This window comes from Lotus japonicus, chromosome 5, assembly GCF_012489685.1.
Source record: "Lotus japonicus ecotype B-129 chromosome 5, LjGifu_v1.2".
Lineage (NCBI taxonomy): Eukaryota > Viridiplantae > Streptophyta > Magnoliopsida > Fabales > Fabaceae > Lotus > Lotus japonicus.
Genome location: NC_080045.1, coordinates 51,883,475 through 51,954,800, shown reverse-complemented (window position 1 = coordinate 51,954,800; position 71,326 = coordinate 51,883,475). Strand labels below are relative to the sequence as shown.

Here is a 71,326-nt window from a genome sequence, read left to right as displayed (position 1 = left end):
CACAAAACCGTGGCCTATTTTGTGGACACATTGATTGTGGCCCATCAGTAAAGAAAGGAACTGGGCCTTTCAAAAATATTATCTCTACAATGAATTTGGAGGATGCACTTGTTAAAGAGCAACTGCGGCCTTCTTTTTCAGCAGGGATTGGAAGCTCGAATTTATGCAGGGATTCAGCTACTGTTGGTTGGGAGACATTCCATGAGTGCAGTTACAATGAGGATAAGGAGGAAAGTGATCTTCTAAATGGTGGATAAATTCAAAGAAAACTGTCAGATTCAGAGAATAACATTGAAAAGATTGGTGACTTCCTCTCATTTGAGAAATCAATTGTTCAAGGTGGAGATAAAAGATTTAGCTGTGGATACTCGAGCTTTAGGGAAGAAACAGATATTGATGGAACACCCAGAGTGGGGGAGAAGAGACACAAGTTTCTTCTGCCAAAAACAACAAGCAGTGATGATGGTATAGTGATCAGATACTGGTTAATGGATGCCCTGTCTTTGCTGCTGGAACCATCACACGGTGATGCTAAAATGGTGGTTGACAAACGCTGGGTTGCCAAGTGGCCACCACCGGAACCGCCGGACTGTGATGTTGAGGGATACTACTGTATTCAACGGGTGTTATGGTTAGCAGATAAGGATAATTCAACAGTAGTTCAGAATTGGGAAAAAACCCGCTGGGTGAATATTTCAGATGCTAGGACTTCTTATGCATACAATCCTGAACTGTTGGCTTATAAATTCACTACTGATTCAAAGACGGGGAGATGCAGTGGTTTTAGTGGGCTTGGAGGGGTAGGATTTGACCTAGCAACTCAATTGCTAAGTTCATATTTCTTCAAAGTTGTTTATGATGTTTATGAATCACCTCTATTCAGATATGCAAATGTGGGTGTTTTGGTTATGAAGTCCCCGGAAGTGAGAAAAGATGTTGATGTCCCAATGTTGCTACAACTACAGGCGGGTTTCTATGCTTGCACACAAGTTGTTCTTGCTGAAGAGATGTTGAGGGAGTCCTGGCGGCACATGACAGCAATTAAGGTTTTGTTGCTACTTGAGATGGGATGCCAGACTGATATATGGAATCCTGGAGGTTGTTCTGACTTTTCAGCAACAACTTGGCCCACATCGTTTCAACAATGGGATCCAGGTGTTGGATTCTATAATCCATACTCATATTCTGCAGAGAAGGGGATCAAATGGAGGCTGTTACAGGTCACTTTGGGGGCAGCAATATACATTCAACCAGGGTTTTCCACATCCATCCTTGAGGACAAGGATGTTTTGAAGGGGGGGAGTGATGATAGGAACCCAATTGTTAGGGATATGCCCAATACTACTAGAGTCCATGGAAGTAAGAGGAAGAGGTGCAATGCACCAAATCAATTCCCACGAGAGGTGTAACCACCTACTGAGGTGGCATGAGTTGTGCAGGTAGTGGGAAAGAGAGAGAGATTGGGGTATATAAGCATGTATTGTGTGAGAGAGAAGGTAGGCTTGAATTGGGTTTAGGCTTGAGACTTGGGAGAGAGTAGAGCCTCTCGAATGCTCTACAACTTTTGTAACCTTTCTTTCTAATTCCTATTTGAGAATTAGGTTCACTATCAATATTATCCATTTCAGTTCTTCTGATTTTCTAGGTTCTAATAATATTCAAGAGCAGGCAAAGCATATAAAGTAAACAATGAAAAGATGAAAACGAACGTGACACTTGTGAAGTCATTTTCATTGGAAAATAGACAAGAAGACTGCTTTAATTTTGGGAATATAATCTAATTAATGCTTGTTTACCGTACAGGTTTATAATATTTAGATGCTCTATCTCAAAATTGGTAAAACTGTTAAGTAGGTGTGTTCAAATAACTAGTTAAAGTAACTGGTTGAATTACATTTTTATATTTCATTTACGCATCTTGCATAATTCACAGATGTTAATAGGATGGTATGAATTGGGTTAATCAAACATGTCCTTGTTGCCTTTATATATTTTTTCAATTTTTGTTGGCAGATTAGGTGTGTCCAACCATACTCATCCTTATTTAATTTGATGCATTCCAATATTTTGAATTTTGATTAACACGAAAGTTATGGGACGACTTGACTCACATTTTCATACCTAAATGCATTTATTGAATGAAGGATAACTAATTCTACTCCCATGTAATGATATGAATAACTTTCACTTCACTCTATTATTAATTAATCACATGCTGAATTACTTCATTTGATTTTATAACCATTTCAGCCCATCACAATATTCATACATCCAAGAAGAAAAGAGGGCTAGGACAAAATAAAAACAAAGAGAGCTTGCTGAATAAAGAGTCATACCAATACTAATACCTCTTTTCTGCTGATAAAAAAAAACTAATGCCTCTTTTCTTGATTAAAAAAAACTAATTTCTTTCTGTCATTGACTTACTATTATTTATAGTACTCTAATTTGAAAATAGTGTACCATTAAGTATATAGTTTTTTCACCTAATTGAAACCTTCATTTTTTCTTATAAGGTTAAACTATTATTAGTAGCTCCATGTAAATTTTGAGAAAACATACTTGCTATCGTATGAGATAGATTTGAGTTGCTTCCTCTGACTTATAGCTTGGTTTAAGGTCTCATTTTATGGTGGTACCTCCTGGTGGCGTCGAGTGAGTACTTGTAAATTGCGCTCTTGTGCTTAAGTCAACAAGTATTAATTGAATTTATTTTCTTGGGCCATTTTCCCATTGTGGCTAGATTTGACCCATGTGCCATTTTGTCAAAAAAATGAAAAAATAAATTATAATAAATTGTTGTTGGTGTGATCAGTGGTATAAAACTCGACTCAGTCATTAACTAGATCGAAGTACTAGCCATTGACGAAGTTTTCGGCGAGGCTCCGAATTGGCATCACGTAGTTTTGGCCGATCGGTTTTGGTTTGGTCAACCAAAGTAGCCATATACAAGCAATTAAATCTCCGGCACATGCCTAATTTCTTTTCATACGTGGGTTGAGCCTCCAACAGTCCAACACTGAGTGAGTCTAAGTCCCAGGTAGATATAGCCCGATGAGTAATTTATTTTGATCCTCTTCTGATTCGTGTGTTGTTGTTCTTGAACTTATGACTTGTGTGCTTACCTACTGCTAGTGCATTTTGTAACATTTATATTATCTTGTTTGACCATCTATAAAGCAAATTGGAACTCATACCTTGTTTGGGTGCCTACTAGGGTGGGCAAGTTTCAAACTGGTCCACCGGTGCACCATGGGCATTACAGACATTACATAAAGGATATTTTAGACTTTATCCTATTTTCACCTTCTCCCTCCCACTCTGAATCTGGATCTTTAAATCTTCAACTTCCTCTCCTTCCTCTCTCCTTCACCCTTCCACTCCCTTCTTCCTCTGGTGATTTTCCTTTAGATTTTTTGTGGAAGACACAAGAAAGCCTCCATATTTCTTTCCTCCATCATCACAATGACCGGAAATCACATTAACAACACTTTCTCTATCTATTTTAGCCTGGAGCACCACAAAAGTAAATTGTCCAAAATTAATCCATCCACCCACAATAGAAGACCCAAATACATTTTTCCCCATCAGCATCAAAAACCTTTCCAGTTTTTTGTTTCTTTTTTTGGGTGCTTTACCCAAGAGTACAAGTGCAAAAACAGATTACAAAACAGGTGCTTAAAACAGAAATTAGCACCACCAGCCCCTCAACTAGTGAATCAAAATAGAAAAAAAAATACAACACACCCTAACGCTGCTGGTACCCACAAATCCAGACACTTACCCAACAAATAGTCAAAGAAACAATGATATACAATGATACACATCCTAAAACCCAGTCTTTACTTCTTCTGCATTTTCCTTGACAGATAGCATGCCCGTAAGCAATACCTTGGGTCAATTTCCAGTTTTTTGTTATATTTCTTTTTGAAACTCATTATTCCACATGCCAACAATGAACCAAGTCCAACAAACAAATGAAAAATTATTGTTCTCTCACTACAACACCAGCAGAGCAAGTTCTCACTGGTAAACCACCATTTTTATCTACTAACTTGTCACCTCAACTTTGCGCCGCCGCTCCTCCTGCGAGCCACCGCGCCTTCAACGCTACACTTCTCCTTGTGCACGCGTGCAGATCTACAGATCCGCCTTCAAACCCGCGCCCGGCGCCGCCGGACCCCCTTCTTCTCTCGGTTTTGCACCAGATCCGCTTGGCCACACCCAGCGCCACCTCCTGCCGCTTACTCGCGCGCTGCTCCTGTCCGGTACTACTAATCCAGGTCGCGCCGCCACTTACCTTCAGTAGTGCTCCACGCTCCAGCACTGCCGCCAGTCCATCAGCCCAAGCCAGAACTCACGCGTCCAGAGGAAGCAAGGACTGAAACTTAAAGGAGAATTGGGGCGAGGTTGAGATGGGGGAGAGGTTCTGAAGAACAGGATTGGGGAAGATGAACAACAGTGGATTGGGGAAGATGAAGAGGATTGGGAATTTACATTTTTAACCTTTTGATCATCATTTAATCCTAACCATCTAATAAAAGAATATTATAAGATTCTAAAATCCAACAACATAGGATGATGATGCATCGGTGGACCAGTTTTATAGTTGCACACCCTAATGGGCACCCCTTGTTTGTATGGAAAGATGACTAAAACATTTGATTTCGTATCCTGAATGACATCAAAACTCAAGAAACTCTATTGTATTCATGTTGCAAATTTGAGAGGATACATTTTATCTTTCACGTCATTTACTTGCCTTTAGAATCATTCTCCAAGCATTCAATTTTAACTAGCTCACTTTAAGCTTATCCTCAATTTTAATATTTCTTTTTATTTTAACTTCATGTGAATACAAGTTTTCTTGATTTATTCTGTTTTTTTCATTTATTTACTTTTATTGCTATATTATTACTATTATTATTTCCTATCAAAACAAAAAAAAAAGTATTATTATTAGTTAATTCATTAATTAAATAATAATAAAAAGATACAAAGACAAATATGAAACAAAAGGCCAAACAGGAAAGAACAAAAAAACATACGGTTGCAAGCTTGTGTTTCAAAGTTGAAAGAGGAAGAGTTGCAGCATTAAAAAGAAGAGAAAGTGAATGGTTGAGAAATAAACATAGTAGAAAAAATTGAGAGTGATGACATGCTATGCTATACATTGATTCCCACTGGACAATGATCAGATTGAAAGGACTCTACACTGTGCAAGTGATCATAGCAGCAGGCGTAGGAAAATAATTAAAGATGTAAACCTCCAAAGGAATCCAATGCACTTTGGCTATATATCAGAGCAAAAAGAGCCACTTGGCTCAGCCAAAATAGAACCACTCACAGCTTTTTTTTCCTCAACCACAACAACTACTGTGAAAATCACATGGTTGATGGTTCAACCACCAATCCCTGGGCCGCTCTAGCTGCACCACGCCGTTCCAGTGACCACCAGTCCACCACCACTGCCTCGCCGTCCATCTTAGTCGCAGGGATTACCCTGGTAACTCTCTTTCTCTCTTGATCCCTTTTTCTATGTCATTTTGATGTTTCAATGTTATGTTTAGCTTTTTCCTTCCATTTTTTCTTATCTTCTAACTGCTGAAAAACAGATTGAAGAGTAGAGAAAGAGGCTACCAAACTCATGGTAGACCTCTACACACTCTTGCTCATAAATCAAGCACATTAATATTATTTTAGCTTCTGTTCTAGACTTCTTATGCTTACTGTTGCACACACAGAACACGACGGTTCTATCACACAACCCTGTTTCTTTTATAAATATTAGTGATATGCTTTGTTTTGTTACTTAGAAAGAAGAGAAATCAGAACCAGAAACAACTTATACGGTTAAAATCTCTGTTCTGTTTTCAAAGCAACATAAACAAAATGATAACGAGAGATTTGGTTCCTCTTTTTCTCTCTTCCCTGCGCAGTTTCTTTGCTGCAGTTGTGTATGTGTGCATTGAATATTAGGCTGTGTGTTAGTGTATTATGTGTGCTGAACGAGTTAAGGTTTACTGTGTGAATTATTGAAGTGTTTCTTATGCCGCATCTTTCATTCATGACATTCACTTTTATTTGCTCAGATGATGTTCTCTCTAAGTCGGTTTCACGGTCTTAACCTATGGAACGAGTCTTCAAGTGTGATTTCCTTGATTAGTATCATCAGGTAATTATAATTAATTATCTCTAAAGTAAGTTTTAGTAAATCAAACTAAGTTATATATCAGATTCATACATCAAACTCTTCCAAAAAAAAATTTAATGACTGTTATAAAATCTACTCAAAGCATGAACACATGAATTGTAAACAAAGCTTAAATTGCCCAAGACTAATTATTGGAAACACTTTTTCATAATAATTAGGATGAATAAAGTCCCAACATGGGGAAATTGGGTTTGGTGCCCCACTCCTTAAGCTCCCCACACCACTTAAAGTGAGAAAATTAGCGTAAAATCTCTCTTGACTAGAATACTGTGAATGTATCACCTACCTTGGTGTAGGTACTCGAAGACAGACTCATGCCTCATATTGGCTCTTGGTGAGAGGTGGCATGAGGAGACTAGTAGCTTCCACATGCCGTTCGGGGAGATGACTATCACCCTGGACGACGTGTCGGCTCTTCTTCATCTCCCCATGGGGTCGAGGTTCTACACGCCTAACAAGGGGGAGCGAGATGAGTGTGCAGCGCTCTGCTTCCAGCTCATGGGAGGATCCACCGCTGATTATCTTAAGAAGTTTGATGCGACGCATGACCAGACTATTCGGTTCTTTATGTTGAAGACTCTGTATGATTCTGCTTTGGAGGGTATGTCTTAATTATTAATTGATTAAATTATATCTATTTTTAGTATATTATTATAAACTGTTAACTTAATTCATTTCATTGTAGAGCACCGGTATGAGGATGCTGCCCGAATTTGCCTGGTGAACATGTTTGGCACGACGCTCTTGCCAGCAAGAGCGGGGGATATTACACGGCTGTCTACTGGATTGGGATGCTGGAGGACCTTGGGCGAGTGTCGGAGTACGTGCAGGGCGCGATTGCGCTGGATACGTTGTACGACCAACTTAGTCGTACATCCCATAGTAAGACAAGCCAGATGAGAGGGTTCACCTCGCTCCTGCTGTCATGGGCATATGAGTACCTTTATGACTGCGTCATTATCAGGAGGCAGTTTCAGACTACTCATAGGACCAGCCTTGGGCGCAGCGGTGGTTTACGTCCCGGATCGGGCATGCCGGACTCGATGAGAGACGAGTCATGCTCGATGAGCTTACGGTGGATGACATCATATGGACCTCATTTGAGGACTATCGGGCTCATCGACCGCGGGATCCGAGAGCCCTTTATTCTGGCTACATCAGGACATCTTTCTGCCGGGCTGTGAGCCGACATCTACCGGAGAGGGTTATGCGCCGGTTTGGCTACATACAAGATATCCCTCGACACCCTTCTGAGATCCAGACGATGGGGTCCCTTGTTGAGACCGCAGATGTTGCCTATGCTGACTACGTGTCGCACCTGGTCCCTCATGGAATCCCTGTTATACGTCCGGGAGACGAAATGTTAGATTACATGAGGTGGTATAGTAGAGTGTCCCATCGGTTCATCATCCCTGATGATATGAGGGAGGAGCTCAGTGCCGTGGTAAGTTTGGATTCTAAACTTGTATATTATTTTATCCATTCAATTGTGATTTTTATTAATGACATTTTCTTTGTAACTAAACATGTATATTATTTTTTGCAGTCTGCTATGCGTAGGGGTGTGGAGATGTTGGAGCAGTCACTGGAAGTGCCAGGTGCTCCTGTAGTAGGCACATAGGCCCGACTCCTCAATGAGAGGGCGCTCGAACTTTTTAGATCGAGTTTCTTCGTTGGTACCCAGGGAGTTGGCTTTGCTGCTGTTCGAGGAGCCGCAGCTACGGGAGGTAGAGCTCGTGGACTTAGAGGAGGTCGTAGTGATCGGGGTCGGGGAAAGTGATTTTATGATTGTTGTATGTTATGTATATTTTTATGTGGACCATATGAGACTCTTATTATTATGACTCTTTTTATTTACATGCTTTCTATTTTTAGTCTTAATATTAAGATTCTTATAATGAAAAAATGAGTAACAACTACAACATAAATAATTCAATGCAGGTAAAATAACATAAATAATCAATGACAAACAGTTCGAAGGTTACACAACCAAATTAACCAGAAGCAACACGAAAAACAAAATTATTCCTTTGTGATATCGACGAAGTCATGGGGTCCGCAATCCTTTGGAAATACCTTGACTACGTTGGACAATGTTATATTAAGATAACAAACAGATCTTCTAGGTGCAAACAGAGCAACCTGCAAGTAAATTGCAGACTTTAATCCAACCATGCATAATTGTCCAAATGAAACAAGCTTAATATTTAGGTTCTAGAGGATAGATCTTTTGGAGAACGAGAACAGATCCAACAGTTATGTCATTCGCAAATTCACTGTGAGTGAAGGCCTTGCGATGGATGCTAGCATTAACGGTACCCGTAGGGTCTAAATTATTGCAATCGTGAGAGAAATAAATAGGAACGATGTACGGTTAGAGAAGGGGGACAAAAGCAAGGGGGACAAAAGCAAGGACATATCTTGAGGGTAACTTTCGCATCTCCGAAACCATTGGGAGTGCAAGATTCGATAACAGCAACAACATTCTTCACTCTCTCAACGTTCGTTGTCATTGAGCCCAGCGGAGTGGCAAATCTCCACTCTTGCAGAGCTGATAGCCAAGCATTTAAATTGAAATCATGATCGGTTTCGGTTGATCCGTGTTCAAGCACACACCTCACGATTTTCTGGGTCGGAATTAGTGGTGTGTTAGGGGTGGATCTACGGGCATACATGGCAGGCTGGATGGCGTCAGCAGGGTCAGGAATGAGAGTACGAGAGCTGCCAGAAGTGTTGCTTTGACGTTTGCAATGGCGGACGAATGCATTTGGGTCTTGTTCCATTGTGTGTTTTTTTTGTCTAGGTTACAAGACAGGAAGAAGAGGATGAAGAGTAAGAAGAAGAGGCAAGACACAAAAGAGATTTATAGCATAATGGTTAGAAGATTTATGGTGTATTGGTGGCTGGTAGAAGTGTGGTTGGGGTTGGTGGTTGAGAGTAATGTCAGGTTTCTAGTTTGTCGTGTAGTGGATGGAAATGACAAGACTTTGGTAATGAAATGAAATGACAAATGAGCTTTACTATTCAGCAAATGAACATTACACGCAGTGACTTGTCAATCTATGGTGATGTCTACATAGTGAACTGTTTAACAACCTAGGGATAAGGGCCATCAAATTAATATTACAGAACGTTTACAAATGAATATTACACAATAGGGAACACTCAATTTGTGGTGATGTCCACATAGCTACCTGACTAGGACCAAGAGGACCACAAAAATTCGCAAGCCAAGCTTGGAATTCTGCAGCGAACATGTCTAAACGTGGACCAAGGCCAACCGTCCTCACCGGCGGAATGCCCCATTAATGCAGCAATGAATCTATAGCCACAGTTACCATCATCTTCAACATTTGTAACTGTGTGAATATATGGATGGAGAAAGGATGGAAAATGACTCATGAAATAGCTTGTATCAGACTTCTTCCCACACTTCTTCCTCTTTGCTGGTTATGAAGCCTTCTTTGCGGCTTTCATCTCCATGTCAACATGTTCAAACCCTGAAGGATCATGAGTCAAGGATGCTATTGCTCGACCCTTGGGTGGTTTGCTCTCCTTCAACTTAAGAGTGCGGTTGGACTTTATCCGAACCTCAGAAGTACATAGTGTACTGCTTTCAGGACAATGTATCGCCTGAAGCTTCCTCCTTACCATACTCTGCCCTCTAGTATCTAAAGAATGAAAATAAAGTGTCGGTGCATCAACTTCTCCGTGCATTTCTCCATGGTTTAGGCCGCAAATATTTGAGCTGCTAGTATCTGCAACACGTACATGCTCCCAACTTAGGCTTTTCCATAATGGATGAATTGCCTCATACGGAATTCTTCCGTAACCTGCAAGTTCACAAGCGTGTCACATTCAATAACAAATAGAAATAATTGACAAGAGAGTGGTTGACCGGTAACCTGCAAGTTGACAACCGCAAGGTAGTCCATGAGTCTCTATCAATAAGCAATCGCATCTGCCGTAGGACTTCGTTCTTGTCAGTTCAACATCAATGAGTTGCAAGCATTTATTTGACACAAATCCTCTAATATTTATGTAAAATGGGGTCTTGAAAATGTGATCAATTCTGTTAATACAGCGCTCAAACGATGCTACTATCTCAGTGTGACGATTCATGGTCAAACCATGCGACGCATCCCATGAAGTGGCCAGGTCACCCTTGCTGTTCCGCAACATCCTCTTCAAGCTGGCATGTGCACCTTCGGCCCTGCAAACAAACAACGCACCTTATTACTTTCTACTTTAAAACATATAAGAATTAATATTGTAATAATCTATCAAATGAAAAACATATAACAAGTAATAACATATTTTTTGTACAGGTTACTTGTTATTGTTCCAAAATGCATCACATGATTTGTCCATGTCTTGACAAATTTCTCCTTGTGGACCAACCATGTAGTAGATTAATAAGTGGTAAAGTTGTTGTATTTATCCTTGCACATTTTAAACAATTCCAACCAGTGACCTTCAAATTCTTCAACTGTTGAAGCATCTACCAAGTCGGCCCACTTCTCCATAACCTCTACAGCAAAATTATCTGTGCCAACATACAATTTGCACTTTGCCAAAACACACTTGTTGATGTGCCACAATCATAATAAATGGGTAGTGGTGGGAAGGTTTTGTTTAGCAGCACTCAATAAGGCCAGATCTCGGTCAGTCAGAATCACTGTAGGCCACATGTATTGGTCGGCAATAAGAGACTTCATACACTCCAATGTCTAAATGTAGTCATCTATGCCCTCACTGCCAATGTAGCAGAATGCTATGGAGTATGTCTTATCTGTGGAAGTCAGGCCAACAATCTCGAGCAAGGGGAGTTTATATTTGCTTGTCTTGTAAGTGCAATCCATGATCACTACATAAGGAAATGTGTTGAACAGTTTGATAGCATTCGGATGAGCCCAAAATACATCTCTAATGACTTCCGATCCGGGTTCATGTCTTTCAAAATGAACATACTTGTCACCGTCCAACTTCTTCAGCAAGTGTTGCATCTTTGTCAATGACTCACGAACGGAGTGCCTAAACCTCTTGCAAACACCATAAATTTGTCGGATGGTAGACAAGTTTGCAGGATTTTTTTCCTTCAAATCCAACAACATCTTTCTTTGTGGAACCCAAATCTTAACTTGTTTTATCACTTGCTCCTTCTCAACACTAGTTAGTCGACCAGCGTAATTGTGGCCAAGTAGTGACCTAGCTGGTTGATGGATGTGTCTACCCTCCATCACCTTCAACCACCAATCTCTACCATTTTTCGTAGGTCGTCCTTTTAGTCTAAAAGGACAACATATCTTTTGTGTTGTTGTTCCTTCAACAAGATCAGGTTCTTTGTAGGGAGCATACAGACCATGCTTCTCACACCCCAGATAAACATATTCTTTTCTTCCATTCGCACCACTATCAGACTTTGTGATCACCAGAACATATTTATTTCTAATAGAAATGTCGTGAACCCATTTCAAAAGATCAACTCGTGTAGGGAAACGTTGTTTAATGATAAACAAGGTGTTCTGGGAATGAACATTGAAGAGAGGCATAGTACCTAGAGGTAGAGGGATTGTGCCAAGAGAGAATGAGAGTGAGAGAGAGTGCTGAATTTCAAGTGTTATTTCATCAAATGAGCCAAAAGTCCCTTACAATTGATAACTACCTCCTATTTATAGAGCTTGGGTACTACCTATTGGGCCAATTGGGCCTCCGAGATCAAGGCCCATCTGAAGGCCAGGGCCCCGCCTCAGGGCGGGATACATGCTGGGCGTTGCCCCTCTAGGGGCTTGCCCAGTCCACTAGTCCACAAGACACCGAGCTCGAGGTACGAGAGCTAAGGGTGTCTTTTAAATGCTGTTACATGTCTTATTATACACCGGAATCTACACTGCCAACATGGCTTGAGAAAAGAGAAGTTAACTATATCGCCAACATGGCGTGAGCAAAAGGAAACTAGCATTTTCAGTTACCCAGTCCACTGACTTGACGAGCAAACCGAGCTGGCAAGTCCACAAGTCCGCAAGCGGCGAGAACGACTACTTTGTATTGGTGATAAGTTGGAGCAGGTGTATGATCGCTCGCCAGCGGGAAAGGTGGCAGGCATGGGTCATGTGCCGATCATTCAATCATTGACTGGCGGTGACCCCGGCGAGCGACTGAACTTCGTTGTTGGTGTCAATCGTCAGGCGATGGCGTTTGATCCTTATAGTGGCGAGGCTTTTCGCGCTTTCCCTTATTTTAAAACCCTTTCAAATTTCTATCTGCCTCACGTGGCTGCCCCACGTGATGTGTTGGTTACATCAATTTCCCTCTTTCTCCGGAACCGTCACTTCACCTTTCATAACCGTCCCATCGTGCGCAGTAACTCCCCTTTGCACGCGACCCACCTCCCCAAAACCATCATGACTTCCAACCTTCCACACGCGTCCAACACGCGTCACCCTTCCAGCTTCTCTCCTTCTCCTATAAAAACCCTTCTTCCCCACTGTCATCCCTTTCCGAGACCCCTCTTCACTTCCCTAATCGCTTACCAAACTCCTTCTGCCCACTTCCGCTCCGGAGCCGTCGCTTATCACCCTTTCCGCTACCCACTCTTCACATCCTACTCCGGTGAGTCCCACTGTCCTTATCTTTACATCGCACACATACTGATCTTTTCCTTTCTTTCACTTCACTGTCTTCTAAAAATGGCTTCAAACCCTACCTCCCCTAATCACTCTTCTTCCTCCTCCGAAAGCGACCCTGACTCCACCGCTGCCGGCGGCCTCCGTTTAGAGGTTCCGGAGATCCCAGCTCACCGACTAAAAACCTACGCCACTCTGCCCCTTCCAGTCCAAGTAGCCCCCAAACACGAGGCTATAGATCAACCTTCCATCTTCCAAGATAGCGATCCCATTGTGCAATTCGTGAACTCCCTGGGTGGCTTGTCCAATGACGATGAGTTTAACGCCAAACTCAGGATCTGGGTTTGCAGTCCCGGGGATCGCCCCTGGCTTCACAAGCCAGACGGCGACGTAAAGAGATCCCATTTTTTCTTTGCGTACGAATACATGTTTAGCGAGCTTGGAATCAGGCTTCCTTTCTCGCCCTTTGTCCAAACCGTCCTCCGCGACATCAACGCGGCTCCCTGTCAACTCCACCCTAACGCCTGGGCCTTCATTCGATGTTTTGAAATCCTAAGCGCCGCTGTCGGCATCGCCCCATCCCCCACCAGTTTCTTCTACCTTTACGACGTCGACCCCAAGTCCATCAAAAACAAAGGATGGATTTCCTTGAAGGCCCGAGCCGGCCGGAAGTGTTTGCATCCCCACAAAAGTAACGCGAAGTCCTCCTTCGCACGAAAGTACTTCCGTGTGGCGGTTCATCCCGCCTACCCAGAGGCATTCACCCTCAGAGACGGGACCGCCCTCTTTCCTCTTTACTGGACAGAGAAGCCCAACGGGATCACCGATCCTTCAGAGGATTCCTTGTCCGCCAACGATAAAGCCTTTCTTAATCTCCTTGCCCCACTTCCCATCCTTGACTGCACAACAGTCCTTGAGGGCGCTGACCTCTCAAGAACTCCCAAATACTTAGGTTGCCCATAGCTCACTTTTATTATTGACATTTCCTTTCTCGACTCCTATGTTATCACTAATCGTTTTTTTTTATTGTTACAGAAGATATGAATTTCACGAACGCCGAGCTCCTGAAGGCCCGCGAGAGGAGAATGGCTCGCTTTTCCCCAAAATTCAACACTGAGGGCGACGCGAAAAAACGGGGCGGTGCTGAGAACCAAGCCGAGAGCACCAAAGCTCCCAAGAGGAGAAGATTGACCAAAGCCTCCTCCGACGCCGGCACATCCAACCCTGGCGCTCAGCCCACCACTGCTGCTGCGCCTAAAGGCAAAAATGTCGCTGAAGCCTCTGTCGCCGCAGCTACCGAGCCAACCGCTGTACCAGCTTCTTCTCCTGCCTCCGCCGGTCCGACCGCTGCTGTTGCCGCTGAGTCCTCTATTGGCGCCACAGCCGCCTCCGCCGGCGTTAACGCCACAAAAGCTGCTGCGTCTTCCGACACTCCTATTGGAGATAAGGAAAAAGAAAATGAAACCCCAAAGTCTCCCCCTCGCCAAGATGCGCCTCCTAGCCCGCCCTCAACACATGATGCGGGCTCCATGCCTTCCCCGCCTCATCAAGGGGAAAAATCCTGTCCTGGCGCTGCCACTACCTCTGAAGCAGCTCAAATTGAACAAGCCCCTGCTCCCGAGGTCGGTTCTTCAAGCTATTATAATATGCTCCCCAACGCCATTGAACCCTCAGAATTCTTACTTGCTGGTCTCAACCGTGACGTTATAGAAAAAGAAGTTTTGAGTCGGGGCCTGAATGACACCAAGGAGGAGACTCTTGCTTGCCTCCTACGCGCTGGGTGCATCTTTGCTCACACGTTTGAGAAGTTCAATGCCGCCAACGTTGAAGCTGAGCGGTTGAAGGCCGAAAGTGCTAAGCATCAAGAAGCCGCCGCCGCTTGGGAAAAGCGTTTCGACAAACTGGCGACGCAGGCAGGAAAAGACAAAGTCTATGCCGACAAGATGATTGGCACGGCGGGGATTAAAACCGGCGAGCTGGAGGATCAGCTGGCGCTGATGAAGGAAGAAACAGATGAGCTTGATGCAAGCCTTCAAGCTTGCAAGAAGGAAAAAGAGCAAGCTGAGAAGGACTTGATCGCCCGAGGCGAGGCGCTGATTGCTAAGGAGTCAGAGCTTGCCATACTGCGCGCTGAGCTGGAGTTAGTGAAAAAGGCGTTGGCGGAGCAAGAGAAAAAGTCTGCGGAGTCCTTGGCCTTGGCGAAATCTGACATGGAGGCGGTGATGCAGGCTACGTCCGAGGAGATCAAGAAAGCGACCGAAACTCATGCCGAGGCCCTCGCCACGAAAGATGCTGAGATTGCTTCCCAACTAGCAAAGATCAAAAGTCTAGAGGACGAGCTGGCGACGGAGAAGGCCAAAGCCATTGAGGCGAGGGAACAAGCCGCTGACATCGCCCTTGACAACCGCGAGCGCGGTTTCTACCTCGCCAAAGATCAGGCCCAACATTTGTACCCGAACTTTGACTTTAGCGCCATGGGAGTAATGAAAGAGATAACCGCCACAGGACTGGTTGGTCCCGACGATCCTCCCCTGATTGACCAAAACCTCTGGACAGCGACTGAAGAAGAAGAGGAAGAAGAAGAACAGGAGAAAGAAAACAATGAATAATGTAATTTTTAACATTACTTTTATCTTTTACTGTCACCTTGTAGTGTACTTTTCCGCCATTCGTCTATGTTTAAGCAACCCTTCGCCATAGCTTTTTATATCGCCGTTGGATATTTTGTAAGTCATATTGGAATGCTTTCGCCGTACACTACTCGCCTTCCCTCCTATTCATTCGCCGACCTTATATCTTGCGCTATTTTTCACGCGTCATATGATTGAATTACGCCTAACGATTTCGTGCCTTAATTTTAACTAGGACTTGTTGCTTGGTATTCCACCACCAAGACTTTAGACGTTTTTTCCCTAATAGGAAGAAACAGCCTCCATTCTCGAGGACTTCGCCCGGGGCTTTGCCCGCTCGGGGCTTACAATGCTTGGATCCCAATGGCCATTTGGGGGTCCCAAGACTTTTGCCTAGTTAACGGCGCTCGTCGTATTCTGGCGAGACTTACCCAGCACATCGTTTACGGGACCGGCGATCACGTCAGACTTTCCGGAGGGTGATTCCCAGGCGTCAAAGGCCATTTGTGGAATCGCCACAACCTTCAGGGTTCCAGCAAGCCCCTTTGGGGATCAAGCTTGTCCCACTTAGTGATCGCCGTAATTCTTTATGTCGATCGGCAATTCCGATCGTCAGGGAATCCCTGGAATTTTTTGGACACGAATTTCGTGAATTTTCGTTTTATTTTATTGATTTGTCGTTGCAGTACATTGGAGAATTTGAGAACACTTCGGAAAATCTTAAAGATATCTGGCTCCGGCGATTCCGCCTTGTTCACTTTCTCGCCTGCGATCAACTATAAAAGTAGCGCAAGCTCAAACCATTGAACGATCGAGGTAACCGCCTCCCATCAAGCTCCTCTAAGTGATAGGCCCCATTACCAAGAACTTTAATAATGCGGTAGGGCCCTTCCCAGTTGGGAGTAAGCTTGTTCCCCGGGGCTCCCGATCGCCACTTGAGGACCAGGTCGCCAACCTGCATATCTCGGACGCGAACCCTGCTGTTGAACTTTGCCGCCACGCGCTGCTTCATCGCTGTTTCCCGAATGTGCGCCTCGTCGCGCGTTTCCGACAAAAGGTCCAGCTCCACCGCCATGTTGGCCTGATTTTCCTCTTCAAAACCTGGTCGAGTCCGCCATGTAAAGTTGTCAATCTCCACCGGCAACATGGCATCTACCCCGTAGGTCATTCTAAAGGGGGTTTCCCTTGTAGTAGATTGCTCGGTGGTGTTGTACGACCACAGCACCGCCGGAAGTTCATCCAACCAAGCTCCCTTAGCCTCCGCGAGCCGTCGTCTTAGTCCTCGTAGGATTACCCTGTTTGCAGATTCCACCTGCCCGTTCGTCTGCGGATGCTCAACAGAGGCGAACCTCATCTGTATGCCCATTTCTTTGCAGAACTCCCTTGTTTGACTGCTTGAAAACTGGGTCTCATTGTCAGATACGATCGCCCTTGGGATCCCGAACCTGCAAACAATACGCTTCCAGTAGAAATTGACTATCTTTGCAGAAGTAATCTTGGCCAAGGGTTCAGCCTCAATCCACTTAGTGAAGTAGTCCACCGCCACCAATATAAACTTCATTTGTGCCCTGGCGGTCGGGAAAGGTCCAACTAAGTCCACACCCCACATGGCGAAAGGCCACGGGGCGCTCATCGTTACCAACTCTTTTGGCGGTGCCTTAGACAAATCCGCGAACACTTGACACTCCTTGCACTGCTTCACGAAGTCCATACAATCTTTCCTGAGGGTGGGCCAGTAAAAACCCGCCCTCAACACTTTGCAAGCCAAAGACCTTCCCCTGATGTGGCTCGCGCACACTCCTTCATGTACTTCAGACATTATCGCTTCGTACTTCTCTGGCGATACACATTTCAACAATGGCGTCGAGAAACCACGGCGATACAAGTGTCCGTCGATGAGAGTATAGTGACTCGCCTCCCGCTGCTGCTCCTTCGTGCATTGCTCCACTTCTGCCGGGTCCCCCGCCAAGATAGATATTATGGGATCCATCCATGTTCTCCCTCTGTTTACGCAGGCCATGAGCTCGCCTTCGATGCTTGGGTACGCCAGCGTTTCCTGAATCACACTTTTGTTATTGCCGAGCTTCCGCGTGCTTGCCAGTTTGGCTAGCGCGTCCGCCCGCTGATTTTCTGCCCGAGGAACGTACTCCACCACGACCTCTTGAAAGAGTGTCATCAAATACCGTACCCGCTCAAGGTACTTGATCAGATTAGGATCTTTAACCTGGAAAGTTCCCTTCACTTGATTCTCCACCAATTGCGAGTCCGTTCTTATCAACAAACTCCTGATCTTCACTTCCCGCGCCAACTTCAATCCGGCGATGAGAGCTTCATATTCTGCTTGGTTGTTCGTTGCTTTGAACTCGAATTTCAGGGATTGCTCCAACACTAGTTCCCCCGGCCCTTCTAACGTTACTCCCGCGCCGCTGCCACTACTATTGGAGGATCCATCCACGAAGAGAGTCCACTGAGTGTCCACTCTTTCAAACCGATCTGGAGTCAACTCGACCACAAAGTCAGCTAGTGACTGCGCACCAACCGTGCCCCGCTTATCGTATTGCAAACCATACTCTGACAATTCAACCGACCAGGCGACCAATCTACCTGATAAATCCGGTTTTTGTAATACTTGTCTCAAGGGCAAATCCGTCCGCACCTTCACGGGAAAACTCTGAAAATAAGGTCTCAACCGCCGGGCGGTGACGAGGACCGCCAGCGCCGCCTTCTCAATTTTCTGATATCTGACCTCCGCGCCCTGGAGTGTGTGACTAACAAAATAAACAATTCGATGCTCGCCATCTATCTCCTGCAACATCACAGAACTCAGAGCACTATCGCTCACAGAAAAATACAAATGCAGCGGGTGTCCCTGTATTGGTTTCGACAAGATCGGCGGTGACGATAGGAGTTCCTTGAGGCGAACGAAAGCTTCCTCACACTCCGCCGTCCACTCGAATGCGACATTCTTGCGAAGACACTTGAAAAAAGGAAAAGATCTGTCACCAGACTTGGGAAGAAACCGAGATAAAGCTGCTATTCGCCCCGTCAAACGTTGGACCTCTTTCACATTGGAAGGGCTTTTCATCTGCTGTATCGCCTTGCATTTTTCTGGGTTTATCTCGATTCCTCTGGATGTGATCATGAATCCCAAAAACTTGCCCCCCTGAACACCAAAAGAGCATTTCTCCGGATTGAGGCGCATACTGTGCTTCCTTATTTCGCCAAATGCTTCCTCCAGATCTTGATGATGGTCTAAACCTCGTACTGATTTAACAATCATGTCATCAACGTAAACCTCCATGTTTCTTCCCACCTGCCCAGCAAAAACCCTATCCATCAATCTTTGGTAGGTAGCCCCAGCGTTCTTTAGTCCAAACGGCATGGTGCGATAGCAATAATTGACTTTGGCAGTCATAAAAGCCGTTTTGTCCTCGTCTGCCGGGTGCATGCGGATTTGATGATAGCCAGAATAAGCATCCATCAAGCTAAGCAGTTCGTTGCCCGAGGCACCATCAACAAGGCTATCGATGCTGGGAAGGGGATACGAATCTTTTGGACATGCTTTGTTTAAGTCTGTGTAATCTACACACATTCGCCATTTCCCGTTCGCCTTCTTCACCATTACGACGTTCGCCAACCACGTCGGATACTTCACTTCCCTGATGAACTCTGCCGCCAACAACTTGTTGACCTCCTGTTGCACCGCCTTCCCTTTGTCGCCACCCAAGCGCCTCCTAAGTTGTGAAACTGGCTTGACACTTGGATTCAATGCTAACCGATGGCATATGAAGTTTGGATCAATTCCAGGCATGTCTTTGCAGCTCCAAGCAAACAAGTCTAAGTTCTCCCCAAGCAGTTTTGTCAGGCGCGTCTCCTGCTCTTCTGTCAGTCTGGTCCCAATCTTCAAAGTGCGATCGCCAAACTTTAGCGCCTTCGTTTCCTCAATTGGCGTGGGCCTATTTACTCGCCCCTCGCCCCGTGGATCAAGATTTTCATCCGAAGCTTCGATTTCATAACATCTATGACCAACCAACGCACTCTTCTTGCCGTACAAGTTAAGGCAATTATTGTAACACTCCCTCGCCATCTTCTGGTCCACCTTCAGCTTTCCCACCTTTCCACTGCTTAGCGGATACTTGACCGCCAAGTGGGCTGTCGAAATTACAGCACAAAGGCGATTCAATGTATTTCGCCCAATGATGACATTGTAGGATGCTACCACCTGGAGAACCAGATACCTTACCTTCAAAACCCTAGCACACTCGTCTTCCCCAAATATTGTGTCTAGATCAATGTATCCCCGCACCATTACTTGCTCCCCCGCGAAACCTACCAAGGTTCCCGCGTATGGAGTTAGATCATTGTCAGTTAGTCCCAACTTGTCAAATGCATCACCATAGATAATATCAGCCGAACTACCCTGATCCAGGAGTACCCTTCTAACGTTGAAACTGTTCATCCTTAACTGCACCACAATCGGGTCGTCCTTATGAGGCTTTATCCCCTCAAAGTCCGCCATCGAGATTGTTATGTCAGGGTGTACGAATCCAAAAGCGACCTCATGAACGGAATTAACGGCACGAACATGGCGCTTACGCGCCGCATGAGTGTCGCCACCGCCGCCAAATCCCCCGGCGATGGTGTTGATGGTCCCGACGGGCGGTCCTGAGTGTTGAGCGAACGTGTCATCAGCCCCTTTTGTGGCGATAGCCGCTGATTCTTGCTTTTTCTTGCCCTTAGTGTCCGCTCGCTCCTCCTCCCGCTTGTGCGCTTTGTTTTGATCGCCACCATTGCGCCACTGGCCTTGACGATTTCCTTGATATCCCGCCCGAATCAACTTATCAATCTCCCGCTGCAAAGTCCAACAGTCATCCGTATCATGCCCGGCGGACCGGTGGAACTCGCACCACTTCTTGGGATTGGCGTCCCGTGGCTGATACTTTGGGGCCTCCGGCTCATCCACTAGATTTGCGTCGCTTGCCCCTCGGAGCATATCCGATACATCTGTGTTCATCACCATATCAGTTTCCTCCCGCTGGCGATGAGACTTAGATTGCCAAGGCCGACGTTGTTCATAATCATCGCGCCGTGGGTACAACTGTTCCTTGGTCGGTTTGAATACCGACTTCCCCTTACCTGGCCTCTGCTGTTTGCCATCCCCCTTATCTTCGCCGCTCCTATCTTTTTTCACGCGCTTGGGCGACGTGTCGCCCTTTTCCAACTTCGCACGCTTTCTTTTGAAAGCGTCGTCCTCCTCGTCGAGAATATAAGTGCTGGCACGAGCACGCATCTCTCCCATCGAGCGCGCCGGCTTACGTGTCAATTTGCTGTTCAACCCTCCCGGCAGCAAACCGTTTTTAAATGCTAAAGCACAAGCTCGAGGCTCCTCGTCTTCTACCTTTACCGACGCCGCGCTATACCTTGCCATGTACTCTTTCAGTGACTCCCCTTCCTGCTGGCGAATATTGTATAGGTCATTGATCGTCACCGGCTGATTCTTATTTGCCGAGAATTGCACTAGAAACTTGGATGAGAAGTCTCTGAAATTTGAAATCGATCCTCGCGGCAAAGTTGTGAACCACGCCATCGCCGTCGATTTGAACGTCGATGGAAACATCCTGCACTTCACCGCATCTGACGCCGCAATTATCACCATCTTCGTATTAAAATACAGAAGATGATCTTTCGGATCGGAATCTCCGCTGTAAGAATCCAGAACTAATGTTTTCATGTTATCCGGAATCGCCACATTCTCAACATCTTCCGAGAACGGACGGAACTCAGCCACGGAATCTGCTTCTCTGCTTCCATCATCTCGCTGCTCGCGACGGTAGAAATCTAACTGAGCCTGTAGATGCTCATTCCGCTGCTGGATGTTGCCAATACTGCGCATCAAATGGCGCCATTGCTCCTGTGTCACCGCCGGCTGTTGTTCCGGAGCAGGTGAATTCTCTGGTGAGCGCTCCAGAGATCCCACCTGTGAAGGCGATGGAGGAGGTGGTGGTGATGGAAGAGGAGAAGGCGACTGTACTCCTGTCGTTCGTACCGGAGAATCCAGGTCCACACGATGAGGCCGCCGAGGCGGCGAAATCCGCTGTCGCATTGGTGAATGATGCTGCCTCCTGCGTCGAGTCTCCATCCAAACCAGAAACGATGCAAACTCGATCAGAGAACCAACACTAGTCACAGAATCAAAATCAGAAAACCAGAGAATTGCCTAATCACAATCAGAGGTAACTTCATGCGCAATCAATCCACGTGAATGGGAGTAGAAAGTTTACAGTCGTGGGTTCGATCCCCACAGACGGCGCCAAAATGTTCTGGGAATGAACATTGAAGAGAGGCATAGTACCTAGAGGTAGAGGGATTGTGCCAAGAGAGAATGAGAGTGAGAGAGAGTGCTGAATTTCAAGTGTTATTTCATCAAATGAGTCAAAAGTCCCTTACAATTGATAACTACCTCCTATTTATAGAGCTTGGGTACTACCTATTGGGCTAATTGGGCCTCCGAGATCAAGGCCCATCTGAAGGCCAGGGCCCCGCCTCAGGGCGGGATACATGCTGGGCGTTGCCCCTCTAGGGGCTCGCCCAGTCCACAAGGCATAAGGCATAAATAAGGCATAGACAAAGCATAAACAAAACATGCAAAAATTTGTTCAATGAGTACCTGATTAGTCGCATACAAATGGGAGACATCTATAGTTATACTCAGGGGTTCAAATGGTGATGGTTGCTCCTCTTTAAGATGATCATTTTCCAATTCAGCCTTTATCAATTGTGATTCACCAAAAATATAAGAATCTGTCATCCCTAGAAGTGAATACGGTAAATCAATGTTCATATTCAATACGATAAATCAATGTTCATATTCAATACGGCAAATCAAATTTCATATTCAATACGACAAATCAAAGTTCGTATTGAATATGAACTTTCATTTGCCGTATTTGTTCGTGATACAGAGGCCTTAAACTAACGACTTAAATACCTAAACTAACTACTTAAACTAACAACTAACTACTTAAACTAACTATAAATAAAGTACTAAAAACTAACAACACTTACCAGGAGTTTAAAGTTTCCCTTGGTGGTGGTGGTGGTGGTGATGGAAAGAAGGAAAGTGGAGATGTTGGTGGTGGTGGGAAGAAGAAATGTGAGGGAGTTGAGGAGTAATGGTGATGGAAATGAGTAATGTGGGAAAGGTCAGTGACCTGCTGCTTGTCAGATAAAGTACAGGGGGCCTCGGAGGAGTTGGTGGAGGGAGGAGTAATGGTGGAAAAGGTGATCACACTGTCAGGAAATAATACGGTTAATGATTAACCGTATTATATATATTCATTACGGTTAATCATTAACCGTATTTGTTCTTTGGTGGAAGGAGGAGTAACAGTGGCAAAGGTGTTCACACTGTGGGAAAAAATACGGTTAATCATTAATCATGTTCCATATATTGAATACCGTTAATGATTAACCGTGTGGTACTTTTGGGATAAAAAAAAAGGTGGGGCGGGGAGCCTAAAGGGTGGGGCGTTAAACCCAATTCCCCCAACATGCATTTAGACCAAAAAAATGAAAATCTTGCAACACAACGTAACAAGAGCCAGGGGAGTGCATTTACAAGAACAAAACCTCTTCCTGAAGTAAGAGAGAGATTTTCAGTTGTTAAGCCGGTAACCTAGGCATGCAACTTCTTTTCTTTGATGGCCGACCATATATGCAAGAGTCAGACTTATAAAAGCGTTGTTAAGACATCTGCAGTGACCAACACATTAAGTTCACCGCTAAAATGTGACAAAAATCGGGCCACATGTTTGAAGAGTCATATCCTCTACACCTGTTGCAACACTTTCGTGACAACTCGTGTTTTTTCCTCTTCACTTAAGCTGGACCACCATCCTCCTCTCGCCTCCTGATCTCCACAACCCATTTGATGAATTCTTCGAAGTTAGGTAGCGATGTGACTATAACTGAAATAACCTTACATATGTCTTTCACATCCTCTGATTTCAGTTGAAAAGAAACATCATCGATTAGGAATTTTGAAAAAGCATGCCAGCTTCCCTGTGAGGCCTTGATACAATATATATATATATATATATATATATATATATATATATATATATCATGCATGAGCATTAAAATCATTTGTGACAGTGCTCGAACATTCGAGCAGCAAATCTCATCACATAGACATTAATTGTCGTAGTTTATGCATTGGTAAATTTCAATATCACAACATCACCTGATTTAGATTTTTTTCTAAACAATGTAAAAAAAAATCATTTTAATTAGCATAAAAGGGTGAAAAAAAATAATTTACAATATGGGAGTATTGTTCGTGATGATGCTGAGCTGGATGGCGTAGGTGGCAAAAAAAGTTGCGAATTGAGTGATTTTTCTGGTTGGTGGCATGGTGATTGGAAACAACATTACGAAATGATGGTGGTAAGGTTGCAGGTGGGATTCACAAAATTATTTGCGAATTGCATCTTTTTCTGCAAAGTTTGATTAGAAATATCATGATGAAATGATGGTGGCAGGGTGGCAGTTGGAACTCGCAAAAATAGTAGCGAATTGCATCCTTTTCTACAAATGTTGATTGGAAATATCATTATGAAATGATGGTGGTAGGGTGGCCGCTGGAATTTGCAAAAAAAATTGGGAGTTCCATCTTTTTCAGGTCGTTTTTCGGGTGGCTGAAGTTGAGGCAACAAAAGGAATGGCTCCTATGGAACATGCAATTTTTTTTGCGAGTCCATGATAGGCAAAATGCCAAAATAGCCGACTGAACATAATTATTGTAGCGTTGATTGACTGGATTCTCAATTTTTTTGAGAATTGTGTTAGTCAACTCCAATTCTAAAATATTGTTGCGAATTCAATACACTATATTCAGACCACCTCACAAACTTCAAATTGCACCATTTCATAACGTTTTTGTAAGCAACAAAAACCTTTGCAATGGATCAAATAATTGCTTTTGTGTATCATAATGGTAGAGTTTTCAATGACGTCCAAGGTGTCATATTTGAAGGTTAGAGAAGGTTTATGCATCTCAAACACAACACTACCTTCAACCGCTTGAAGAAGAAAACTCACGACAGGTTGAAGCTGCGAAAGAACCAGATGATTTCGAGAGTCAGCTCCAAATTTATGACTACACCAAATCCTATATTTTTTACGCTTCTTGAGAGATTTTATAATCAATATGTGAGTGTAATGATGGATGCATTTAGTTAGCAGTCTTATATGGTTGAACTCGAGTTGTACGTTGATATTGCGGAAACTGGAAGTTCATCAATACCAGTGTCGACGAATACTTGTGCATGTCACCTAAAAACAGGGGATATGTCTTATATCAGACAGACATGCCAGCATCAAGGTGGCAGTGCGCGATCCCTCTAACCGGTGGCAGCCACCACACGCTTATCATGTGTATTGCATTCGCCACATTGTCAGCAATTTCAACAAGTTTAAGAAAACGAAGCAGAAAAATGAACTGATAAATATGGGTAAGCTTGCGTCTGTTCGTTAGTTCAAATTTTAATCTACTGTAAAATTTTGAACTTTTTTTGAACTGTGTAGGGTATGATCCTTGCCCATTTTTTTTAGGAACGTTTGGCGGCTTTTCAAGGGCACAACCGAGCTTTCCGGGAGTGGATCAACGACATCATGAATGAGACATTGAGTCGCACTTGTGATGTGGAAGGCCGTAGATACGACCACATGACCACAAACTTATCTGAGGCTGTGAACAAAGTGTTTAGGAGTGCTAGAAACTTGCCTATAACTACACTGGTGAAATGCACATATGACATGCTTGTGGAATACTTTGTGCAGAGAGGTCATACAACAACAGTACAAAAGGCAGCCGACAACATATTTTGTAACAAGGTAATGGAGGTCATCGAAAAGAATGCGAAGGATACCCAATCCCACATTGTGCGCAAGTATAGCGTTGACAAATCCAGGTTCGAGGAAGAGGAAGGATTCAACCAGCAATCTCAGCGCACTGGTTATACGCGGAGGGTGCAGTTAGATGAGAGAACTTGCGAATGTGGACGCTTCGAGGCTTTCAAATATCCTTGCTCCCACGTGATCGCCGCGCGCGCCAACCAAACTTTAGACTATTTTGAATATGTGGACCTTGCTTATACGATCCAGATTAAATTGGATGTGTATCAAGGACAGTTGTACCTCATTGAGAATGATTTGAACATGTCGTCAAGAGCTGGGTCTCGAATTGTTCCAGATCCTACCAAAATGCGCAAGAAGGTTCGGTCAAGATCTACTCGTATAAGGAATAATATGGACTTGAAGGAGTCTCAATCTCAGCCGAGTCGAAGATCAGTTTCACTACAAAGAAAAATGTGGTCTTTGATTTTGCAAGCTCTTGTGTTAACCATGTGGTAAACGTTTGAAAATGTAATCAAGTTGCATCAATAAATAATCAAGTTATATATATATATATATTTATATTTATAAACTTACGTATTACGTATTATTTATTATGTATATATATAAACTTACGTATATTTATGATCTGTATATTATATTTATTAGATATATATTTACTATATATTAAACACTAAATTAGACAACTTGTAATTCATTTTGCACCTACTAATAATTCATATTAAAGCAAATGATACAACAAATCAACAATTAGTCTGCGCCTGGGCGTATCATGTTGAGCGTTGGGATCTTGTGCTCTAAGTTCCTGGTCTCACCCAAGCTGCACGGTTCAAGTCAAACTCAAAGTTAGTCTGCGCCTGCTGGATCTGGTTAGGGTCTACAACATTTCAAAAGGGCGGTCGAGGAGGCTCCAACATTTAACCAAATCCACTTGTCTAGTCACCCATTGGACTCCTTGTTTCTAGATCAACGGTTCAGCTGTATTGGCTTCCCTTTATTGTGGTTTGGATTGAACAACTAATCTAATACAATCATAGTTTAGTGGTTGTTCGTTGTAACATCCCATTTTTCCTCCACTAATTTAATAAGCTCTTATTAATATTATGTTGTTGTTGATATGTTTAAAATTTAAAATAGGAAGATAGTATATGTTATGAAGTAAATAATTATTTCATGATCAAGGTTTGAATATTAAAAACCCTTATTATGAATTTGTTAGGAATAAAATTAAAGAAAATTCAAATAAAATAATATAGTTTGACAAAGTGATGAAAACTCAAACCTCATTCACACACACCTTGACTAATCCATAGACTTGATTAATTAAGCTTCAATCAGAGGTATTAAGTGAGATTTAGTGCATGAAGCATGTCACTTGGCTTCATGATGAAGGGACAAGTTCAAGCACACTTGTCTTTGTGCATGAACCTTCATAGGCACTTGTCATTCAATCCCCATTCGAATCAATTACTATGTATATATTTTTGCTTTGGCTCCGTGAGCAAAGCCATATGATTCTTACGCCTGATTATTGTTGGTCTTTTGATATGATCAATTGTTATTTATGTTTTGCTCATTTATGTTAAGTTATTTCCTGATGGGATTGAGTTGGAATGCTTCTCACCCCTCTGTTGCTTGTTGTGCTTCTTTTCCTTCTATATTTTAGCAACAGATGATGAAGCAGTGGAGATGGAGCACTAAAGTTCGCATTAGGAAGATAGACGAGCGGAGTAGCTATTAGCAGAAGCAGCTTATGTGAAATATATCTAGAGATGTGTAGTACTTATAGCTGGTTGCTACTAGCCTGTAATATAAATAAAGGGATAGAACCCTTTATCAGCTTGTTGTGGCCGACTTGTGGGATCTGGTTTATTCTCTTTTCTTTTGGTGTGCTTATGTGCAATGTTAAGTATGACTAAGATGCATGTGGTGTATGATATCTAATGCTTATGTGTAGTAGTAATGTGATGTTTGTGTGAAAATACTTAGCTTGTTCTCACTAATCGGTAGTTTATCTTATAATATGATAATAACTTGATAATAAAGATGAAAGAGAGAAGGGAATGAGTCGGGTCGCCACATTCGTTGCTTCTCCAATCATGGGCATGAGATCACATTCCATGTATTTCCTCACGTCTAGATATTTCTAAGGCGCCTCTGCAAGAAAGATCTCTCTTCCCCCTTGCACGAAGGTATTATTATCATTAAACTTATATTTTTTGTTTACATATGTCAATATTTTTTATCACTTACAATTTATGTGTCAGGTGGAGCAATCCATTATACACAACTAACATCCCAAACGGACCATGTTTGATCGATTGCATATAAATGAGGTTTGTGTTTTCATTTTGTTTAACATTTTTCTTATAAATAATCTCTTATAAAATTTGAAATTGTTTTAAACAGTTTAAATGGACACCTTACGACGAGCCAACAATAAGGGAGGTGTTTGGTGATTTTGAGGTGTCTAATGTTATATACGCAGTTGTTCCCTTGATATGTTATACTTTTGTGGAGATTCGCCCTAACAGCAATGGACACCTGCCAAATGGGTATCTACCCAATGTCGATGGCACGAGGAGGACGGAGCGTCGAGTCAGGAGGTGGGACGTGAGACCCACTGACCCTGAGGACTTTAGTGACTAGGGTGGTGACCGGTGTGCATGACAACTAGTTAGATCAGCTATCTGATGGAGGAGTGTAGTTTGTACTGGTGTTGCCTGATCGACCGACCTGATGACCTGATGTTGTTGTTATTTTACCTTGTGGACTTATGCTTTGTTTTGTTGATTCCTTATAAGATATGCTTAGTTGTTGTAGGACCTTGACGACCGTCTGTAAGATATGGTGTGGTGATTTTAGGACCAATTGAAGGGGCAGACCTTGTAATATAGCCCGATGTGATGATGTACTAGACTTTATGTTGTGATGTAATTTATTGTGTAGGAGTGTGTTTTCCCAAACTAAGGCGTTGATACCACTTGCGCTTTAATTTTTCCGCTACGCTTAGTACCTTAAGTTGAGAAGTCAATGCCTTAGGTAGAAATGATTTTCTAAACTAAGTAGTGGACTAGCACTAAAAGAGAATTAAAAAAATATAGTAGCAATAAAAAAAGAGAAAGTTGACGACACAACGTAGGGTCCCTCCAGCAGAAATGCTTGGGGTTGCGCCCCCACAAATGTTAGTTGGGCATCCTAAAGTAAATCATTATATATAGCGACTTTAGGAAAAAATAAAACAATATAATTATAGCCACTACTTGAGGGTGGCGATTTAGGAAAAAAAATAAATGGGTATCGCATGTATCACCATTGCTATAGGCGATATAGGTAAAATAAAATTAAAAATGAAAATATATATTCTACATTAGTGGCGACATATATAAAAAAAATATTAAGAAATGTATCGTCATTTGTGGTGGTAATGTTTGAAATACAATTTGAGTATCACCTATTGGTGGCGATACACACACCAGACTCGTAAATAAAAATAAAGTTGTACTAATTACTAATTATTAGTAGAAATTACACTAGTGGGTAAAAAAGACAATAATTTACGTCAAAAAGGAAGGACTTGCACCCCACACAAACAGTGTCTGGTCTTGGTGTATGTGGCCATGAAAGCTGCAATATTTTGCAGGTCAACACAAAATTAATACTAAGCATTCTCAAATCTCAACAACTGGTGTATGTTAAAAAAAAAAAACAACTGGCCTGGTGATTTTATACATTTTCTACATAAAAGTTCACATCGATATATATATATATGTGTGTATTTGGTCTGATTTTTCCCTGTGGTGCTGCTATTTGTGCATTTGGTCTAAGCCAGTGTTATTAAACTCGGCTCGAACCGGCCGGTTTGACCGGTTGAACCGGGAACCGGACCCCTGACCGATTCGAGCCGAGCAACGAATCGGCCATGCAAACGGACCGGCAAAACTCGTTTGACTCGGCCGAGTTTGGATCAAACCGGTGACTCGGCCTGCCCAATGGTCAAACCGGACACAGCTCCAAATTCATAAAAACTAGGAAGAAAAACCCAAATTTGTAACATAAATGGAGGTGTTTGTAGATGAAGAGAAATTAGAAAGGGAGAAGGGTGGAGAAAATCAATTTTATGATGAAAGAAGCAAGATCCGTGACTTGAAGATGAGAATCCTATTGCTGAAGAAACGTGGAACAGCAGTACTGCAGTGGTTGAATGGCAGATACAATCCCCTAGCAAAATGACGGCACAGAGGCAAAACACAAGAATGTTAACTATTTAGGTTAATGTGTTCTAGGGTTTTCTAGTATATGGGCTTGTGTTTTAGGCCCGATATTGTTTTTTAAGCCTTGCCCAGTCTAGTTTATGGACTAAATTACTAGAATTGAAAAACAAAAGGCTGTGTAATACTACATAGTAGTAATTTATTTATAAAGTTGTTCCATAGAAAGAGGAAAGAACTTGTATAGCCAAGGCCACGGGTTCCTAAAGGATTTATGACTCAATGTCCCACAAACACAATAGTTGGACTTTAATGAATATAACTTTAAAGAGTTTTTCAACAAAATAGATAAAAGAGTTTGAGAAAATAAAATGTGAGAATATTCTTAACATGTTGATAACAAAATGAAATAATATTTGTATTATTCTATGTAGTAATTATTGAAATAGTTTTATTATAATTTTTAATTCCATTTGTACTAGTTTTTTTAATAAGTTTTTATAATTATTTAATATATACCGAGTCAAACGGTTCAACCAGTGACCCAGTGGTTAGACCAATGATCCATTGACCCAGTGCCCTGACCGAGTCGATCACCGAGCCGAGTTTAATAACACTGGTCTAAGCTTTAATGTGCAGTTGTAATGTGTGGGTGTCCTCCTAGCTGTGCTGCGTGTGAAATGGCTGGTTTGGAATTGGGTAGCTGCTGTTAAGTATTTTGTGGAGCCGTGTATTTTGGTCTTGAGAGGCATTTTGTGTTTTTCAATTCCCTATTCTCTGTATTCTGAATAGCTTTTGTTTTTGTTGCGTATATCTGTACATTTTTTCATGAGTTGAAGTTGAAGTATCCCTAATACTTCTTTATATATTCAATTTTGCTTAAAAAAATATGTATTAATGTAATGTACTCTATGTCTTTTCTCTTCTCAAAAATTCACCACATCCTTGCCGGATTAAAGACAGGCTTGTGTTTCTTTCCATGTTACTTATTCATATATAGTATGAGTCGATTAATTGCACTTTTGGTCCCCAACTATTGTTTTCCTGCGAAAAAATCGTTCCCAAACTTCAAAATTAACAAAAAAACGTCCTCCAACTATTCATGTCGTCGCACTTTTGGTCTACCATTTGCCTTTCGTGAGAAAACTAACGTGAAAAGTTGATGTGGCTTCCTCACGTATATATTCTAGCTAGTCAGATAATGTTTGTGGGATGCGATCATGATGAGACCGTGATCAGCGGGTAAAGAAAAGCCGTGTTGAGTTCCTCTCTAGATAACAGGCCAATCAAATGGAATCCAATCACCATGCATGATGTCCCTACTTTAGCAGCATGTCCTTCCGAGTTCCGAATTCATTAGAGAGTGAAAAAAGAAAAAAAAAACAAAAGCAAATTAAACAAAGCGCGCTTTTAAAAAGTCATCATAATATATATGCACAATATTTAATTCCCTTCATGTTAAATCCTTGATCCAGTCACGCCTTCCAATCAGGAGGAAAAGGGTAGGAGTTGAATGTTTGAGTTCATCTACAGTACAGTAGTAGAAACTTAGGAGAATTATTATGTGACAAGTTAACTGAGATGGGCGTTTTCAAAAACCTGAATCGATCTATGGGGTACAAAGGAATGATTTATTGAGTTACGCAAAAGCTCTTTGCTATGAGCGAATTGTATGACAAAACAACTTCTAAAATATATTAGGAGGAGTTGTCTAAATGACTCATGAGAAAGTTAAGGTTAAATAACTCATTATATTAAAATTATTTTTATCTTAAGATTATTTTTATTTGTGTTTCGGACTGTTTCCCCTGCCATATAGAGTATACACTTCTCATTTCTGTCAACTTATTATAAGAACCTGTTTTTTATACTTTTCAGAGATTGTTAGAAAATAGAGATGTTGGAAAGTTGTACCGTGGCGAGATTTCTTACGTATTCCGGTACAAATTCGAACAGCCGGCTTTTCCTCCAAAATTAAGACAATTATGGTTAGATTTGTGCATTTGAAGCAGATCTTTATGGACTACTCCCGAAATATTGGGCAGGAGAGGCATAGAATAAGGAAAAGGAGAAGAATAATGTGCACACGAACTGTTTCCTCAACATTATATCTCAGTGTTTCACAATGAAAGAAGACTCACGACAACAATCAATAACCATCAACCCAAATCAATTTTGATTGAATGTTATTAACGTAAGAAACATAGCAATCATTAGCCAAAATTTTGTTCCATATTGATATCAGATTTAAAATGAAAATGAGAAAGAGTAACATAAAAGAAGTGATTATTTATTTATTTTTTACAACAAAAAGCTAAAGGCACGAAAGACAAAAACTATGACACTAAAAGGGAGACCCTTAGAGCATTTTCAATGATGAGATCTTATTTTGAGACTTAACTCACTTTTTGTGGGCCCTGACTACCACATAGGATTTAAGACACTCATAAGGTCTCCATGCACATTTTACTCTAGTGGTTGAGATCTTATTTTACTTTTGACTGGACTCACGGTATTGAATATATTTATATTATTTATTTCTCTCCCTATTTTTCACTTTGGTTTTAGTATTGAAGAAGAGAAAAAAAAATTTATTTTATTTAAGATCTCAGATTTGAGAATACCTCAGCTAAGGCACGGATCTTAGCTTGCTAAGATCTCATGCCATGTAGGATAACTCCAATGGTGAGATCTAATAAGATCCGAATCTTATTTTAAGATCCCAAAATAAGGACTCCATTGGAGATGCTCTTAGGACTAAGGTTTCTAACTCAAAGAATGATGTCTCGAGGACCTAAATGCCTGATGAGGAAAATGTGCTTCAAACTCTGCCTGATAATCGGCTGGAGCATTGCAGTCATGGTGAACCTGTTGAAGATGCATTGTCCAGTCTCTATGGAGTACCTCATATATTTCATTCAGCATCGGCGCAAATGTCTGCTATCCGAATCTTCCATTGCAGACAAGACCTCCACACAATCTACTTCACAATTAACCCATCCTAAAGCCACGACTCCATATTAACGACAATCCATTCCGAAGAGCCTTCGCCTCTGCCATGAACGCGTTGCCTCCATAGTTATGCGAAGAAAAATCCAGCAACCCCGCTCATCTTGGTGAATGCCACCATATGCATATGTTAAGAAGTTGGTTTATATGCTACATTTCCTTAAAATTTCCTTAAGTAATATATTAAGTAGTTTTTTTTTAATTGCACCAAACGTACGTTATAACCGACAGTCATGATATTAATTTCATCGAGAAGTGAGATTTTACATGAGTAGATTTTCCCTAATATTTTATACACATCACTTAACAATTAAATTCTTCAATAAATATTGAAGAAGTTCAGTTATCTAAAAATTGTGTTGGACATTATTATTATCATTATACTAAGGATTAATTCCCACCATAGATGTACTGGTGATGAGCTGGCATCTGATCATACAATAGTGTGGTAGGCATTCTCTTATAATAAAATTCCAGGTGGCCTACAGCTGTATAATGAAACCAAAGATTTTCCATTTGAGTTACCATCACATTCACATGTGCGCCGCTATGTTATCGCTAGCCTGTCTTTCAAGCCCATCCCACGCCAGCTCATCACCACATATTCCATCTACCGGAGCCACCGCAACAAAATCCTAATCCATCCAATGAACTGTAATTTATGAGATTAATTCCCTCGAGACTTATATATTATGTTAAGTGGTTGATATACACTCTCAATAAATTTTTCTTCATATACAACACTTTATGAGGGGACTCCCTAATATGCACCACTGAAAAGTGGTACAATTTTACACCATTTACTTTGACCGGTTATAACAGGTCAATACATTAATTTTTTTTAAAAAAATAATATCATTAAAAATTTGTTATATATTAAATTTCTTTTAAAAAAATGTGTTGACCTATTATACCATGTTAAAAAAAAGTGGTGTAAAATTACACCACTCTAAAAGTGGTGCATATTAGAAGTCACCCTTTATGAGTGAACAATTAAGTGCTTAACGAGCTCGGTTATCTACAAACGGTTCCGGATGTTCGTCACAGTAAAACCCTTTAAGAATATGTATATTTAATCAACAACTATCATATTTATTTCTATTATATTCCACATTTTTCTTTCATTTCTGTCTATCTTCCACTTTATTATTACCAAAATGATGGAAAATAAATACACATTCTTCTTTGTTTTCTTGAAACAAATAGTAAATGAGTGCATGTGTATGTATGGACATTATGATGTATAAAAACTAAAAAGTACAATTGTAAAAGTCATTTTAACCCTATCCAACGGTCACTGACTAACCTACATACGACAAACACAGTAAAATGTTGATGTCTTCTGATATGTAGTCACTTAGGTTGTTTTGTTCCCTTCAAATAAAGAGGTTCCACCGGTAATTTAACACAAAACAAGAACAGGAAGAGTAAGAACTAGAAAGAGAAGAAGAGCTTCTTCATCAATATCAGTTTTGCTTCTCTATTATTGGTGGGGTTTGAGGGTTACACTACACACAGTACTTATTGAATGTATCATGGGAGAGTCAAGTGATTCTGTCTCCATTGACATTGATTTGATACCTTTAGGAGGAAAGGTAATGAAACTTAACACATTACAAGTGGGTTTAGCTTGTGTTTGTTCCATAATCAATCATATACTTAATGTAGCTTATGCTTTTTGGATGTTTGCAGGAATGCACTGTGAAAACTAGTAAAGGTTCTGTCTCTGTGCTTGTTTGTGGAGATCAAGATAAACCTGCTCTCATAACTTACCCGGATGTGGCTCTCAATTGTATATTTCTTACTTAATTTGCTTTTTTTTATGAATGGATGTCATGAAGTTGTTTACTTTTGACTGCTATGTGTTTGTTTATATGTTTGTGTGGATATCTTTTGAATTAGAAGGAGAACTTGATTTGGCATTTTTTTTTTTGCAGATGTGTCCTGTTTCCAGGGTCTGTTGTTCTGCCCAGAAGCAGCTTCTTTGCTGCTTCATAACTTCTGCATTTATCACATTGATGCTCCGGGGCATGAGGTCAGTATCAGCATTCTCTTCCTAGTGTTACTTCCCTTTCTTCCATGTCATCACTGCAGTAACATGTTAGCTAGTTTTACTTCATCGAGCTTCAGCGTAGCTACTAGCTAATGAGGAGCTTTGATATCATTGAGTTGTTAGAAATATAACATAAAACCATTTAGAATCCTTTACCCAACAACTGAAGCTTTTGGGTTAATTGCTTCTTGACATGAGTTCATTTACATCCATGTTTAAATGGGGAAGGGCTAGGAAGTTGGTTAATAAAAATGAGTGGTGCTTTTTAAGTTCACCCATGAAAAGGATTGAGGAATTTTAACTTGCCATGAAATATTTAATACTAAGCTGTCAATTAAGCTAGGAGTTGAATTGCATATTAATGTTCTTGGACACTCTCCTCTCCTAGAGTATAATCGATTCTTTTCTCATTTGTTTAAGAGTTATTGCAGTTGGGAGCTGATGAGATTTCTTTAGATGAACCCTTGCTTTGTGTGGATGACCTTGCAGACCAGGTTGCAGAAGTGCTTGATTTTTTCGGGTATGTAAAGCATCAGTGATTCACCTTTGCTCTTAACCTAAACGTTGAGTTGTTGAATTTTGTACTACCTTTAGAATGTATTCCCCTATTGTTTGTTTGCACGGGAAGAATATGATACCTAATGATGTCCAAATAGACTGTGTGCATTGCTGGATAAATTAAGCAAAAGGGAAGTGACTGCATATGCATATATAGAATCTTTATGTCAAGGAACTCTAGTATTTGTTATTGAAGACTTTTTTAGATTAGCGAAACACATTGCTTTGATATTCTTGGCTTAGGATTTTAACCTTTGTCCAAAACTGTCTTAAATCAGGCTGAGGGAGGTTCTGTGCTTGGGTGTTACAGCTGGTGCTTACATCCTGACACTATTTGCCGTAAGTTGGCAACCTTAAGATAATTTTATCTATTACAACAATTTGGTATAGTAAATCTCCTTGCCCTTTTCTCTTTTTGCAGATGAAATACAAAGAGCGAGTGCTTGGATTGATTCTTGTTTCGCCTATTTGTAAAGAACCTTCATGGACTGAATGGCTATACAACAAGGTTCTAAACTCTGCCAGCATGCTTTTACTATGTTATCAATTGAAGTACCTGCAACTAGATTAAGGAAATTAGTAATCCATTCCTGGCCAGGATGATACCTATTTAGAACGATATGAAAAAAGTAAAATAGATGTGTGTCTGCAATAGCAATACAAGTCCATGTTAGCACCATTGGCTATCAATCCCATGTGTACCTCAGAAGTTATAATGCAACCAAAAGAAGAACAATATTCACTGCCCTTGAAAATAGAAGCTCACATATGGTTTTCTACATCCAATTCTGCAGGTCTTGATGAATTTGTTGTACTTCTATGGTATGTGCGGTTTACTGAAAGAATGCCTTCTGCAGCGTTACTTCAGTAAGGTACTCTTTCCATTCTTTAGCTCCTCTTCATGAAGGTCGAATCATTTCTGCAGCTCACATTACATTTCTACATCTTTTATAGGAACTTAGGTGCAGTGTCCAGGGAGCAGAATCAGAGATAATACTAACTTGCCGAAGAGTATGTACATCTCAATTGGGTGACAACTAATACGTATTAACATGCACATTTATTTGGGATTAGGGATAATTTTGTATGTGTACAATTCTGACATGTGGATCCTCTTTTCTGATCTTCAATTGCAGCTTCTGGATGAAAGGCAAAGCTTGAATGTTCTGCGTTTTCTTCAAGCAATTAATGTGTAAGTTACAATGTTTTTGACTAATTGCAATTGTTTTCTTCAGCTTTCTCTTGGTCTCTCCATTTGTTCGCTTCCTCTTGGTCCCTCTCGGTTTTTAATTCATCTGAGCCATTGTATACAACTGTGTAACTCCCTGAATCATGTTCTTATTCATGATAACCTAAGTATTCTTGGAAGTACATATGAACTTCGCTTGACTTGTATGTTATGCAATCAAGTCGTTGGAAAATTCTTTTCTACAATTAGATTTGCATGGTAATAGTTACTTCTAGGCTGTGACTTGTTGGATTTTGGGTGGACAAATACATCTGAAACAAAAAAAGATACAAAAGATTACTATTTCTTATATGTTGGATTTTGCTTAACTGCTTGCAGAAGGCACGATCTCACTGAGGGTCTGAAGAACTTACAATGTAAGACGCTTATATTTGCAGGGGAGAGTAGTCCATTCCATGCTGAATCTGTCTACATGAGTACAAAAATCAACAGAAAAATCTGTGCCTTTGTTGAGGTAATAAGAAGTAAGATAATAGAAGAGCCTTCGTGAATCTGATTATGAAACACAAACACAAATAACATGATTATTTTGCAATGCTTAGGTTCAGGCTTGTGGCTCACTTGTAACAGAAGAGCACCCAAACTCCATGATAGTACCGCTCCAGTGCTTCTTAACGGGTTTTGGCTTCCACAGACAATCACACTTAGCTTCCTCGTCAAGCAATGGCTCAAATCCAGCAAGCCCCACAAGTCCTTCATGCATAGCACCAGAACTCCTCTCCCCAGAGAGTTTAGGAATTAAGCTCAAGCCCATCAGAACCCGTGTTCGTGTTGAAATCTAACTTAGTCCAGCTCAAAGGTCTACGATGGATTCAGCTCTTTAGCATTGCACATACTATATAGCTCTTGTTGAATGTACAACATCACTAGTGTAAGATATATTCTTTGATTCTGTTTATGTACTAATTACCATTTTTGTTAAACTGATATTTTTCTTGTTACTGTAAAACTAGTAGGAGGAGGGTTGCATTTGACAATAGGATTATTCTTTTACAAATTTGATTTTTTGAGGTAGATTCCCTATGCAAAGTACATTGCGATGTAGAACCTATTCGTGCTTATTGGTGATTCATTATGAACCAATTTTATTGCTAACTTTGTCATTGTTTCACTATTATAGTTCGCTGATTGAAATTCTTGCACTAAAAAGTGCATGTAGGTTGCTTGCTTTGCTCTGTTTTATGTTAAGGATTGAACTTCTTTATCAATAATGCATTTACTTATCTTCCTCATCTAGTATAATTAATCTTCTTAATCAATGTAACATTTTACTTGTCTTCCTCATCTAAAATAATTAATTATAACACATGAAAAAGTGAATCATTTGCTCCAGATTTGTTGAATCAATCTTCTCATGTGGCACAATACTACTGAAAATTCTGGAAAATAGTACACAATGTGCAGAATGCAACTTATAATAATAATTCATGGCCAAGTATGCTACAATATACATAAATTCATGGTTATTAGCAACCATGTGACATGTAGCAAAATCTAAAACAAAATTCAATTCAAATTGCCAATTTAATCTTAATTTGGATCACCAAATTCTTCACCATCTTTTAAATAGGAACATGTCGTTTCAAAGCTTGCTTCCCAGCAACCGCGGCCGCCGCCGCAATTCCTCCAATAGCACCGGCAATAGCAGCTGATCGCGGCCCCGCCGCCGCCCTGTAAAGCGCTCCGGTACCAAGTCCAGCAACAGCGCTGTTGACCAAGTCATCCCTACCCCTGAGATGAATCATACCACTCTCCAACCCGGCAAAGATCAACCCCAACACCCCAAGCGAGTTTCCAAGCCTGCGACCGCCCTGGCCCCCCGAGTTAAGAACCCGGCTGAGCCGGACCTTGAGCGACTCGCCGATCTCCGCGGCTTTGAGACCTTCAACGGTCCCCCTGGAGCCGCCGATGATGGCGCCGGCGAGGTAGGCGGAGCCGGTGTAGAACTGGAGATTGTCGCCCCATGATCGGTGGGTCCTGGCGGCTTCTTCAGGGAAGAGGTGCTCCGGTGAGGTGGGGAGGTTGTAGAGCTTTTGGATGGGGACGTTGAGGTCTTGGTAGGGATGGTAGAGACGTGTCTTCTGGTCGTTGTTGGGGTTGGTTGAAGAATCCGCCATCGCCGTTTGAAGAAGAGAAACAAGTTGCGATTCTAATGCTATTTTCTATGTGAACGTTGTTGTAGGGTTTAAGGGTGATCAAGGGTTTTAGTTTAGACCTAATTAGTGATTAATTAAATGTGATAAAAATCAACGTTTTATTTTAAGCTAAACTAGTTAATTAAGCCACCGGTTTGTTGCGTGTATGTATGTATTATTATGAATATTTTATTTTATATTTCATATTGTAAAAATATTATTATATTATACTATGGGGATAAGTAGTGTTCACCATGATCCGGACAGATTGTGGATCGGTTCACCCTAAGCTGAGCGGCTCGACCTGCACCGGAAGAAATTAGCATCCCAAGCGGATCCACCGACTTAGATAGAATCCTAGCGAGTTGGGCTCATTAAGTTGTCGTAGGACCCATTTTGTAATAGACGTATTTGCCCCTCTATAAAAGGCAAGATCCTATTCATAATAAGTCGGGTTCTCTCTTGAGCTCAACAATGGCCGCACAAAACCATATATCTAGGACCTCCATGTCCATGTAGGAATAGATTGTGAGAACAATTTTTTAAAAAAACAAGAGGAAAATATATTGTGAGAACATTCTAACACATCAAAAACATATTTTATATTAGATTTTTATTTATATTTTTTAAGGTATTTCAGTTGACACTTATGAGAATAATTTTTTGAGGATGAGATTGTGTTAAGTGGTATACCTCTCACAACAAATGCTTTTCACTACAATATTATTATATTTTGAAAAGTGATTTCCACTTCTATCCAAATTTATGATCGATTAATTTCAATTTTCCCCTTTCAAAAACAAAATTCAATTTTCCCGTGCTAAATTGAGTTACATTATTAAAAAATTCATCGATAAATTAGTCTACTGTGGTTTTGATAAATTTTCTTTTGGGCTGTTGATGTGAACACAAGAAATTTTTTTGGGTCAAGGGTTCATTGTAACCCATTAGTTTAGGCTTCGGGCATGCCAAGTCCAAGTCAGGCCTATAGAAGTCTCATAAAGAATTGTTGTCTCGACTTCAAAAAAAAAAAAGAATTGTTGTCTCAAAGAATTTTGACCCTTTGAAACAAAAATTATATTCCTTTGGATCTCCATTTCTCCAGATTGAAGTCAATATAGCACAATCTGGCATCTTTTATTCATGGTGAACTTTCGTGGTAAATTCTAATTTACGTTTGAATCAATGTCAAACCAAATATATGCTAAGTATATAATAAATCAAAAGAGAGGGAGAGGGATGGGGGAGAATTATTAAACAATGTTCTGATATGTAAATACCAAACAGTGCAGGCACTCCCATATAGACTCAAATTTTCTCTTTATCTCTCATCTTTTTTATCACATCACATTATTTAGTGCCTCTCATGATTGTCAAGCTCGTGAGTTAACTAATAGATTTGTACGAGTCTACAATTCTACTTCCCTAAATCGAGCGAGGTCGCCTTCAAACTAAAATATTCCTTGACTTGAGCAAAATCATTTAGAACTCGGGTAGACTCACAAGTCTAGGGAAATTTTAAAATTTTTTGTACATTTTAATTTTGATTTAAATACTCAAATTGGAAGGGGTGATTCAGGTTTTTTTCTTCAAACGTGCTATGAATCGGGTCTCACCCTCACTCTCATTGTTCACTTCAACCCTAAGTCAAGCACACATACCTGAGGGAGGGAGCCGCCTTTGCCACTGTTGCTGGGAGTCGTATGCGCTGCAATTGGGAGTTTGCTCATTGCTTGCATCGACTATTGGTTGTCCGAACAAAGAGTGAATGTCTTGTTCTTCTCTCTCGGGTTCTTAGCTTCCTTTTTGAGCGGTTGTTCTTCTCACTCACAATTCTTATGCACTCCTACTTTTAATTTTGACTCACTTTAAGTCTTTATTACTCATTTACTCTTAATTTCTAAGAACTTATAGTCGATGGCGGAGGGAGAACTTTGGGTTGGGTGGGACTAACATGGTTTTGCTATCGGAAATTAAAAACGAAGTGGGGTCAACAAGTCATTCTATACTATCATTTCAAAAGAAATTGTAAATAATGGGGTGACAATGGTCGTGTCAGGTCTCTCCTGCCTCCACCACTTCTTATGGTGTGGTGTATGTATTGGTTATTTATGTACTTTGTTAAGGTGCCCACTAGGGTGGGCTAATTATATTTTGGTCCACTGGTGAACCGGGCTTAAACACCGTTGGATTTAAGAATCTTGGAATATTTTTTATTTGAATGACTAGTATTTGATGGATGATAAAAGGGCAAAAACGGAAATAGACCCTTATTCTTCTCCCTTCTCAATGGTTCTGCTACCCTCCTCCGCCACAACCACCACCTTCCACTGGAGCCTCAGTCCATACTCTTGCCTCCTTCCCCGCGAGCTCCGACCCGATGCAAAAGTTAAGAACCCAACCCTAGATTTCCAATGCTGGTCATCCCTGCGAACGTTTAACTTTGTCTTCAATGTCCTCGTCGCCAATAGGCTCTACGACCGGGCCAACGAGGTTTGAGTGGCTGCTCCGAGGCTCGCGGCCGAGGTGGATGCATGATGCCTAAACATTCTCATCAAGGGGTTGTGCCAGCAAGGGGAATTTTTGGCCGCGTTCAAGGTGTTCGACGAAGTTCCTAAGTCAGGGATGGAGCTAAGGACATTCTCGTCGCTGATGTAGGGGTTGTGTGAGAAGCGGATGGTGGACCCATGCTCTGAGTCAAGGAAGATGGTGATGACGGAGGAGAAGATAATAGGGATCATGATCTTGTTGTTGGGGATGAGGAGCTGCACGATTTCTCCGTTTTTACTTCTCTTTCTTTCAGATCTAATAAGCAATTGGGAGAGAAAGGGTGTGGAGATTGCAGAATTAGGAATTGGAGATGAAGAACCAGCGCAAAATGATAATGGTGGAGGGTGAACGAAAGAGGAGAAGAGGGTGCAGATTGCAGATCTGAATCTATGAGATGGGAGGAAGAGGAAAAGCCAAAAAGGGAAAGAGAAAGGAAACATGAAGAGGAAAAGGGTAAACGGAAGGGGAAATGTCAAAATTACTCTCTGGTCCACTGGTGGACCAAAATATAATTAGCCCACCCTAATGGGCACCCTTTGTAAATTTTTGCTTTATTATGAAATTGGATTGTATCTTGAGTTTATTTAATTAATATCTCTTTGATGGTCTAATAGTTATCTTTGTACACTGTGATATGTACATTTTTTTTGAATTTTTGCCTTTTTTTGTAAACCACGAGCCTACAAGACAAATCACTCAATTCAAAACAAATTTACGTAAACTCTCGAGTCTAACAACCTTGACATCTCCTAGCTCATTATTATCAAATTTGGTACTACAACTACAACTTGCACCTTTCACTCAAGTGTGTCAAAATTCAAAAAGTGGGGGCAAAACTGTCAGACACAACAAGGGCTGGGATGAGATTCATTGAGTTTGAGCCATGTAACAAGAGGAGCATGACACATCTCTTTCCACAACTCATTGCAAGCTGGTTAAATCTTGCAACTTGCAACGTTAGCAACTTACCCCACACCTTCTCATTTCCCTCACTTCCTTCCGAAAGATTGTTCTTTTCTTTCCTTTAAAGCACCCTTAAGTTCAACCTTAATTTCACCGCGTACACACGCATAGAACTTCAATATTATGGCTGTTTTCCACCTTCAATTATATATGTTGGTGTACAACATGTTTGGTTTCATGTTTAAGCCTTATTACAAAATCACTTCTCCTAACATAAAAGCTAGTATGAGTAGAATTTTTTCTTCTTCTTTTAACATGTGTAAATCAGTTTAGAAAACTGTACGTATAAGCTTCTCCTAATATATCTTTTTTTAAATTCGAACTTAATTATATTATAACTCTTATGATTGATAATCTAATTTGTCTGCCATTACACTAACAACTTGTTGATGTACCCCAAGTAGTTTTCTCCCCTAATTACTTCTCATTTTAATGTAAGAATCTACCTAGCATTCAAACATGCATATGCTTTGTTGCTTATGCATCTTTTGTATCATTACAAGGCAATGTACTTGCATACTTGTATGCGTAGCTATTAGGTGCAAATCCTAATAAACCAAAATGAAAGTATAAACTAAACAAGGTATGAGAAAAAAGTGCAAAAAGTGCTTACTGATATTGCTGAGATCATATTTATAAACAGATTCTTAAAAATGCAAAGTCTCAAAGGAGGAAAGTTAATCCTTAAGTTTTGGGAAATATTCTTATTGTAGGTGTTGTTAGATCCAAACTATACGTGTAATAGTTAGTACTAGGGCCAAGCTAACATATGCATCAATAATTTGAAATTGAAATATCTTTTACACTTGTTAATCTGACTAGAGAACACAGAAGCGTTAAGAGATGAAGCTGTACTATAACACTGTATTCGTTTGTAACATGTGAAGATTCCCTTCCTTAAAATAAATAATTGGTCCCATGCTCTGCATGTTTTCACGTGTCCTGCCATCCGGATGCCGTTAATTACACCATCATGACCATCAGCTACTGCATAGGATTCGAATGGCCCAGTGACAACCAAACTTATTTATTCATTTCTTTTTTTTTCTTAAGTTTCATTTTCCATCACACTCTCACACTCATCCCATAGGCGCGTCTTCTTCAATCCCCAATCATATAGTATGATCTAAATACAACTACCTCACCAACAAGTCCCAAGTCCCTGCTTCTATTCTAGGTTTGCTCTTTAAAAATGAGTTGATTGTTTGATTCCTTCACAATATGTATAGATGATGGTTTATCAGAAAAGTCATTCTTTAAGTTTTGGTAAAATTAGTCTCATAATAGTCGGATGTGAGATACATTGGTAATATTTGACAAAAAAAAATATAACTACTTCCTTCTCCTTATCTTTCATTTCCCACTTATTAAAGAAAATGAATTCATTTCCTCATTAACTACAAACCACTAGCATCATGACACACTCATAGAGTCATAGTATGTTTTCTTCATTCTAACTCTAGAATCAATTATGAGGAAAAGCTATACATGCTATCAATTGTTTCAATTTTGAGACTTACTTATCCTTAATGATGTATATAATGGTGCCAATTATTCTTGTGATTTGTGGCTATCTCAATTACTTGATTAGAAGGTAAAGTAATATTTGATAAAGATGAGTTTGGATGTTATTTGAAAATAGAAAAAGTTTGAAATGCATTGAATATAACTTTTATTTGTAACGTGGTTTGATTGACTTGTTCAAGGAAACCACATTTTATTTTTGTTTAGATTAGACTATAGAATATTATCTGTTTGGGGGGTAGTGAATTCACTTTCTTCCGAAAGGGTGTGGTGGTGGGCTATCTTTTCCCTTCCATGCAAGGACAAATTCTTTGATAAATGTGAGAAAGAAAGAGAGAGAAAGACAGAAATAGAGAGAGATTGGTGTTTTGTAAAGTTGCTTGTAGCATTTTGCTAATTTACAGTGTATGAGCAGCAAAGGAATAAGGGAGTGAGAGAGGTAAGTAAAGAAGAAGAGAGAGTACTCCAACACACACTCACACACAAAACACAAACATGTTTGATGGAGTCCCAGACCAGTTCCACCAATTCATAACACCAAGGACTTCACTTCCTCTTCACTTACCTTTCCCTCTCCATGCTTCTTCAGCCCCTAACAATAACACCACCTTCCCTTCTTTTGATCCTTACAACCCTTCTCATCATCAATTGCCATTCCAGCCCAATCTCTTGCACCACCCATTACACCACAAAGATGAAGAGAAGGAAGAAAACAACAACACAGTGCAGCCAAATCCAATGAACTTTCAAATTGAAAGAGATCAAAGACAACAACTACCTCAGCTTCAGCAGCAGCAGGTTGATCCCTGGACAAATGATGAAGTTCTTGCTCTTTTAAGGATCAGATCTAGTATGGAGAGTTGGTTCCCAGAGTTCACTTGGGAACATGTCTCAAGGTATATAAACACTGCACACAACATATTTGAATTGCCTTCTCTGTCAATCAGAATCAATTCTGTCATCAGAATCAATTTTGAAAAACAGAAGCTCACTCACTTATGCTCCTCCTGATTCCGAAATTTTGGTTTCAGAATCAATTGTCGAATATTTCCAAACATATTGTTAATCACATATGATTACAATTCAATCTCTTTACATTGTTTCTATCAACATGTTTTCAAGCTAAACACTGAGTGTTTTTTTGAATGATCATGGCAACAAATTGACTATTAATAGAATAATTAATAACATGGAATTTGTGTTTGTAGTTTCTAATTATCAAGTGGTTTGTTTAATGCACATTGCACAGTGTATGCTAGCTAGTAGCTAGCTACCTCCATGTGGTAGACAAACGCACACGTGCACCTTCACTTTGGCTCACACATCACTGACACCATCACACACACACACATCGAGAGAAAACAGGGCCGGCGAGGGAAGGGACGAAAATTGAAGCCACCCCACTTTGTCAATTATTACATGTTGAGGAGGTGAATAAATGCTTCCACGTTGGTGTTCTTTTTGGATTTTTCCATGATAATTTTTTCTGGTGGTTGCAGGAAGCTAGCAGAAGTTGGATACAAGAGGAGTGCAGAGAAGTGCAAGGAGAAGTTTGAAGAAGAGACTAGATATTTCAACAACATTAATTACACCAACAAGAGTACTAATATTAATAATTATCGGTTTCTCACTGAGCTTGAAGAGCTTTATGAGGAGGTAGGGACTGAGAAGAGTACTACTCATCAGCAGCAGCAGCAACAACAAGACAAGATGGAGGAGCGTGCAGCATTGGATGATCAGGATCATCATGATGATTCGGTTGATCAAACAAAACAAAACAAGGCTCAAAGTGAGGAGGATCAAGAGAAAATCATGAAGGAGAGGAAGAGGAAGAGGGTTGATGATAGGTTTGAGGTGTTCAAGGGGTTTTGTGAGAGTGTTGTGAACAACATGATGGCTCGGCAGGAAGAGATGCACAGGAAAATCATTGAGGACATGGTGAGAAGAGATGAAGAGAAGTTCTCAAAAGAGGAAGCATGGAAGAAGCAAGAGATGGATAAGATGAACAAGGAGCTTGAGATGATGGCACATGAGCAAGCTATTGCTGGTGATAGGCAAGCCAACATCATTCAATTCTTGAAGAATTTTGAGAAAAGTCAAAGATTTGGAAGCGGAAATGGAAAAGAGAAACTCAAGGTAACAAGTGAAGATTCTTCCACATTGCTCTCACAAAACCCTAGTCCTTCACCTTCTTCTACTTTACCTACTTCATGTGCACTTGTAGTAGCTGAAAACCCTAGCTCAATTAATCTTGGTCAAGACACATCATCACGAGTTGTTGTTCCTTTTGAGAACCCTAGTTCTTCTCTAAATCCACAAGAGACAAATTCTGTTTTGATTCATAAAGGCTCCACTATAGAGAAAGATGATGTTGGGAGAAGGTGGCCAAAAGATGAGGTTTTGGCACTGATAAACCTAAGGTGCACTAGCAACAACAATGAGGACAAGGAAGGGAACAATAAGGCACCACTATGGGAGAGAATCTCACAAGGGATGTTAGAGTTGGGATACAAGAGGAGTGCAAAGAGGTGTAAAGAGAAATGGGAGAACATAAACAAGTACTTCAGGAAAACCAAGGATAACACTAGTAAGAAGAGGTCCCTTGATTCAAGGACATGTCCCTACTTCCATCAACTCAGCAATCTGTATAATCAAGGGAAACTTGTTCCACAATCTGAAAGGCCAGAAGGGAAATTGAATAATGCGGCAGCAAATAATAATGCACCAGATCAAATTACCCCTCAAGCTGAGTCTTCTTCCACCCAAGTGGGGTCTGGTTGTGGTAATTTCACTGTGCAGCAGCAGCAACAGCAGAAGGTTGATGATCATGAAGGTGAGAAAACTTCGATGCAGCAAGTACCTTCTTTGGATTTTGATCAGTTTTAATTCATTATTGATTTGCCCATTTTCTATCACATAATAATAAGTACAACATCTTTTGTATCTTCTGTAATTTTTTCTTTTTCTTTCTTTTTACTTGATGGTGGCTATTTAATTTATAGCATATATAATTTGAATGTATAATTGAAAAACTTAGATTTGATGATCGCACCGACAGGTTGAGGAATGAGAACAATATTTATGTTCTAGTGTAAGTGCATTTCTATATTTGACCATGTTAAATTCATGAAATATGTTTTTACTATTAACCTTCACTACATATTATTTATAACATGTTTTGATGTACTTAAGTTAATTAGCAGAGAAGTCTTTTTAAACATGTGAACTATATTTTTTCGGGTCCATGATATAGTAAAAGTCATTATTTATAATATATTCTTTATGTTCTAAAGTCAATTTGTAAAAGAAATATTTTTTAAGTTGTGAACCATAATTTTAATAGTTTTATATATAATGTATAAAATCTTTTTATATACATTTCTTTTTTTTAGGGAGGGGGAAACAGTTGTGTTCCATGTAAATGTTTTAATAGGGTAGACATTACCCTGTGAAAAATAAAGGAAAAGATGGCAAAACATTCTTTAGGACATTCTCTTCACATTATACTGGCCAGGGACTGGAACTAGTGAAAAAGGTTAAAGAAATTATCAGTCTTTTTCAACCAAGTACGAGGTGAAAAGAAGGTTAAGTGTATATAATTAAGCAAGTTAAAGTCCTACCTAATTCCGTTAAAAAAGTCCTACCTAATTAAATTTCATCTATAGCAAAATAATAATATTTCTATATCATATTTTATTTGGAGATAATAGCATTTTCAATCCCAAAGTAATATACAATTAGATATTCAAATAGTAAGGGTTTATTACAAGAAAAGTGCTCATTTGCGTCTGTTTTACAAGTGAAAAGCCAATTCTATTATCATTTTAGTGTCGGTTTTAGAATTGACGTTAAAAGTACGAAGCTAAAATATGGTGTTAGATAAGTTAGTTGATAATAAATATCGAGTTGGATAAGCCGATGTAACACACGTGCCACCATAGGCGACACGCTAATATGTAAATATTAACATCGGTCGTGTATACTGGTAATGTTATAGGAGCCTATGGTTCTGGCTTATAAAAAGGAGATTGTGGTTCTATCCCTCTTAAGATAAATATCATAAGGAATAACATTACATTAATTTGGAGTTTGAAGAATGTTTAATAGCTCTAACGCCATGAAGGTTTCATAAGTCATGTATGAAGAATTTCACGATGAATGAAAGCCAGGGAGAGCATGAGATATTTTTGGGAAGTAGATTGGTTGTGAAAGTTTGTTTAACCTACAAATGCATTTGAGACCATTTTAAAGAGTCTTTTCCCCATTGTCATACATTTAAACTATTTCTGTAGGCGTTTCAATTCACCAGCCTTACATTATGTGATACAGTTATTTGTCAGCGAAAAGACGAGGTTGAAGGTGATGACAACGACGTCATCGAAGTAGTTGGTTGAGCAATGTGGGCCATATGGATTTGAGAGAAAGGAAGGAAAACAGTGGGAGAGTCGGTCTAGATGTGGGTGTGGAGGCTTGTGAGTGTGAGGGTTTTAGGGGAGGATATTTGGGAGCGGCGAGGAGTTGAAAGCTGGGCGGCGATAGGGGAGAAGTAGAGCGAAGAGGAGTTGAAGGCAAGGGTAGTGGTAGGGATGGGTGGGCGACAACGGAGATATGAGGGTGCATGAGGGTTTGATATTGTGTTTGTTTGAGATGTGATTGTTTGAGGGGAGGGGAGGGGAGGGCACGAGGAGAGTTGTGAGCAGAGGAAGGAACATAAGAGAGGTGGGGCGACAATGAAGTAATGGGAGTGAGGGGTGTGAGTGTGAGACTTATAAGGAAAGTCAAGCCTAGGGATGACAATGTGTCTCAGACCCATTGGGTACCCGCTAAAAATACTCATAATGGATACGGTAAAAACCCGCTAGATGAGTCTGAAGTTGGGTATGGGTAATTACCCGGAAAAACTAGTGGGTACGGGTGCGGGTATGAGCACTATAGTACCCGCTCCATAGCCCGTACACACTTTATTAATTATTTTTATTATATATATGCACACTTGGGAGTATATATATCAATAAACTTAATTGAAGTTATAACTTTCTAACTTACTCTTTTAAAAATGAATAATTTTACTTATTAAATATTTGGATAGTCTTTGTATTTTTAATTAATGTTCTTTATTTTATAATAGTAGTTATATTATTTTTTGTTGGAGAATGAAAATTGTATTTTCGACAACTAAATTGCGATGAAAATTGTATTTTCGACAACTAAATTGCGGGTAATGAGCACGGGTACGGGCATGTCGGTACCCAGAGGGTGCGGGGACGAACATTTAAATTGCTACCCACGTGGGTATGAGGACGAATATAAGTATATTTTGAAAAACGCGAGTACAAAATGAGTGCTATAGTACCCTACTCAGACTCTACCCATTGTAATCCCTAATCAAGCCGAATAGCCGCTAAAAGTTTAGGTTGTCCTGGCTGACACTAACCTCAAGGCTCAAAGGCCTAATAAATTGACCATATTCACTTGAGATTATTTTTTTTATAAACCAAGCAATTTTATTCAAATATATAGCACAATATTGATGTTAAGTTAGTTGATGAAATTAATTAGCGCCAGCTTGAAACCACCACTAATGCAAGAGATAAGAAATGTATTATATAATTAGATAATTTAAAAATAATAAGAATATTAATTCATTTTTGAATACTTATCTAGGCGAGCTTTTGGCTTTAATCCATGGTCTGATCACTTTAGCGTGACGTACCAATATAATAAAGAAAATTATGTGCGAGATGGATAGCGTGAACATGATGAACCGTCTTACTAATTCAGTTTCCCAAATCTCCATTGCCATGCCTGTTGGGGCTTATATATAGCAAAATCGCTGGTCTTGATTCAGCAAGAGCGAGAGCTGATCTTACTAGTCGACATGTCGTAAGAGATCAGCTTATTATCAAAGTGTTAAATAACATAACACTTGATGAGTTTCGTTGTTATACTTATATTAGACAAATAATTATATTAAATCATGATCATATATGAGATTTATGTAGCATGAGTGAGTGAGTACAGTGACAAGACAGTGGAGACGATGCATATACGGTGATTGAGAATGGGTCCCGCATTGTCGTATTTAGCAGTAGCGAGTATATTAATCTCAGACTTGTAATGGGGCCCACGCCTATTGGCGCAAGCAGACATTTCACACACTGCCATCACGTCACATGTGCCACTGCTTCTGCCATGCTGCACATAGTTTTTGTCTTCTTTCTTATGAGGCGCCATGCACGTGCATCTGTGGCTCCCTTTTTTTATTTTTTCCACTAAAGTCAACGCAGTTCAGCAAATTATAGCCCAGCCCACTACAGAACTTGTTGGCCCTAAATCCAAAAACAAGCAAGCCATTGCAAAGATACCAAAATAAATGGGGAGAAGGAAATTGAAGCCGCTATTGTATTTTATTTGGTTGTGGTGAGAAATTAAGGAAAAGTGAAAAAAAAAATGCAGTGAGAAACTAACATGATATAGGAGAAAGATGAAAGTTGAATCCGGTCAAATCACCGCAAGAGTGTTGGTGGAGGAGAAATATGAGTTTTTCGAAGGTTCGAGTTTTGAAGGAGGTGATGTCGTGGTGCTTCATCATTAGCAACGCCCAGGAGGGGTTTCTGGGATAATAGTCCAGTGCCTAAGTTAGACGCTAGGGGAAGATGGAAATATTGCGAGCGGGCGAAAGTTCGAAGTAGTGTGTGTACCTACCTGATGCTCTTTTATGGTCTACCTTTTATGTGAGGGTGAGGATTGAGGATATCGGCGAAGTAAGGAGTGTGGGCGCAGTTTCGAATGTTGGTCGTTGGATCTCCTGAGTCCTGACCATCGCTCAAATATGAGGGTGAGGGCTTGCTTGTGTGCGCTGCTCAATGTCTCGAGCTCGGCGTATATGCCTGAGGCTATAGGAAAGGACCTTTGATGGGGCGCACCCTTGGTCACAAAGCCAGAAGTGAACATAGGAAGCGATGATGATGATGACGATTGTCGGATGAAGAGTAAGGTTAAGATGATCAAAGATCTACGATCGAAGGGTGACATGGCACAATCAGGTGTGGGCGTGATTGGATTGACCACCAAAACAATAGCGCCCAGCTTTGGCACACCATCAAGTGAGTATCAAGAGGTGCAAAGATGTTAGATAAGCATATAGAAGGAAGCGCTTGTAGACATGTCCTATTCCAATCGGAACAAATGTTAGTATAAAAATAGTAAATAAGTTTTTTTTCTTGGAAAATGAGCGAGATTGACTTAGTCATTTGTCGGGAAAAATTACATTTTAACTCCACGATTAGAGACATAACATAATTTTTGTCCTTATTTAAACCAAAACTCCGATCACTTTGTCATGTGTTCTACCAGAGCTTAGATGGCAATGCACATTTATAAGTGAGCTCACCTAACATCCGAGAAGTGAAATTTTTAATTAAATTTTAATGTACACATTAATAATTAAATAAAAATTATTAATACAAAAAGAAAATTGTAAAACTAATTCTCCAATTCCTAATCCTATTTGTAATTTCAGAAAGTATATAATCTTTAATTCCAAAAAAAAGCTAAGAACTCCGGTCGCTACTCTTTTACCTAGAAGTCTAGCACCATCTTCTTCTCCCCATTGTTGCTCCCGGTGCTGGAAGCAATTCTTTTCCTGCCAGAAAACCACCCATTCATTCATCAACAACAATGGCCTCTTAAAATGGTCCTTTTCCCTTAAGATTTTGATTCTCTCAATCCCGTGAAAAGAATAATTGCATTCAGATCCTGTAACAGTTGGCTGTTGCTTCCATGCTCTTATTGAGTCTTGTCGACTGGCAACTGAACGATGACAAGTGATGTGGTTGAATGGAACATTACTGACCGTGAATTTGGGATTGTAAAGTGCTTTTTGTCTGGCATGTTTCCATGTGAATGAGACAACTGTAAACACTGTCCATAACAGAGGTGTTATGCAAATGCAAGGTCGACGAAGAACCATACATGAAGTTGGAGGCTTGGGATTAGAGTGATGGGAGCACCAATTGGTAGAGTATTTTACTCTATTAAGGAAGAACTCTGATCTAAATTAATCTAACAAACTAAGCTACAAGAAGAAGACGGTGTTGCTCTATAGACTCGTCACCTGAGCTATTCTTCGGGGATCTAGAAGTTCCAAATTCCAATTATAAGACTGAAATGTTTCACAGTTTTGTAGGTGGCGGGACAAACATTGTAGCATTGTGAAAAGATAATTTCAAAAAAAACATTTATTACTTGTAATTTGAAAAGAGAATTTATTGATTAAAACTTCAAGTAACACTCAATTTTGATCTTGTTTGATTAAAAGTTTACCCATCTAAATTCCTTTTATTGAGGCAAATTTACCCAAGGCAAACTTTTGTTTTCTTTTACCAAACAAGTGAAGAGCTTCCACCATAAAAAACCAAACAATGACCTCCGTTGTTTTATCTGCTGAATGCATACCAGAGTGGTTACCTTAGAAATCAAGTCTACATATATGAAATTAAAATGCAAAGTTGTTTTAATCTATTTAATTAACCTGTTTTGTGAACACCAATACCATATACCATATGACATTAGTCATGTGCTATGATAAATTATTAAGATCTCAATGTACGTGATGATAATAATGTGTGCATTTAGATTTCCGTTAAATTCAATGTGAAACTATATTGGAGTTATCGTGTTAAAATTTTACTTCTACAATCAATATTAAATTTAAAGTGACAAATTTTCATTTATTCCTTAATACATCAAAATATGTTCACGTTTGCGTTACATCTAACACTAAATTAAACATGGACAATGTTGCTCTCTAGTCTCTAGAGGCATAGTAGTAATTAATAGGTAATCAGATTATGGGAGGCACATTGAGATTCGGCATTTTATTTTGGTCCCTCCTTAAATTGTGTCCTACGCTGTCTTTTATCCTCAATCCCAATCCCAATCCCAATCCCACACCGTCATTTGTTTCTTTTTGTTTCCTTTATTTTATTTTTAATTTGGATGGTACAAATCATACTTGGCACTTCTTGGCTCTTGCCTCGCGCTGCTTGTGTCGGTTCATACCATACCATGCTTAGTGCTACTCTTGTCCATTCCATGCCCATGAAATTGAGTAAGCATGATTGAGATGTGAGACAAAAATCAAGTATATATGTCTTATATAGAGCACTGCCTTTTCAATAGACCGTATAAAATCACATCTCTTATTCCTATTATTTTATTCCCGTCAAAAAGACAATGATAAAGGATTCAATTACTTTAATCACACTTTTAACAAAACAAGTGTTAGCATGAGATAATTAGAAAATGTTAATCGGTGGTGGTTAAAATGGAGGAAAATATCACGAGTTATCTGTGACCGTATCTACAAAATTTAAAGGAAAGTTTTACCCAATCGTTATACTCTATATATGGCAGTGAATGACTGAATGTTGAGCTTTAATGGGATAAAACGAGAGAATAGTTGGAGTGTAGCATAAATTAGAATGTTAAGATAAATAAGTGAATACACTAAAAGGATAAATACACAATGAGCGGATTAAAGAAGATATTGGAATACCCCATATTACGAGAAAGATGACAGAAAACTTATTATTAAGGTGATATGGACATGTACAAAGAAGACCTATGGAGGGACTGATGAGAAGGGTTGATAACATGATTTTTGTTCTTGCGAAGAGAGAAAGAGGGAGACCAAGACAAAAAAAAAACATGAGAAAATATTTTTAAAGATGATCTCATTATCAATAATATCTCTCATAATTTAGTTTTTGATCAAACTGAATGGTGTAGTGTGTGGGATAAGACTTTTATTGTTGTTGTTGTATTGTCATCGTAAAAACATTTGCATAAACAAGCAATTAATTATATTTAGCTTCAATTCATTCAACATGAGCCACACTAAGTCGACACAAATCAACTTTAGCATCTATTAAAGTCAATGTTGTGCTAATATATGTCGTCAATCTACCATGTTTTAATTCCGGTAGATTAATAGCGGAAATTAAAGGTATATCAGACTTTAGAACCTGGTAAACACTTTTTCGCTATTAATCTACCGAAACTAAAACATAGTGCACTAAAAATCAATACTACTTGTGGGTTCTTATTATCGACCAAAAAACAAAATGACTTATGGGTTCTAATTCTTGATATAACTTTTGGTGGTTTACTACATAAACTTAAGTTTCTGAAATTTAATTGGAATAGTACAATATTGTTTAAAATCAGGTACTACACATTAACATCACCAAGATTTAAAACTCAGTGACTCATCACCAGTAGTTTATTTTTCCCAATTTCTTACATACTAAATTTTTGAAAACCGAGTAAGTGTTTTTAACTCATCTACCGGAAAACTCATAAGTTTATTTTTCCAACTTTTTATGTATTTGAAAAGTCAGTTGTTTTAGTCGGCTTATAAGTCAAAAGTCCTTGTAACACTGTTGCCAACCCAAATGACTAGCTCTTATGTAAGTGTCATAAGAGCGGACTTAGATGCAACAAATAAAAGCAAGGTGACTTCAAGCTAACAATGCGCTCGAAATCTCCTTCATAAGGATTTTTCTTGGACCTGCAGTGTGGCAACAACAATGTGCTCCAATTATTAGAAATTGGGAGGCTTATACTCAACCACAAAAGTTAGATTAAGAGTTGAGGTTTGCACTACCCTTATAAAGGTTATATATGCTCTATCTCTAGCCAATGTGAGACTTCTAACACACCCCCTCACGTCCAGGACTGAACAACCTGGAACGTGCAATCAACAACAACGGGTGCCCCAAATATGGGAAGTCTCCACAACAAACAACAAATTGATCTAGGATAGACTCTGATACCATATTAGAAATTGGGATGCCTATACTCAACCACAAAAGTTAGCTCAAGAGTTGAGGTTTGCACTACCCTTCTAAAGACTATCTATGCTCTATCTCTAGCCAATGTGAGACTTCTAACACCAATCCTATAAATAGAGATTTGATTGTTCATTTACTTAACATTCTATTCATTATAGCATATCTTTGAGTTCTTCTAAGACTCATGAATTATCTCCTTGCTCTTTTGCTAATTTGCGTCAGAGTGTATTCTGCATGTACCCCTCATCACGCCATGGACAAGCACCTCTGCAACGCGTTCACCACGAATCCAAGTAATGCTCCGCCACAGATACCAGGAGAACCTTCAAGTTTGACATATATATTTGAAATTTAAAAATTCGGTGAACGCGCTTTTAAGATACAGGGGATGAAGTCGTGAGATGTTGGGGTTGGAGAAAAATGAGGTAATTTTAGGTTTTTATTTTTTTATTGTTTTAAAGAGATGAGAATTTTGGGACCTTGGGGGTGAGAATAACTGAATAACTCTTTTGCAATTGTTGCCAAATAGTGCAAAGTGCAGGTCGTTGATAATTTTTCTATTTTTATATCATCCAATACTAATCAACTAATCAAGTCATGCGGACGTGCAGTGTCTAGGAGAAGAGCAACACGATGATGATTAATTTAGACTTGAGTTGAATTTGAGTTCATTATATGATTTTTAAAAGGAGAGTCATCCTCTTATTGCAACTCTTATCTCTCATCACGCGTTCCATGGTGTTTATTTTAATAATTTGTTATCTTGTAAGATAATCCTATCTAATTGTTAATTAAACTGCATTTGACAACAGTTTAGTGAGAGTGCAGATCAACCACGAGACACAATCTGACAATGACAACATACACCTCCTCCACAGTCCACAAGAGAATCTAAAAGTTTTGATTATTCATTTCAACACACACAAAAATGAAAGAAAAAGTACCATAGGGTTATTAATATTTGTTATTTTTATTTAAATAAAATTAATGAGAAAAAGAGAGGAAGCTGGGGATGATAAGGGCGGTGATGGAGAAGAAGAAGTGGTTGTGAGTGGAGATCGTGATGTGTAGAAGGGGTAGATACTAACAACAAAGGTGGTGAGTCCCACTATGCTTTCCCACCACCCCCATCCAAGGAATCTGGTCTTATATATCACACTTTGACCTATTTCATTCATATTATACCCTTCTTTTTTAGTAGTCTGGACAATTATGATGTGTTGTTTTCTTAATTTCAATTAGTTATATGGTATAAATGATAACATTTTATAATATGGGAAAAAAGAGCAAAGTATATATTTGCCTACTTGACTATAAAAATGTCTCAAAAGGGAAAATAAAAGTAAAATTCATTTTTTTTTTGAACTTGTAAAATTCATTTTCACATGTGCAGTTTTTACCATTTGTACAATTATAATATGACACACGGCTAAAAATTGAAAGTTCAAGTAAATTATGATATTAGTTAAATATAAAGATAATGAATAAATGATTTTTTGATGTTAAACAAGGTATTTCCCAATAGTCAACATGTAAGAGTAATCTTTTTCACATTGACAACGCATTGTGGTAGAATGCTACTGTGGTAGAAGGCTAATCAATGAGTTTCTTTGTTAATAAGTCGACGCTAAGTGGCGCCAGTCAACCCTCGATCCACTCCATTCATTCTCCTCCCTCGCATCTGCCACCCTCCTTCATCTCTCTCTTGCCCATCAAATTTGCCTAGCTCCCTCCATTGACCCACTATCGCACCGCTGCACAACACCCCACCGTCGCGCCGCCACTCCCAACACTCCACTTATATATGACACCCTACAGACTTAACATAGGCATTGCTAGTAGGGGTGTTCATAACCAAACCAATCCAAACAAAACCGACAAACCGATCTAAAAAAACCGAAATCCAATCAAACCGAAAACCGAACGGATTAAAAATTGAAAAAACCGAAATTATTTATTGGATCGGATCGGATTTGATTTCCAAAACCGAACCAATCCAATCCAAACCGAACATTCACAAATATGTATACTTTTAGTTATACATATATCATTCCATTTACACTTACATAGTACATATTTGTTGTATATATATTGATTATATCATACATGCTTATTTATAAAATTATGTTTTAATAAAAAAATTCAAATAATTATTTGAACTATATACATGCATCAAAGTAAACAATTATAATCATAATTTAATGTTATATTAATGTTATAAATTATGTATCGTTGTATTTATCATATATTATATATTTTTAAAATTTATACAACACAATTTCAAAGTATAAAAAAATAAAAAAACCGAACAATCCAATCCAATCCAAACCGCTATAGATTGGATCGGATTGGTTCGGATTTGAATTTGAAGATATGAAAAACGATAGAAAGGGGGGGGGTTTGAATAGCGTTTTCAGAATAAAACTTCCCACTTAAGATTTTAGCAAATCATTCGAAACACAAGTAAAGTGCTTAAGATAATAGATGAGAAAAGCACACAAGGATTTTATCCTGGTTCACTTGATGAATCACTCAAGCTAGTCCAGTCCACCCGTGAAGGTGATTTCTTCCTTCTTAGAATGAAGATAATTCACTAATCAGAGATTTGTTACAACTGCACTTGAGACCTACAAGTGACTAACAATACACTGACTTAGCTCACACTAAGATTCACTCTCTTAGGGCCTGTTTGTTAGAGAAGAGTTTGAGGAGAGGGAGATAGCCAAGAGAGAGATAAAAGAGAGTTGGAGTTACCTCCCTTGTTTGGTTCAATACAACCAGAGAAGAGAGGGACAAATATTGCGGGCCCCACGTTCTTTTTTCTCTCTTCGCAAATTGCGAAGAAATCCAACTGCAGCAGCTTTTTTTTTTTCTTTTTTATAGTTAACCTGTTTGTGGTGGTGCCACATCCCCACTAATTGACTTTTGGACCGCCACAAAGATTTAATATATATAAAAATGTCTTATCAACTTTTAAAAGTAATATTTTCTCACTCTTCCACCTCATTACTTCTCATCTCTCTCTCATTTATCTCTATCATACCAAACAACATCTAAATTCACTCTATTTCTTACCTATTTCTCTCTACTCAACTTCTCTCTTCCATACTCTCTCTTCTCTATCTCTCTCTTCTCTACCAAACGAAGCCTTAGTCTTCTATAGGATCCGATCAACCTTGATCTCATAAAGGTAAAAATAAACAACTGTTTAAAAAGTATTGTTTACAATGAGATTGCTTCTGAAAAGCTTGTAGTAAACACAATGAATTCGATGAAGAAAGATTGTTAAGAAGATTTGAATATTGCTTGCGCGTATAAGTTTCTTCAACAACATCTTTCAGTCTTCAGCCTCTATATATACTCCAAGAATTAGGGTTTGAACATTGCATGAGAATGCTACCGTTGGAGGGCAGATCTGGGATTTCCAGCTTCTACTGTGGCTGAGAATGTTAGGTTAGGTCATCAGGATAGTACACTGCTTTTGTACTTTGGATAGTGACGTGACCTTTAACCTTGTTGACTTCTGATCAGAGGAATGCTTCGTGTTGGAATTTGTGAAGCTTGTTGATCAGAGTCAGAGGGAAGCATGGATCCTCTGACCGTTGTAGCTTCTGATTCTGAACTCAGAGGAGAAGTACTTGATCTTCAGAGTCAGTTTGCTTCTGGACTTCAGAGACTTCACTTTTCAGCTTCTGGATCTTCAGAGTCTTCTAAACCATCAGAGCTTCTGAGCCTTCAGAGTGTCTGGGTTATCAGAACGTCTGGATCTTCAGAACTTCAAGTGAGCTGAGTCCACATCAGAGCTTGACTATCTTCAGATCTTCTGAAGCTAGGGTCACTCTTTAAGCAAGATGCTTTTGATTTGTGTGAGATTACATCAAGGTCGGAGCGTGTCATGAAACACTCAGAAAACACGTTAGAGTACCATAATTGTTCATACTAAAACATTAACTTGTAATTATCAAGACATATAGTTGTACTACATGATCAAAACTTGATCTTACAGAATTTAGTAAAAAATCCATTGGATGACAAAATCATAAAACCGATGAGATCGGATCGGATGATTTTTTTCCTCAAAATCGATCCCATCCAATCCGCGAACACCCCTAATTGCTAGTATATATGATGATCTGATTTTTGAGTTTTCCTTTTCGTAACATATTCCAAATGATGATTTGCATGAGTTTTATTTTTCTATAACTCATGGTTGTCAATAAAAATATTACAATGATTATTGAAATAACAATGCTACAATTAATCTCTCTATTCATGACTCGACCTATATTTGCATTTGTAATATACACATTTGATAGATATGTATCGAATAGAATATGTTATGAATAGTTCACTCAAAATCTTGATGAAAATTTGAAAAAAAATGCATGGTGGCCAATAAAGCCTACAGTAGTTTGAAGAGAGGAGCACGAGACAAGCCAGCTTTCAGACTTTTACTCCTCTTGGCTTCTGCTTCTTATCACACAACAGGAAACAAAACCATCTCAATCACTCTATTTTTTCTGCTTTCTGAAAAATTAAAAAAATAGAAAAAAATCCTCTTAATTTATTATTATCCTCACTTGTCACCAACAACACCCCATTAACACCCCATTGATTCAAGTGGTGCATGCTTGATTCCTTTTAAGTAACGTACTCGAACGGAAAAAAACTCTGTTGGGAGAGTTAGTCCTTGGTGATGGGATATTTCTGACTCGAATAAGATTAGCTCTGAAAGGACACCTGTCTTAAAGAAAAATTATTATCCTCACTTGCCAGTGTAAAAATCTCTCCGTCACGGGAAACCGTAGTTGAATCTCAACTATCAACTCTCAACTCTCTCTCTCTCTCACACACACCAATGTGAACCTCTTTCTCTCTAATGGCGAAACAGCTTCTTCTGCAACTTCTTCATCTCCTTCTCCTTCTTCCTGAACAACGCTGTCGTTTTGCACCTCCTCTTCAAATCTCCAACTTCGCATTCTTCTCCTCTCTGTAACCTCTTCTTCTCTCTACATTTCGGAACTCTGCAACTTCCTCTTCTTCAACTTCCTCCACCGACTCACTCACTCAGGTACATTTTGACTGATTCAACTGTTTTTTCTATTTCTATGCATTTTTTTGTGGTCAAACTGTTAGTCAAAGTTTATCGCACTCACTTCGATGTCACTGTTTCCTTCTTCTTCTGCATTTGCTTTGATTCGTGTACTGAAACACTTTTTCTGCTATAGATTTCTTGTTTATTTCGTAGTTTATTGCTCTACCTTGTGTTTGGTGCACAAGATCCATGGTTACTTCTTCTTCACCACGCTATCGTACTATCTGTATGCTGAATTGCAATCAACATTGCTCAGAAACCTGGAATTTTACTACACTTTTTGATGAATAATCACTGTTTAAGTTGCATTATAGAGGATTGAGGGGAAAAGGTTAGCTTACAAGCATATGAAATTCTTGACTAACTTTGCTGCTACTGTAGTTTTTCTTCTTAATCACTTAGTTTGAGTAAATTAATATGATAATTAATTGTTTCTTTAACTTTCAAGTGTTGTGGTTTTGTTATTTACCTTACCTAATCTTTTTGTGAGGATCTCACATACTTGTATTGATCTGCATCTAGGAGAGGGAATTCTCAATTCTCTTACTAATTTGATGACATGGAGCAGTATGAAGTACTTGAGCAAATAGGAAAAGGTTCTTTTGGTTCCGCGCTTCTCGTGAGGCATAAGCATGAGAAGAAAAAGTGAGAATGGAACCTTCCTTTTTTTTGGTGTACTATTTAAGATTAAACGGCTATGTATTCAATTTCATAAATCATTATTAGTGATGTTGTTTAATATCTGTCTTTTGATTATAGATATGTGCTCAAGAAGATTCGTCTTGCTCGCCAAACTGAGCGCTCTCGAAGATCTGCGCACCAGGAGGTTGGTGCTTCAAATATTGATTCAATTGGGCGACTAACTGATTATCTTGTGTTCTTTCTGTATTCTAAAATATTCTCTTCTTCATACTGTGTGATTCCTGGTGCATTATTGTTCTATTTCTAGAGGAATTTCATTTGCTAAATGCTAGTGGACCTAAAGATAAGTTTCAAAGTTCAATAGGAAAATTAGGCAGAAAGTGTTGCAACTTCTGTTGACTGAAATGTTTGATATGAAATTATTTGTGGATGTGGTTCTTGATATTTCTAACTTACTTGCTTCTTATGGCATTTATAGATGGAACTCATCTCTAAATTACGAAACCCTTTTATTGTGGAGTATAAAGACTCATGGGTAGAAAAGGTATTTTACTTCTTAATTGTGATATCTCTTTATCTCAATTACAAGGGTGGCTTCTACAGCCCCCCTACCCCTAATCATGAAAACTCTCGAGATGTTTTAATTCTTACCTATTTGGTCTTCTCCGGTTCTCCCTTTAAAGGGCTGCTATGTCTGCATTATTATTGGTTATTGCGAGGGCGGAGATATGTGAGTCTTTCTTCTTGTGGCATACAGTTTATAGTTCTATCTTCTTTCAGCTTTTGTAAATTGAACCATGAACATTTTTCAACGTACATTATTATGTAACACAGGGCTGAAGCTATAAAGAAAGCTAATGGTGTTCTGTTTTCTGAGGAGGTTATTTTTTAATGCTTTTTACTAATTACAGATATTTTACTCTCTTTTGACTTGGACAAGAATAAGAAAGCATTGTATTTATTGCATTTGATATCTAAAAAGCTCATTTGTTTGCAGAAACTTTGTAAGTGGCTTGTTCAACTTCTTATGGCACTTGACTACCTGCAAAGGAATCACATTCTTCACCGTGATGTCAAGGTCTATAACAGATTTCTCTTTTTAAGTGGCAGCAGTATTTCTATTTCCATTTGAACTCTATTAAGCTTTATACTAATGAGAAAGTCACATGATTCCATCAGTGTTCAAATATCTTTTTGACGAAGGATCGTGATGTACGCCTGGGTAAGTTATTCTTTGGTTCCTTTAAATAAGGCATAGATGATAAAATTTTTGCTTACAAGTAATTTATGATGAAGCAGGTGATTTTGGACTTGCCAAAATGTTGACTTCCGATGATCTTGCTTCCTCTGTAAGAGATGTGTAATCTTTGAATTGAATTACCTTCCTACTTGTATCTTTAACCACCACTTGTAATATCACTGAATCATTGTAATGAATTGTAGGTTGTGGGAACTCCTAGCTACATGTGCCCTGAGCTCCTTGCTGACATACCTTATGGTTCTAAATCAGATATTTGGTCCTTGGGTTAGTACTCGTGTTCTGGTTATCTATTCCTCATAAAATTTCTATTATTGGCTTATTATGAATATATGATCTCTGAAATTGGTTATCCAGGATGTTGTATATATGAAATGGCAGCACATAAGCCTGCATTCAAAGCATTTGTAAGTTTCTTTTTTAAATATAAAGGTTAATTGTGTGTTCCTTTTTGTCTTGGAGCATATTTAATAGTTTCATCTCTCTCTACTGTTGGGTGAATAAATTTCAGTTTATTATCAACGGCACTAACATTTCTCAACAAATTGACTATCATCAAATTACAATGTTCGGACATGTATCTTGTGTCCAGTGGACTGACCTCCTGACTTGAGTCCTGTTAATTAGCTTTCTTTATGTAAACCCATTTACAATGTTTTGAAGTCATGTTTTTTATTTATGCTTATCACTGTATATTATCAGCTGCATGGTTATGCATATATCTCAAAGAATTGAAATCTATACACATTTACCGTTTTCATACATTTTCTGCAAACTTTCTTTATATAATTACCTAATTATCTTTTGATTTCTTTGACCAGGATATACAAGCATTAATTAACAAGATTCATAAGTGCATAGTGGCTCCACTGCCAACAAAATATTCTAGTTCATTGTAAGTCATCATTCTTTCATCATGCAGTCAGTGTCTAATCTTGCCATTTGCATATTGCAGTGTCATTACTTATGCCATAAAAAATAGCATTTTGCAAACCTAGCGGATAAAGTTGTCCAAATCTAACGGGAGTGAGTTTGGCAAAGAGAGTTCAAAGTGGGGTGTGTATTGGAGTTCCTGGATAGCATGCTAAAGAAGTATTTCCCTTAACCCCAAGCTAACACTGAAAGTGAAAAATACACATGATACCCCCTCATCCCTTCAGTTTTCCTTTTTCTAACTGAATATATAATCCAGTTCCTTCTTTCTTCTCTAACTAACCTTCCCTCCTAAATCCTCATCTTGAGCCTTTCATAATATACCTATAAGGGTCACGTGATAGAGCTAGCCTTAGTGACTGCTGGGTTATTTTTTTTCTCTTGCACCACGTTAATTGGGCTTCGGTTCTTATCAGGTTTCTTGTTAATTTATAGCAATCATTATTATAGAATGTATAATTGATGGTTGATCTAGTCATATTTATTTTCTCTTTTGGCAGTCGAGGTCTTGTTAAGAGCATGCTGCGTAAAAACCCAGAGCTTAGGCCCAGTGTATGTATAATTCTCCTCTGACCTAGAATAATTTAATGCAATGTATTGGTGCAACATCTAGCATACTATTTTATTTTCTGGTAGAATAAAGAAAGGGTCATTTATGCTACCATCTGAAGATCAAGCATGCAATTTAACAATTCATTCCTCAAACTATTAGATTTGAGATATAATGGTCCTCTAAAATTCATTCTTATGATTGCTTTTTGAAGTGTGCTTTCTCAACCCTGGTTGTAGTTTGTCAAGCTTGGATTAACAGGAGCCCTTTTGGCTTGTCTGGTTGGAGATGAGTTGGGTTGGTGATGGATTTCACATCAAATTTTATGGTGATTTTTGTTTAAGTTATAGGGTTTTAGATAACAACGGAGGGAATAGAAAGAATAAAGACTTCTGAATTGTGATTATGGTTTCTTTTATACAAAAGACTAAGCACTAACCTTTGTTTATAACTTTATACTAATATTAGACTCCTAATCTTAAATAAGGAAATGAATCATGAAAGGTAAATAAATATGAAAGCATACCCCAAGAGTTAATCTAAAATAATCTTAATTATTCTAGGATATAACCCACATATTATGAGATATTTTTCATATATTCTAACACTCCCCTTGAAGCTAAACGAAAACACAAATTGTTTGGTAGAAAAGGTTTTACCGTTTTAGTACCACCACAGTGCTTCAGTAAAAGGCAGTGCAATTTAGCAGGAAAACAGGGTATTGAAATGTTTAGGGAAGAGGTTTCAAAATACTAGTTTTGGAAATATAATATAAAATCCTCAATCTATTTCACCTAAAAATTTCAGTTTTTTCGTTTAGTTGGTTCATGTCATGATATGGTGGTATGAAAGCCTGTAATATGATCAATTGGTTTAGACCTTAGAATTTAATTCTTACTGCCCCCATTTTTCTATTAAAAGTTGAATTTGAGCACAAGGTTGGTGGACCTTTGTCATGCTTCAAACCAAGAGGGCTGTGGAATTTAAGTCCTCGATGTATTTTACCTATAAATATAACATAAGCCATATAGCTTAAACTTTGGAATAATTGGTTCATGAGCATGACAACTAGCAATGTTTTCAAAACAGTAGCAGTTATACACTTATACTAAGCTTTACAAAACAAGCCTTTCTAATTATTCCAGTCAGTTATTTGTTTGGTATATTAATGATGTCTGATTGACTGAGGATGTAAGTCAGGGGGGTGTTAAACAATAGCATCCTTGGCGGACCTGTGTAATTATGTCTATAGAAATTCAAGGAAAGAAGTAGGTGTAATTTCCAATTTAAGGTCTTAATAAATATGGTCCACCTAAGGTGTAACACTTGAGGTAAGTTAGACAATCCTGTAAATTATTATCCGGATCCTTAAATGTTTCAAGTTCAAAGGTAAAAATTGATGATCAAGTCGTAGCATTGATTTAGTAGGGGTCTTGTGTAACCTCTTACTGTTAAATGCTTTTCACACAAAGGTTAAATCCATAAAGGAAAACATTCCTTACTTTAAACTTTGAGGTGTGAAAAAAGTCGATTTTGTTGTTCAGGCATCTGACTGTATTTCTGGGGCTGCCGTGCCACCATTATCCGTATTATTATCCTCCTTAACTTCATCACTTACATGGATGCTTACAGTTCTTTCTTAATTATTACAACACAATATTATTCACTATGAGAGATTATTTGGCAGTGTATGGCATTTCATAAAGTGGAGAGTCTCTCATTTATTTTCAAAATACGTGAAGAAAATTCAAAATTAGATACTAAACAATCAAGTTTCTATTTTAAAAAATGGCGAAATGCAAAGAACTGGAAATACTGAATCTCTCATTCACTTCTGCTAAATATTGTTACTGATGACTAACCCACTGAACACATGACAGTAATGATTCATGTCACCAGCAATCTAGTTCTTTTTGTTTAATGTCTTTTCTAGTTTGTTAATCCTTTGCATATATGTTGTCTGGCGTTTGCTTTATTCAACAACAACAGAGCATTATCCCACTAAACGGGGTTGGCTATATGGATCATTGATCCACATTAAAGATATTGGCCAGTTTTACATTGGCTGTCGAAGGCCTAACACAACCTTCCTCATTTACCGGGCTTAGGACCGGTCATGCAAGCATAAACCGTACTATGTATGCTTTACCATACGATTTACATCTGATGTCACATGGTCCTATTTTCTCATTTGAAGTGTTCTTCTGGTGGTAGGCTTCAGAGCTTCTTGGGCACCCGCATCTTCAACCCTATGTTCTTAAGATCCACCTTAAAATCAATAGCCCGAGGCGGAGTACATTACCTGCTCATTGGCCAGAACCAAACTACATGAAGAAAACTAGATTTTTGGTGTCAGAAGATGATACTGTTTCCATCTATAGGGATAGGCGGAATTCTTTCAGCAATCGGGCTCTAAATCCTAGTGTATCTGGAGCTGATCAAGATTCTGTATGCTCAACCCTAGAAATAGATTGTATTCCTGATAATTTGAATCAAAGGTTAGCAGAACTACGCATCAGAGATAGCCGTGAAGTCAAGTCAATCCATAAGCCTGTTGTTTCCAGAACTTCTAGTATTGCTAAGACTCGGAGACTCACTTCATCAAAAGTTTCTACCACCAACAAGAAACCAGTGGGACCCTCTAAGGATCGTAAAGTGGTAAGACAATCTTTAAATCCATCATGTTTTCAAGTGTCTTTGTTATTTAATAAGTAAAGCTTTTTTTACACGGCCAACCAATTAGATTTTAAGGATGTGTCATATCAACTAATTAAATTAAATAAAAAAACTGTTTTTCCCATATCTTTAAAATCTGATTGATGGACTGTGTAAAAATCATTTACTGCATAGAAATTATTCTCTTTCTTTATTTGGGTTGGGGTTCGGGGTGGGGGAATATCTGCGACGTCACTTGGTTTATTCATGAAACAAACTCAAGTGAGTCACCATCGTTAAATGTGTGGTTTTACATTGGACTACTCCTAAATCAATCATGGTATTTTTCTAAAAGAATGGGGCAAGTATATTGAGCAAATGAAAAGAACCTTCGTCCTAATTTTAAATATTAGAAACAACTCCTTTGTGTCTCACTATAGAAACCTGTCATAATTTAGCTTTGATATTTGTTTATTTTATTTTATATAATCATTATCTTTTCTTTTATCTTGATTACGTATTAGTATTTAGGTCTCTATGGACATCAAGTTGCAACATCTATACTTCAAACCTTTTTACTGTCAAATAACTGTTATACCACTTTTGTAATTAAAAAGCAGGGACAAAAATGATAAAAAAAAATCATTTTTTGGGTTTAACAATTCTCTGTTAAATACTGTATCTAAATATTTTTTGAATATTAAATTTTAGAATGAGAGGATGGTAACCCAATTCAAGACAAGGAAAGTCTCCGGACAAGAGCACTTACATTTACCAAAACCAACTTACATTTATCTAAACCAAAGGAGATGCATGGGGGCTTGAACTTGCAACCTATCAATTGTGAGACTTTGCCTCTACCAGACCAACCCCTTGGGGTTGGGGTTCATATTTTAATAAAAAGGAGAAAATTCTAGGCTTTTGTTTAAGTTATACCTCAACTATATGATAAAATTAACATCATTTGACAATTGGGGAGATTCTTTATCCTATAATTTGATAATATAACTATACGACCTATGTTATTGGTTCCAAAAACGTTTACATGCCTGACTTTCTGAAGCTTGTGGTTGCAGCTTACTTTTTCAAATAGCACAAAATCTGCCCAGACTAATCGCAGAGCATCATTTCCAATGCCAACAAAGGGTGGTATTCAGCAGCCTCCTTGCAGGCAAAGTGTTGCTGTGCTTAGCCCCGTGTCTTCGCTGGATATCTCCGTCAACTCTCCCCGTATTGACAAGATAGCTGAATTTCCATTAGCATCATACGAAGAGTCATTCCCTATTAATAGAGTATCAACCTCTGCACAAGATTCATCTCATGACAATCATTCAACTGTGATAGACAAATGCACTGTAGAGGTACTTGATAGAACTTCTAGTAGGCCTAGTCGTAACGATGCCTGGCAGGGAATCAAGCGCAGCATGTTAAAGGAAATTGATGAGGATAAAAGTGGTTCCTCTGATAAAAATGCAACAGCAGGTGCATCAAGCCGCACATCTTCTGACTTGCGGCGCCAACAGTTTGACACTTCATCATTCCAACAAAGAGCTGAAGCCTTGGAAGGCTTGCTTGAATTTAGTGCAAGATTGCTGCAGCAGGCAAGGTATGATGAACTTGGGGTTTTATTGAAACCATTTGGGCCTGGGAAAGTTTCCCCAAGGGAAACTGCTATCTGGTTGAGTAAGAGCTACAAAGAGAACAATTTAAACCTGGAAGAACCCCTGTAAACTAATGTAATATGTACTGTAGTCATTGATAGAGTTCAGTATTTCTTTTCTTAAACGGGAACATTTAGCCAGTTGATTCTTGTAGGTTATCACTTTTTTTCATTTGCCCTTTTCTATTCCACTTTATGGAAAACTGATAACTCAATTTTTCGAACTGATGAATGATCCAGAGGATAGATAAATTCATGATAACATTACCTGTCTGACCAGTATATAATGGTCATTATATATATATTTTTCTGTGTTATCCTTGTTCCTTGACAGCAAAGGGAGTGGAGGTCGGTGCTCTTGCTTTTCTTTAGCTTGAATGAACTACATATACAGAAGTTAAACGGAATAGGATACTCTCAAGTGAATTGACAATGTCAATTGAAATATTGTGTCTATCTCTCTCTTCATAAATGTTCAAAGAGTTCACCCATTTAATGATGAGAGATAAACACAAAATTTCAACTAGAGGAAGAGAGTTTACAATTGAGAGGATCCTAATCCAAGTTAAACTGATATGAAGCTGTGCCAGATTTTGGCTTTTAATAGAGATAGATGTTGCCTACCATATGCATATTACTGATGTGATTTAGTTTCCTAGTGCTTGCTATGTGCTATGATTAAGGTTTTCGATCTCTACTTTTGAGCCTGCTGTCAATGGAGAGATGCTTTTAAATTTTAACATAGTCAATTAGTGGTGCTCGTTTTGGAGACTGATGAGCATAGACCTTCAATTAAGAAGGTGTATGAGAGAAGAAACAAGAGGAAAGTCACAACTTAGTGTGACTGTTATTGTTAGTTGATCTGTTAATAAACAGCTGGCATGGTTAGTTGTTTCTGTTAGAGTACAGCTGGCTAATTCTGTTAATAGTTGTGATTCTGTTAGAACTACTGAGTAGTATAAATAAGGGAAAGGGGGAAGTTACAGGTAGTTATTCAGTTGGTTAGGATTTGGGAGATTCTGGATCTCGAATTCCAGAGGCTAGGGTTCTTGTTAGTGTTCTTGATTCTTCTGTGTAATTCCTGAGAATTCAACCTCAGTACTTGAGGATTGAGTCTCTGTTTTCTTCAATAAACCAGTAGCATTTCTGTGAGTTCATCAATTGGTATCAGAGCTCCATCCAGGAGCTGTGGTATCGATTTGTCTATGGTAGCGAGCAGAATGGAAGCCAGAGTGGAAGCGATTGAGAGATTCATTGAGGTTCTGAATCGCGATCGCGAGGAAGAACGCAGGAATCGCGAAGAAGACAGGAGGATTCGCGACGAAGAACGGAGAGAGCGTGCGATCGAGCATGAACGCGTGGAGCAGAGGTTTCGCAATCTGGAAGCGATTGTCGAGACGATGACGCGCCGGCGAGCCGGCGAGCACGGCGACAGCGACGGCGAGCAAGAACGCCGACGAATGGAGGAGGAGCGCACCGTGAACGGAGGACAACCGGGAAGCGTAAGAGACGAAGCTGATGCGCGAGAGAATCTTCAGCGCACTGCAAATGCACAAACAGAGCGTTGGAGGAAGCTTGACATTCCAGTTTTCCAGGGTGAAGAAGATGCGTACAGTTGGATTCAGAAATTGGAACGCTACTTCCGACTGAAGGGAGCGACTGAGGAAGAGAAGGTACAAGCGATTATGGTGGCCTTGGATGGAAAGGCATTGAGCTGGTACCAATGGTGGGAAACCTGCAACCAGGTGACTACTTGGACCAAGTTCAAGGAAGCCATGCTGGAACGATTTCAACTCACCTCGAATTCTAGTCCATTTGCGGCTTTGCTGGCCTTGAAGCAAGAAGGTAGTGTTGAAGAGTTTGTAGGACAATTTGAGAGATTTGCAGGAATGCTCAAGGGAATTGATGAAGAGCATTACATGGATATTTTTGTTAATGTACTCAAGGAGGAAATTGCAGCAGAAATCAAGCTCTATGAGCCCAAATCCCTAACAATCATGGTCAAGAAAGCCTTGATGGTGGAACAGAAGAACCTGGCTGTGAGCAAGGCTGGAATTGGCAGTACTAGCAGGTATAATTCCTCTTTCAAACCACCTTTTAGATCCACAACTTTTCAGAAATCTGTGCAAATTGATACTGGACAGAAAAGTGGTAGTGGTAGTGTAACTCAGGGCACAGTGCAATCATCTAGTGGTAGTGTTAATGAGAGAGTAGGAGGTAAGCCAGCCAGGGGAGGAGTTTACAGAAAACTCACTGGGGAAGAGATGAAGGAAAAGTTGAGAAAGGGGGAGTGTTTCAGATGTGATGAAAAGTTTGGACCAAACCATATCTGTAAGAATAAGCAATTCAGGGTAATGTTGCTGAGGGATGATGGTGAGGAAGAAGAGATTGAGACACTAGAGCCTCTCACTGAAGAAATTGAGGAAGCTATGGAGTTAAAGCACTTGTCACTAAACAGTATACAGGGAATTTCTTCAAGGAAATCTCTCAAGGTTTGGGGAAAATTGAAAGGAACTGCCATAGTGGTGCTGGTAGATTGTGGAGCAACACATAATTTCATTTCTCAGTCCTTGGCAAGAGAAATGGAGTTACAGATTACAGAAACTCCAGCTTACACAGTAGAAGTAGGGGATGGACATGTAGTGAAAAGCAAGGGGGTGTGTAAGAATCTCAGTGTGCAGATTCAAGGATTTGTGGTAACTCAAGATTTCTTTTTGTTTGGATTAAGAGGAGTGGATGTTGTGCTTGGTCTAGAATGGCTAGCAGGATTGGGGGACATCAAAGCCAATTTTGAAGAGCTGACCTTGAAGTTCAAACTGGGAAATAAAAAGGTAGTCCTCAAAGGGGAGCCTGAATTGCTGAAGAAGAGAGCTTCCATGAATGCATTGGTTAAAGCCATTCAACAGCAGGGAGAGGGATATGTGCTTCAATATCAAATGTTAGAAAAAGAGGTGGCTAAAGCAGAGGAAACTCCAGAGTTGTTGAAGGCAGTTTTGTCAGATTTTCCAGCACTGTTTGCAGCACCTACTGAATTGCCCCCTCAGAGAAGACATGACCATGCCATTCATCTGAAAGAAGGTGCATCCATTCCCAACATTCGGCCTTACAGGTATCCCCATTACCAAAAAAATGAAATAGAAAAGTTAGTGGCTGAAATGCTCAATGCTGGAATCATTAGACCTAGTATTAGTCCATATTCAAGTCCAGTGATTTTGGTTAGGAAGAAAGATGGTAGCTGGAGATTTTGTGTAGACTATAGGGCTTTGAACAAAATCACAGTCCCTAATAAATTTCCTATTCCAGTCATTGATGAACTCTTAGATGAGATTGGTTCAGCTAGAGTGTTTTCCAAAATTGATCTGAAATCAGGATATCATCAAATTATGATGAAGGCAGAGGATGTGGAAAAGACAGCATTCAGGACCCATGAGGGCCACTATGAGTTTTTGGTGATGCCCTTTGGCCTCACCAATGCTCCTTCCACTTTTCAGTCTCTGATGAATGAGGTGCTGAGACCAGTTTTGAGAAAGTGTGCTCTAGTTTTTTTTGATGATATTTTGATTTACAGTTTGACCATGGAGGAACATGTTGTTCACTTGACACAAGTTCTGCAATTGATGGACCAACATGATCTTAAAATCAATGGTAAGAAGAGTGTGTTTGGAAGGGGCCAGATTGAATATCTAGGACATGTGTTATCTGCTGGAACTGTGGCAGCTGATCCAAAGAAATTGGAAGCTATGTGGTTGTGGCCAGTCCCTAAAGACTTGAAGAGCTTAAGGGGATTTCTAGGTCTTACTGGATACTATAGAAGGTTTGTCAAGGATTATGGCAAGATAGCTAGGCCTTTGACACAGCTACTGAAAAAAGATAGTTTTCAGTGGGGACCTAGTCCCCAACAGGCTTTTGAAGCTCTTAAGCACACTTTGACAGAGATACCTACTTTGGCTGTTCCAGATTTTTCCAAGGTCTTTGTTCTGGAAACAGATGCTTCAGGTACTGGTCTAGGAGCAGTTTTGACTCAGGAAGGGAAGCCTCTG

General features: G+C 39.5%; 5 protein-coding genes across 8 annotated transcripts; 4 read left to right on the top strand and 1 right to left on the bottom strand.

Moving 5' to 3' along the window:
* Positions 1 to 5,080: 5,080 nt before the first annotated feature.
* Positions 5,081 to 8,071, top strand: LOC130721431 (protein MAIN-LIKE 1-like). Its single transcript, XM_057572230.1, has 5 exons — positions 5,081 to 5,506; positions 6,093 to 6,175; positions 6,511 to 6,815; positions 6,900 to 7,658; positions 7,761 to 8,071. The coding sequence occupies exons 1-4, from the start codon at positions 5,390 to 5,392 to the stop codon at positions 7,112 to 7,114; spliced, it is 720 nt and encodes a 239-aa protein (XP_057428213.1). The 5' UTR covers positions 5,081 to 5,389; the 3' UTR covers positions 7,115 to 7,658; positions 7,761 to 8,071.
* Positions 8,072 to 33,988: 25,917 nt separating this feature from the next.
* Positions 33,989 to 37,560, top strand: LOC130718653 (protein NDL2-like). 3 transcript variants are annotated; one of them, XM_057569274.1, is made up of 11 exons: positions 33,989 to 34,200; positions 34,298 to 34,397; positions 34,543 to 34,640; positions 35,090 to 35,178; positions 35,495 to 35,555; positions 35,638 to 35,724; positions 36,011 to 36,088; positions 36,171 to 36,227; positions 36,353 to 36,408; positions 36,784 to 36,919; positions 37,014 to 37,560. In XM_057569274.1, the coding sequence occupies exons 1-11, from the start codon at positions 34,141 to 34,143 to the stop codon at positions 37,245 to 37,247; spliced, it is 1,056 nt and encodes a 351-aa protein (XP_057425257.1). In that variant the 5' UTR covers positions 33,989 to 34,140; the 3' UTR covers positions 37,248 to 37,560. The 3 variants fall into 3 exon arrangements, with proteins under 3 accessions (XP_057425257.1, XP_057425259.1, XP_057425256.1); XM_057569276.1 differs by having other exon boundaries at positions 36,784 to 36,929; positions 37,008 to 37,560; XM_057569273.1 differs by having other exon boundaries at positions 33,992 to 34,200; positions 37,008 to 37,560.
* A 239-nt stretch (positions 37,561 to 37,799) lies between these two features.
* LOC130718654 (mitochondrial import inner membrane translocase subunit TIM23-2) lies at positions 37,800 to 38,658 on the bottom strand. Its single transcript, XM_057569277.1, has one exon. The coding sequence runs from the start codon at positions 38,580 to 38,582 to the stop codon at positions 38,028 to 38,030; it is 555 nt and encodes a 184-aa protein (XP_057425260.1). The 5' UTR covers positions 38,583 to 38,658; the 3' UTR covers positions 37,800 to 38,027.
* Positions 38,659 to 43,922: 5,264 nt separating this feature from the next.
* LOC130718451 (trihelix transcription factor GTL2-like) lies at positions 43,923 to 46,732 on the top strand. Its single transcript, XM_057569046.1, has 2 exons — positions 43,923 to 44,533; positions 45,137 to 46,732. Exons 1-2 carry the CDS (start codon positions 44,133 to 44,135, stop codon positions 46,521 to 46,523), a joined length of 1,788 nt encoding a protein of 595 aa, XP_057425029.1. The 5' UTR covers positions 43,923 to 44,132; the 3' UTR covers positions 46,524 to 46,732.
* A 12,546-nt stretch (positions 46,733 to 59,278) lies between these two features.
* On the top strand, positions 59,279 to 67,548 carry LOC130720456 (serine/threonine-protein kinase Nek2-like). 2 transcript variants are annotated; one of them, XM_057571101.1, is made up of 16 exons: positions 59,279 to 59,564; positions 59,722 to 59,919; positions 60,111 to 60,233; positions 60,348 to 60,414; positions 60,709 to 60,774; positions 60,914 to 60,960; positions 61,065 to 61,110; positions 61,228 to 61,308; positions 61,410 to 61,452; positions 61,530 to 61,579; positions 61,674 to 61,755; positions 61,846 to 61,895; positions 62,310 to 62,383; positions 62,922 to 62,973; positions 65,186 to 65,629; positions 66,703 to 67,548. In XM_057571101.1, the coding sequence occupies exons 3-16, from the start codon at positions 60,148 to 60,150 to the stop codon at positions 67,354 to 67,356; spliced, it is 1,842 nt and encodes a 613-aa protein (XP_057427084.1). In that variant the 5' UTR covers positions 59,279 to 59,564; positions 59,722 to 59,919; positions 60,111 to 60,147; the 3' UTR covers positions 67,357 to 67,548. The 2 variants fall into 2 exon arrangements, with proteins under 2 accessions (XP_057427084.1, XP_057427083.1); XM_057571100.1 differs by lacking the exon at positions 59,722 to 59,919.
* The last annotated feature ends 3,778 nt before the right edge of the window (positions 67,549 to 71,326 follow it).

Excerpts from the sequence above, each read along its gene's own strand:
- LOC130721431 (XM_057572230.1), top strand. The coding sequence starts at position 5,390 with ATGGTTGATGGTTCAACCACCAATCCCTGGGCCGCTCTAGCTGCACCA. Across the intron at positions 5,507-6,092 it reads TAGTCGCAGGGATTACCCTG|ATGATGTTCTCTCTAAGTCG; the intron begins GTAACTCTCTTT and ends TTATTTGCTCAG. Across the intron at positions 6,176-6,510 it reads TCCTTGATTAGTATCATCAG|GTACTCGAAGACAGACTCAT; the intron begins GTAATTATAATT and ends ACCTTGGTGTAG.
- LOC130718653 (XM_057569273.1), top strand. The coding sequence starts at position 34,141 with ATGGGAGAGTCAAGTGATTCTGTCTCCATTGACATTGATTTGATACCT. Across the intron at positions 35,179-35,494 it reads GAAGTGCTTGATTTTTTCGG|GCTGAGGGAGGTTCTGTGCT; the intron begins GTATGTAAAGCA and ends GTCTTAAATCAG. Across the intron at positions 36,089-36,170 it reads TGCAGCGTTACTTCAGTAAG|GAACTTAGGTGCAGTGTCCA; the intron begins GTACTCTTTCCA and ends CATCTTTTATAG.
- LOC130718654 (XM_057569277.1), bottom strand. The coding sequence starts at position 38,582 with ATGGCGGATTCTTCAACCAACCCCAACAACGACCAGAAGACACGTCTC.
- LOC130718451 (XM_057569046.1), top strand. The coding sequence starts at position 44,133 with ATGTTTGATGGAGTCCCAGACCAGTTCCACCAATTCATAACACCAAGG. Across the intron at positions 44,534-45,136 it reads ACTTGGGAACATGTCTCAAG|GAAGCTAGCAGAAGTTGGAT; the intron begins GTATATAAACAC and ends TGGTGGTTGCAG.
- LOC130720456 (XM_057571100.1), top strand. The coding sequence starts at position 60,148 with ATGGAGCAGTATGAAGTACTTGAGCAAATAGGAAAAGGTTCTTTTGGT. Across the intron at positions 60,775-60,913 it reads AAGACTCATGGGTAGAAAAG|GGCTGCTATGTCTGCATTAT; the intron begins GTATTTTACTTC and ends CTCCCTTTAAAG. Across the intron at positions 60,961-61,064 it reads TATTGCGAGGGCGGAGATAT|GGCTGAAGCTATAAAGAAAG; the intron begins GTGAGTCTTTCT and ends TATGTAACACAG.